General features: G+C 39.2%; 1 protein-coding gene across 3 annotated transcripts; it reads left to right on the top strand.

Annotated features, from left to right (window-relative positions):
* Positions 1-4,638: 4,638 nt before the first annotated feature.
* On the top strand, positions 4,639-63,457 carry LOC118225822 (V-type proton ATPase subunit H). 3 transcript variants are annotated; one of them, XM_035414807.1, is made up of 15 exons: positions 4,641-4,791; positions 6,378-6,500; positions 11,095-11,218; positions 13,192-13,291; positions 13,887-13,976; positions 15,119-15,232; positions 19,972-20,076; positions 21,287-21,334; positions 24,638-24,735; positions 25,369-25,561; positions 34,211-34,389; positions 35,952-36,077; positions 37,700-37,801; positions 52,983-53,096; positions 63,150-63,457. In XM_035414807.1, exons 3-15 carry the CDS (start codon positions 11,115-11,117, stop codon positions 63,211-63,213), a joined length of 1,437 nt encoding a protein of 478 aa, XP_035270698.1. In that variant the 5' UTR covers positions 4,641-4,791; positions 6,378-6,500; positions 11,095-11,114; the 3' UTR covers positions 63,214-63,457. The 3 variants fall into 3 exon arrangements, with proteins under 3 accessions (XP_035270699.1, XP_035270698.1, XP_035270700.1); XM_035414808.1 differs by lacking the exon at positions 6,378-6,500 and having other exon boundaries at positions 4,639-4,791; XM_035414809.1 differs by lacking the exon at positions 21,287-21,334.
* Positions 63,458-64,922: the final 1,465 nt, after the last annotated feature.

Raw genomic sequence — 64,922 nt, 5'->3', positions numbered from 1 at the left:
GACTGGTCTGAAAGGAACTGGGGCCTCAAGACATTACCTTTTGTATTTGTATTATGCTATAGTTCAGAATTGCATACCGTGTCATGTAAGTCCATCTTACATTATCTATACCCACTTTTCCTAAGCAGGGTCAAGGGGGGAAGGGGGAGATGAGGGGGCTGGATGCAAACTCCACACAGGAAGGCCCAGGCCGGATTTGGACCCACAAGCTTCTTGCTGCGAGGCGACATTGCTATGCACTGCATGCTCCATGAAGTATTACCATTTTATTAATCTGTGTCAGTTTACACCCTTGCATACAGTCTGCATATGCTTAGTATGTGCATGCTCTCCCGTATTATTGTTTACTATTACTTATTTTTCTGTCTGTGGCATGTGCTAAAAGTATAAAGTGTTGGTTTATTGCTCCTAACCCTTTTAATCTTTAAAAAAAAAAAAAAAAATTATAATGAATTGCATGAACATTTGTATAAATTAAACATGTTATAAAAATACTTTTCACAAGCAAAGTTGGGGTAAGCTGTGAACTGTAAAGTTTAATCCCCTCCAACACATGAAGGAGGCTCTGCTGTACTTTTCATTTGTAGGAAAAAGCGCAGGAGATAAGAAAATTCAGCTCTGACCTTGGTCATAGCTTGATTTTTTTCTTCACAAGATTCCCTCTCTTCTTTCATTCTAAAGGCCATCTATTGTCTGAAAACCTTCAGCATTGTGCTTAAACTGCAATAGCTGCCTCTCTGTTCAGTGATAACTGAGAGCGAGTTCTTCAAATGGAAACCACGGTCATTGTACCTAACTGAGGAAAAGCAAGACATGCTCTGCCAGCTCTTCAAACTTAGCAGCGACTTTGATCGAAGATGCTAGTTAATACCAGAGCAGCATTTCGTTAAACAAACATGAATCCTTCAGTTGTGTGAACTGAAAGAGCATACAATACAGTCTGTGCTACAAATTTGCAGTGCATCTATCAACACTTGTAAGGTTGTAATGTCCATGCAATGCATCTTCAGGTACCTACAATGGCACATACTTTTTTCAGAAAATAAAATATTGCAATTTTACATGTAGTAAATTCACTGTTATAAAAAAAGCAAACTACAGATTTCTTTCTTCAGCAATATTTAATTATCAGGAGTGCACAATTTTGTGGTATGAATATCAAATCCCTTAATAGCAAGAGGTCTGCAAATTCTATGTTATGCTATCTGACTGTTACAGCAGTGTGGTAAGTACGATGCATGCATAGCTCAACATGAATAACAATACATAACCAGTTGTTCTCAAATTAAGTACTTATGTCTATACATTCATATACAGAATGTTTGCTTTGTATTGCATTCCTATGTACTGTTCGAGAAAATGTACTGCATTTACAATTTAGTGATTTGGCGGAAACCTTCAGCTAATGCAGCTTACCAAAAAGTACATGCAATGTGGCAAACAAACACCACTAAAGCAACAACTAAAGACCATGCAAAGTTACAATTAAAGACTAAGATCCAAATATATCCTTTGTGCAAACAATTGACAGTAACTTCGATATATTTAACACAAACATAATTAGAGGTAGTTTTGAATACACAAAAGTACACACACTTGCAAACACCCTCATGAACAATTACACCCATACCCTACATTCAAAGAAGGAAACATGTAAACCCAATCAAAATCATAATAAAATAAATCAAGCTGACCATCTTCTTTATTTCTATTCTCTCAATTTCATGGTACAATAGTTTCCACCAAATCTGATTTAACTCTGAAGCTGAAGTTGCAAATATGACACAAGAAAAATGATAAATGAAAGCAATCAAAAAATGCTGCAGACAGCCAACATCTATCCCTTTCTGTTTGGTGTGTATTGCACTATAATATACACACAACCAATATTAAAATGAAGTACTGTTACTCTTTCTGATCTAAGCACATAGCCTATCTGGAATGAATTGACAGGTGGTTATCACCATGTAAAACTGATTTTCTATTTAATGGGCCAACGGAGACCATTGCATGCTAATAAAATCTGTGCTGTATGAAAAGCCACAAACTCTATGTTGTATGAAAAGCTGCACAAGGGGCTGGGGGTGTTTTATTTAAAAAGCCAATCAGAGCACACATTTTGTTCTCTCACCATCAACCACGATACATCCTGCTCATGTACAATGATTTATGTTTGTGAATTGTCATTTTGATCAGAAAAAAATATTTTATTGGCAACTGTAAAAATCACACTGCCTGTAACTCATAATAAAAATGCACTCTGAATAGCAAAACAAAATAGAATTTCTTCTAACTAAATACATTAATCCAGTAAAGGTTTAACTTACAGTAATTGTACAATGTATTACTATGGCACACTATCCACATAGTGTCTGTTTTTCTGTTATGTGTCTTAACATGTTTATTAATTAGGTGGTAAAGTAAGTAGCACTTTAACACAAGGAACATATAAAACATTGTGGTCCAAAGTGTTGTCATTGCAGGAAATATACCTCTATAAACCAAATTCAATAACGTATTCCCAAAATGGCTGTTTTATTGATGATTCCTGATGACTTTGTGTTAATATGGGGACAAACATATGACAATGTGTCTATTAATTTCTGTTTCTGCCCAAGAACAAAAGCAAAAAAAAAAGAAATAAAAAGTGTTCTCTCTGATGGTAGAACAATAATTTGTACTTCATTCTAGCATACAAGGTAAGATTGTGGCCCTTCTTTTACTCAAAATTGTTATAACTTTGCTGTGAATGCATAAGAATTATTGATTAGTTTATTCTGAAAATGCACAAATGTTTTATTGCGTTTGGTCTAGAATAGTAGTTCTCAAACACAGGCTCCCTGTGTATGCTGGTTTTCATTACAACCAACTGCAATCCCAAAAATTTAACAAGCTGTTAATTTTTCTTAGTTAGGTACTTTTCATGTTTAGACAATTATTTACCCTCTAAAACCACATTATGTCAGACATAATTTAGTTACACATGCTACGGAGAATTAAATTCCCATGGTCATGTGTCTGTTGTGCTACTATATCTTGCAAATAATTGCATAAAAATAAGTTAATTACTCTTAACTGATCGCATAAAAGACTGAGGTAAATAAATAGGCTGCTAATTGGTGAAAGTGTGGACACCTGACCAATGAAACTAACTATCTGGAAGATAACGAAGAATTCAAAGACAAAGCAAATCATAACACGCCAAACTTGCACTGTGTTAATAGGTTAAAACATTAAGAAATTAATCACCTGTTCCACAACCTAATTAGGAACCTATTGATTAACCTCAGTCTCTCATCTCATCAAAAATGTTACCTGTTTTATGTAATAAGGACGGAGTGTAGCACAGTGGGTAAGGAACTGGGCTTGTAACCGAAAAGTCTCAGGTTCGATTCCCGGGTAGGGCACTGCCGTTGTACCCTTGAGCAAGGTATTTAACCGAAATTGCTTCAGTATATATCCAGCTGTATATATATATATAAAAAAAATGGATACAATGTAAAATGCTATGTAAAAGTTGTGTAAGTCGCTCTGGATAAGAGCGTCTGCTAAATACCTGTAATGTAATGTAATTGCTTGCAATACAGTACAATGTGAACCTGGGAATGTTATTATTCACGGCGTACATAGCTATTTATGGCATAATGTGGCTCCCTTTAAAACATGAAACACAACAATTTGTTAAAATTCTGGGATTGCGGTTGGAACAAAGAGTAGCGTAGCTACACAGGGGCCACCCAGGACCGGTCTTGAGAATCACTGGTCTCCAGCCAGGCATGTGAAACTTCTGAGCGGGTCGGTTAAAATGGTAGAAGAGGTGATGTTCGATGTTATGGGCAGGGTTGTCATCGAAAAAAATGACCTCGATAAACGATAACAAGCGCGGATCCGCTGTGACCGCACACGCCCATGCATTCATGTGTGCATGCATCCACGCACACACCCTCATACAAACACGTGACCTCTCCTCCTTTCCACAAAATCTTGTGCAAATCGGAGTTATGCGCAGAGGTTATGCACCTTTTTGTGATAGGCCACGGTCCCTCTTGGTCAATCGGCCTTGAAAGTAGCCTACTCAGCCGCTACGGGATGGGACACTTTCTGTGGACCAACCGACCGACCGACAAACTAGAGCTATAGAGCTGCGGTCGCAGCTAATAAAGTAATACATATGTAGGATTAAAAAATGACCCCAGTCGGTTTGTGTAGGCTGCATGCAATGTTAGGTGAGGGTTAATTTCACATTCAGTCAGAACCAGCCACTATAATTATGTGTTACAGACCCCAGGCGAAAGTGAAAGACTGGTTTAGTTACCACATATCTATGTCCACATATCTTACGCGACACGTCCCTTCCTTGATTTTCCGTCAATTATTCCCTGAATGAACACGCTGAAAAGGTAAAATAAAATGTATACGGAAAATAATGCAAAAAGGCTACATTTTCACCCGAATGCCACCACAGAAATCAACAACTGGGAATTCAGGTTGTGTCACGAAAAACTGCGAAGATTATGTGAATTGTGTCAACGCCAAGCATTTTAGCTAGTTCACGTCTCGGTTCAGACTTAAACTACACGTTAGGCCAATAAATGGGACGTCAGAGATTTTGTACTTCCTGTCCAGAATTGATTAAACACGAGTTACATCGTCTCCTTGTAGTCCTGTGTGAACGAGACTATTTACAGCAGTGACTGCACGGAGATGATTTTACCATCGTCTACACCACGTGACACGTTAATCACATGACACGGGTTGTCTGGTGTCAGAGAGTCAGCTGAGATCCTTAAGGTAAGAGGAGCGTTATATTCAGTTATTTCTCATTATATATTTCGCCGTCTATGTAATTCATGTCATTGAGTGGTTTAGTTCAGGATTTGCTGAGAATACTTAACTACTTAGGATATTTGAGCGTTTGAATATTCTGTATATGATACAATAAGGTAACTTTGATATCAGCTGGTCCCCATGCTAGCTGTTTAGCAAGCTGAACTATAGCCAGCTAGTTGGAATCACTGCAGACAGTACACAAGCACAGGTTGTACGTGAGGAATTGACATTATTTGAATACAGTGTGCTTTTGGTAGTTACATGCTGTATAGCTGTTTTTTAAATTATTATTATTATTTACAAGGATGCAAATGCACGTACATGTCCTGCGGTCTAGCTAGCAGGTCTGATGCGTATGGCTAGTATAGCAAGCTACGAAGCTACGTTGCTAGTTTTACTTCTCAAAATTTCTCAGTTACATTTGGAAGGTATCCAGCTACTTTTACATGTCGTTTAAGACCACTCGTCTGCTCAGCATCGTGTAACGTAACATACACTGACAAAATGTATCACTGACCAACCATAAAGAATGCCCCCAACCTCTAGTTGTCACATATTCGGTGTTATTATATTGGATTATCCGAGAATTGTGTACAGATCACCAACAATTGAATTATGTTCAACAGCATAATTGCGTTATATTGACGGCGTGCATGGTGAGACTAAGAACAGCCTGTAAAAGAAACGTTAAAGTCGTGATTGTTTTTACAGAAGTGAACCTTTAACTTTAAATTACGCATGTGGCATGCTCATAGTGCCATTTAGTGTCGTAGTATCCAGTAAATTGCAGGGGAATAAGCATTAGCAATCTTACACTTGTTATTTTAACAAAATCAAAATGTTTTCTTAAGGCCATATGTTTGGTATTTTATGTACACTTTGTTCAGAGCTGCAATGCTTAGCATTTTAAGTGGCCTATACCAACATACCTAATGATGAAAAAAAAACCATAAGGCTGTATGAATCATATTTTTATACAGTATTGATGAGCTAATACTTGGCCACCAGTAGCCATAAGTATATTTCCACACAGTAACTGGGTTGAATTATTTTGAAATACATTACAATATATCCACTACTAGTGTTTATAATATAACATATATATTTGTAATATACAAAATGTAACTTTACATTTTACATGTGGTAAAATGATGTGTCTTTGGTTAAGCCTGTTTAATTGCACAAATAATACTATGCCTGATATGACTGAGCTGAACACTGAGAGTGCATCCTCTTATAACAGGGCTTCCCCCTGGAAAATATTTAGTGGAGGGGGAAGTGCCTCAGATGGTATGCAGCAGCAGCATGAAATGGTGAGCCATGACATTCATAAGCAAAGAAGATCTTGAAAAACAAATTTTGGTGATCTATTATGTTAAATGCCTAACGTGGCCAAATTCAGATGGCATTAATGTGTGGTTTACAACATTCACAAGAGTGAATATCGATGCTGTTTCCTGGACAATTATAATCGCATTATTGTTATTGCTCGTTATCCGGGTGAATGGTGAATGGTGTGCCCCAACCACGGTGCTTCTTCATCCTAGCTCCCCTGTGGTGGAACAAATTCCCCATTCCTCTGTGAAGTCACTGCCCATTTTCCATGGTGGTCTGAAGACGCATCTCTTCAGACTGTACCTTGACTAACTCTAACACTACTCGCCTGCAAGGTTACTCCCTATCTTGGATCACTGTCTTATATCACTTGTATCCTTGCATCTTGATCTTCTAGCACTTTCATGTTACACTTGTGTCTCCATCTAGCACATTTCTGTTGCACTTGTTCTATCATCTAGATGTTGTAGTTCTATCATCTAGATGTTGTAGTTCTTTGTAATATGTCTTGTAATCATGCCTCAATTCTAGTTTTCCTAGCCATAACTTTCCTGATATAGCTAGCCTATGCTTACTGTGTGAATTTGATGTTCATGCTATGGATTACTGATACTTAATGAGAATTGTATCTTATTGGACCTGTGTTCTGCAGTTGTTCCAGTGATTTTCATTATGCACTTATTGTACATCACTTTGGATAGAAGTGTCTGACAAATAAATAGTGATTATTGGAAATTTAGAACAAAAAACTGAGTCATTGTGCCATCTCTTCTCTCCAAGATCCTTCTAATATTCAGAATGGGTCTGTAACTTTGAGACTCATTTGAACCTACATTTTACTTTTAAAGTCTATTTTACCTTATATGTTAAGCTTTATTATGACAGTGCTGAATGTTTCTGAGATGTCGATGTAGCACATTCTCAGAAAGAGAAACATCTGCTGTGTTTGAAAGAGATCTGCATGATGCGGGGAGCAGCAAGTTTTTCCTTCATAGGATTCAGACTTCATACTTCAGGCTGTATCTAGGAGAAGAGACTTGCTAAAAGACTTGTCTGTTTCGATCCCTCTCTCTATTTTTTTCTGTGCTTTCCCCATTTTGCCTCCAGTTTTGAATGCCCACTCGTATACAGTCATTCTCACATTTTAATTTCTGCAGCTTATACGGGAGAGTGTACACAAGCACACACATTCCTCTGAAGAATGTGACATTGCCAGCTGATTCTTTTTGCACTATGGCCCATGAGCCAAGCTTACACAGATGTGCGTTGGAGGAACATGTGCAGCTTTAACAAGCAGACCGCAGGTGCCCTGTAAACCAGCAGGGGTCGCTAGAGAGTGATGAGATGTGAATCCTGGCCGAATTACCCCTCTCTAACCGTGGGGCAATGCTACCGCCAGTTATGCATCACTGCAGGTCTAGTGACCACAATCAGCACTAGCACAGTCAGAATTTGATCCCAGATCATGGGGCCCACCCATGCACTAGAGCAGTGCTTAAGATGAGCCACCCAGCAACCCCTGACATGCTGTTCTCTTGGGTCTATACTTTCCCTCAATGGGCCTCATTCACGAAACATGCGTGCAGTCACATTTCATCATAAACTGTGTGTAAGAAAGTTTCCAAGAACATTTAGGCATTCATAATTTTTTTCTTATCTGTATTTGTTCATGGCTGTTTCCTTATGTAAATCCCATGAATGAGATTGCGCGTAACATTTACAAACAGCCAGCATTCATCATCTCAAACACCTGGGATATGCACAAAACAAAGGTCTGCGCATGTGTTATTAATCTCATAGTTTTTTCATAGGAACGAAAGTAAGAATAATTTTGTGAATGAGGTTCAACGAATCCACTCTGTTCCCTAACGTTTGCATTTATATTTGCATTGTAATTCACTCTAGATAAAGGTGCCGGCTGAATGCTATTAATGTAATGTAAAGATTGTCCTGGTTTGTGATGGTTAGTAGTGGAGTTATCTGGAATATAAGGTCTATGTGTTATATCTTCAGGTCTAACTGCATGTAGCCTAGGCCAAGCCTATATGATTTCTCATTTCATCATTTAAAAAAAAAAAAACGTAGTACTGGAATGGGTTATTATTAATGATTGCTAGGGTATTGACCAGTCGATCTGGGTTATTATAATATTTGTTATTTTTTAGTCATGAAAGTTAGGTTTGTCTTTGTTTCCTTTAAAGACCCTGTGCATCCTCCCTTTTCTTACATTTAAATTGTTCCTTTAGTTACTAAATTACAATATATATATATATATATATATATATATATATATATATATATATATATATATATATTCTACTTATTAGACTTTGAAAAGATAAAAAAACCTCCTTTGATGTAAAACCTGAATTTCTTAATATAGCAGACTCAAAACTGGCTGGTCGTGTCAGTTCTGTCCTAATTATTTATGCATTCACTTTTGATTCACAGCCTGGGCCGCTCACTCCCACTGATCTGGATCAGCGCTCACTCCACGTAACGTCAATTGTTAGCTAACGTTAGCTAGTTATCATACGACCGTAATAATGGATAACGAGTACAGCAATAACAACATTAGAAATATTGAGCCGTATATATATGAGCCCATCGCTTACAGCCTACAATACAGGGCCCTAATGTTATAGGATAACCTACGTTAGCACATAGGCTAACACTATCTATTGGTTTTTTTGCAGCAGTAACGTTATAACAGTCTGGAGAATAAAGTAACGTTACACTCGCCAGCTAACGTTAGCTGTATTTACACAAGATAAGTACAGCTCATTGCTATGTTAGCAAAATTATCGATAGCCAGACGGCAAGTAAATTGGGGAGATGAGGTTAACGGTAACATTATAGTTTGTAGGCTTGATTCGATTAGCTAAAAGCAGAACGTCATCTAGCCCAAATGGATGCTTACCGGAACCGGTCCGTTTAACTGGTAAGCGTCCGTTGGGGCTAAGCATTATCGACAGCGGACTAAAGTGAGGTTAGGACGGCTAACATTATGATTTGTAACATAATATATCTCAATGTTAAGTAACTTTAACATTAACTGATCACATTAAGCAAAGGCTTAATTAGATGATCGATAGCATCAAAGCTATCTAGGATTTCCTGGTTGGGTTAGTTAGCTACGTTGCGTTTCATGCACATTGAGCTAGGTAGCATACGTAAAACGCCTAAAGTAAAAAAGACAAACAGACCTTATCCTGATCTTGATTGATAGTTGGCACAGCATCTGGCTTTAGAAATGTTGTCTTGGCAAAACCCACCCTCTTCTGTTCATAATTGTAGAATGAATCAGGGGTAAAATGTGTACTGCACAATTTTGTAACCTTTGATATTTCTAACTGTGTACCGTTTTATGTATAATCGATCCAGACCTTTCGGAGACTTGGATCTTTTGGCAAGGCGTGAAAAGATGCATTCCTATCTCTGCAATCTTTAATCACACAATAAGGCATTGTTGAACTGGATAGTTAATGTTAGCAGCAGACCCACGCGATATGTATTTGAGAATTTGGTCATGGCTTTGAACTTGGGAGCGCACACTACATAAATATTCATACTGGGTGAGTGTTTTGGCCACCGCACATTGGTCAATGCAAATTAGAAACATTTGTGACGTCACAAATTTGGTCTCAAAACCACCAATACCAAATTCTCCACCAGGCGGCAATGTCGAGCATTGTAGTTTTTAGGGGGAAAAAATCTAATTCATTACATACATGTATGAAATACTTTTAAAATCAATGTGTAAGTAAGTTTTTGGTGTTTGGTCATAATATAAGCATTTTAAAATCATGATTTTGACTGCACAGGGTCTTTAATTAATGTCAGAACATTCAGATGACCTTGAGCATGCAAGCTTTTCTATGTTATTATTATATATATATATATATATATAATGCCATCTTTCCACGTTAACAACCCGCATTGTTCTATTTCCACAAAGGTGTCTGAATGACTCCTTCCATTTGTGATGCTTTCTTTTATTTCTTGTGGTACAGTGGGCCTCTGCAGATTGATAAAGTAAACATGCTCACAGCTCAATAGCATCTTATCTAACACATCAAATGTATTCTTTTCTTTTCTTCTGTGCTTGCCTGTTACAGCACCTTTCCTGTTATAGCGTCTTTCATGACCGTCTCTCTGTGGTTATTTTTGTTGCAGTACTACAAACTAGAGTTCCCAAAACACCTGCTAAGAACACTGCATTGTTGAGAAGTTATAGTTTATCATTGCCCTTAGGAGATCCACTTTTTGTGGTTTTAGCCTGTAAAATTCAATGGCTTCATTCAGTTCTGGTAAATGGGAAGAAAAAGAAGATTTACTGTAAGTTTTATTTCAGAGTGAAAGAATAATTGTTGTAGCTACTAAGCATCTGACTAACTGTGAGATGTGCAACATTAAGGCAATTTATAATGTTAGCTGGTAGGCCTATGCGTCCAACAATAATCATTATTGGTATTAGCAAAAGGCATATTTAGCCCTTGGCCTAATGGCTGTATTTTGTCAGAGTGAAATAGAGCTATGATGGGCTTGGGATTTTTATTCTGCTGTCGCTCTGTAGGCTTCTCCGCATTCCAGTATTACTCTTCTGAGTTGGTCATTAAACTACCTAGTACTCCAGGATTACTTAGGAAATCACTTCACATTTAAAATCTGTGTGTTCCATTCTGCAGCACTGATTTAATATAGTTTGTGTGAAAGTAATCATGTTTTCATTTCATTGTTCGGGACTTGAATCCGTTTCATTTTCATGTTTAACCATTTGCCATTGCTCTGTGCAGTGTTTTATGGGCTACATGTTTTATTGCTGAAATAAATTTGAAATGGCACGCTTGTTCAGTGGTCTAATATGTCACAAACTATTTTCTTATTTATAAAATAAAAAATAAAAAAAGCATCCCGATTTTTATCCAGTGCAGAGAAAGCTGATCAAAATGGACATCCGAGGAGCTGTGGATGCTGCGGTCCCCACCAACATCATTGCTGCCAAAGCGGCCGAGGTTCGAGCCAACAAGGTCAACTGGCAGTCCTACCTTCAGTGAGTAGCCTGAAGCCCAGTCTGTCCCATTGTAGCTTTGAGACTGGTGGGGGTTAAAGGGAATGACAGGTGATCTATCACTGAGGCTTTTGTCATGGATGAATGGGGTAATGACAGCTTGTCATCTTTTAACATGAAAACCTGCAAAAAAAAAAAAAAAAAAAACCCAACGTTGATATTTGTGTGTGAAATGTCCCCCCTTAAACATATTTTGCACGATAGTGTTTTATTTTCAGTTATTCTTTTTTAAACAATTACATAAATTAAAATTTTATGGGTTTGACTATTTTTATGTTTGTTTATTGCGTTGGCCTCCTTCCAAAGTTGTGCTTATTTTGCACATGCTGGCCGTTGCGGTTTGAATGGAACACAATCTGAATATGGGCCTGGCTCTGTGGTCTGTATAAATAGGCAATTTGAATGCAGGACCCATGTATAGTTATGGATTACTTGTACTCAACCAGGATGAATGTGTAGTACAATTAATTGGAATTGATTCTTTTTTTTGTGGAAAATCTGGTGGCATCTGCTAAATATGGAACACTGGAGACCGACGAAGGGACTCAAATTAGTGACTCCTCATTTCTGTGTGTGATGTTGCTGCTGAGCTTAAGTTTAATGCAATGAATTGTGAATGAATAGACAGTAAACTGTTCTCTTTTTTATGTGATTCATGCCCCTGAGGTTTGAAGCTCGTGAATAATTTAAAATTACTGTTTAAATGGCAGCGGGGCGCACTGGCACACCAAGAAATACGCCGAGCGTTGGCCGACACATAGCTCTCGCACACATCGTCCTGTTATAGGCGTACATTATGCTACGACGTTCTCTGTCATGAAAGTGCATTTCTTATCTGAGTGTGGATGTGAAGGATGTCTTGTCTTCTTTGCCTGGCACTTCCATGGGCTTTTGGTTGTGACTCACTGTCTTGTGTATGTGTGTGTGTCTGCACCAGCCTTTAAATATACAGGATGAGAGTCTCGTGGCTCTGTGTCTCCCTGTTTCCTCACTGGAATGGCTCTCTGAGTAGCTTGTGCTTAAGCTATTAAGGTGCCTGTCATCTCCATTTTACAGCTGGCTGCACACGGCTGTCAAAGTTCCTTATGATTGGTGTGCTTGCTCTCTGTATTAACTTGCTGACCCTTACTGAGCACAGATGTTAAAGAAACTTAAAAAAAAAAAAGTCTTGACAGTGATTAGTTTGCAGGCCATTAATTTGTCTGTTTTCTGTACCATTTTCCCTGTTAATTACATAGAGTACTACAGTTAAACCTCTGAAGCAGACAAGTATTCTTCAATCATTTATTTAATGATTTACTGAATGAATTCGGCTAAGTGAAGTTTCTATAATGTAATACAGGTTCTAGTGGATGGCTTACTGATGTTGTGCTAGATAAAGAGGTATACAATTCAATTTCAGAGATTTAAATAGGTGATTATAATGCTTTGCTTGTTTGTGAGGGTAGGTGTTGCCAATTGAAGCTTTTATACCTGGAGGGAACAATGTTAGAAATGGCAGTGTCACTGCTTATGTCCACTCTGACATTATGAGAGCAAGGTAAATTCAGCGTAATCACATGCTGACATTCAGTCTGAAGCCAAGGTTTTATTCCTTCGGCAAACTTTAAATTTCATTGGCTCATTTATGACACAGGAGGTCTTTAAACGCATTTCCTAAACCACTGCCTGCTTAAAAAATGCCCATTCTGTATGTCCATGACATGTGTGTTTAAACCTGCCTGGAAACATACATAGTAGAACACATGTTTTGTGATCGGCATAACTCATTTCATTGTTAAAGTATTCCAGTTCTTGATTTGGTTGTTTTGTCTTGTCATAAACAATTACATATTTTAGTCTATGCTACATTTGGACGGATGATTAAATTTGGTATTTTAAACAGGCCATTGTGTGCAGTACTACCATTGTGTAGCCCGTGGTTTACGGTGTCATTTCTTTAAAATATCTTTCAGAGGGCAGATGATTTCTGCAGAGGACTGTGAATTTATCAAGAAATTTGAGATGTCTCATTCTGAGGCCAAGCAAGCTATCCTGACCACTGAAGGGCATCAGGTAAATCCTCGCCAAATTTTCGTGAAAGTGATTCTGAAAAGGCAGGGCCCTCCATTGAGTATTGTTTGAAGTGTACACTATTAACTCTGAAATGCCTATACTAATTCTTAGCCTAACTGTTGCATCTCAAACCATATTCACTGAGGGCCTGGTCCTGACTGGTGGAACATTATTAAGTGTTTTTTTGGCACTCCCCGCTATGCAGGATTTGGATGCATTTCAGATACACGCATCCTCACTTACGCTGAGAAACACTATCACTTAACTCCAAAATGGTTGGTCCATGCTGAGTTGCACAGAATGCAGTTAAATGAATTGGTAGAATGAATTAGCTAGTTCCCTATGCGGTGGATAGGTTTGACCTATTCATCACACTTTTGTTTTGTACTAGATTATAAAACTAGGTAAAACTAGGCAAAAACCTATACTAGGTCACACCATATCTTTTGTTCATTGTGATTATGCAGTATTATCTTAGGCATTAAGACATATTCATGATAGCCTTAAGAGACTTGCTTGTCCTCCCACTGTTTGACAGGACTGTTGCATTGTTTGTGAGAAGTGAACCAATGAGATAAGTGCTTCTTTGTTCTAGTGTGCGAAAACCTTCCTCAACCTCATGGCGCACATCTCTAAGGAGCAGACTGTGCAATATATCCTGACACTGATTGATGACACCTTGCAGGTAACATTGCTCATTCTTGTATATCACGAGCTCTCCTGGTAAACAAATAGTTTAGTTTATGCTTTGCATTTCAATATATTTACTGCATATTTACATTCTGCTTGCTCATGCTGTGTATTGTCACCACCCTTTCAGAAATTTTACATAGTGAAGTGGAGCTATTTTGCATAGAATGTAAACTATGAAGCTGCATTTTACGAGACTGAGAATGTTGGCAACTAGAGGCAAATGGGAAGCAAGCTTGACGTATAGACTGGAGTGCATCTCGGAACAGTTCCTGAAGTATGTGGAAATTGCTTTATGATAAACACAAAGAAAGTTTGGGAGTATGATGGAGCAATCTTGACTGGCCATAAAGCAAGCAGCCTGGCAACAGTTGGCACCAGTGTGACACCGTTTGCCAGAAGAATTATTGCTGTGGATGGATGCGTTTATCTTGCTAAATGCCGCATCAGTTTTGCTGATGGCCGATGATGGTGGTCCATGTGGACCACTGACAGTATTTCTTGCTCAAGTAAAAGTTGAAAAACGAATTTGACCTCTCGTATATTCACCGCTTCATGAGCCTGTCACTGGAGCCGATTAAAATGTAGACGGGGAATGGCTCTTAGCTCTGTTATAACTCTTCCTCTCCCTTGGTGACCGGTAATTAATACACTTCTGTGCTTTTTCTTTCTCTCTCTCTCTGGCTTGCTGTCTTTACATTTCATCTCTCCAACAGTCCTGTGTTTGTCCAGAACACTCCGCTTCCCTCATCTAATTTGTCACTGCTTCTCATTTAGTTAGGTGCTCTTTTGTGCTCTGAGCGTTTCAGGGTAGAAAAGTTGTCTTGATTGCATTGAAAATGGAATAATTAGATTTTTTCTAATAGGATTGGCTATGGGTTTTTTAATGTTTATTTCAGCAAATGAATAATGAATACAGTGCTGTTGAGCCGTGTTGGAAACCATTTGGAAAGTTAGATGACTATATATTTCTCCTTTTTTGCATTATTCTTTTTTCTTTACATCAGTATGAGATTTTGGAAGTACAGCTTTGCATCACACTATGAGTCTGCTTGTAAAACAACCAAAAGAATATTGCAACAGACTTTAATCTGAGCTTTCAGTTCCTCAAACTGTGTTTCATTCTGAACCACTCAGGAGAATCACCAGCGAGTGAACATCTTTTTCGATTATGCCAAGAAAATGAAGAACACTGCCTGGTCGTACTTCCTCCCCATGTTGAACCGCCAGGATCTGTTCACCGTCCACATGGTGAGTAGCCATAACGGAGAGGCCTGGCCTTTGGTTCTGTCACAACACACATAGCTGGGGTGACTCCTCTGTAGTCTGCTGCTGGTTGTAACTCTCAGACACCCAAGCTTATTTTCCCTCTTGCTTTTTGACTCATTATGTTAATCTACCATTAAATTTACCATCAAGCCTTTTTCAGAACACTTTCAGCAACACAAATAAACCATCCAACAGTCATTTCATTATATTGTGTGAACTGCAATGAAAGGCCCAAAACAGAAGAAAAAAACATAAGTGAAATTATTGTATTTCATTACCCACAGCCAACACACAATTTGTTCTTATTTACAAGACTATTTTATTTATGTTTAGGCATGAAAAAGCAATACAAAACATCACACAAAACATATTATATATTTGTATAATTTGAAGCAAGCCAAATCACAAACAGAACTGTGCCAGGCATCAATAAACAATAAATATCGTTCAGGAATAATGATGATGATGATGATGATGATGAAAGTGTTTTCTGTATGTGTTCTACAATATCTCACTCCCTTCCCTTCGATTGGTCAGAAACGCAGAAAGCAATCTACGTGTACCAATGGGATGTCGTTTTCAAATGCAGCTTTCCGATTGGTTCTACGCTGTTCTCCATCAAAAGTTACTGACTAATGCGACAATGTGACCGATGGCTCAGTGGGAATCTTGGCTTTTAAATGCATTTTGCCCAGTAAGAAATGTTTGTTTTATTGCTGTTTGATTAAGAGGACTGCTTCCCGTGGTTGGGGCACCATGCTCGGTGTCAGAGGATTAATGATGTCATTGACACCACATTTTCTGCCAGCTTGTCTGCCTCCGGTGGCTCTTTGCAATTGATAAATACTGAGATCCTCAAAGCAGGATTTGTGCTCAAATGCAAAAAGCTATTAATACTTTTGTGATTTAAAAATGAAAAAGATAATATAACTTTGTGTCTGTTCGGCACTGCTGCCATGTTGCCACTTAAATAACTGATTGGAATAACTGTGCTTGAGGAATCCCTACTAATTTTTGTTATAATGTAATTGCAGTTATTATGAGCCTTAAGGAGCTGCCTGGCTGAACCAGTTCCCCAGTATTCTGTAGAGGCTGGCGGGTGACACTTCATTTGCCTGAGGAGGTGCACTTTTCACCTGTCTGAAACAGCTTGTTACGGTGGGCGGGAGTCGACTGAGGAGGCATGTAAATGTCTGGGCCTGAAAATTGGGATGGCAGAGATCCGGGCGGGCTGCCTTATTACCACCTCTCATTAGATTACTCCCCCCCCCCCGCCCCCTCAGTGAGGGCATGAAGTGTGTTCTCTGGGACAGGTGGCATTGCAGGCTGAAGGTGCAGAGGAAGGTCACAGTAGACGCTCACAATAGTTGGAGTACATGGTTGCTGGAACAAAAATTAGCATTTAGATGAATATTCGGCTTTTGCTTTTTGTGTGTGTGTTTGTGCGTGCGAGCGTGCATGCATTGCGTGTGTGTGTGTGTGTGTGTGTGTGTGTGTGTGCATGCGTGGGTTCTTTGCAATATGAAAAAAGAACTGGGAAAACTTATTGGAATGAGATCAGGGTTTTGACATTGTGATATTGATTTGTCTACTCCACACTGTTAGAAAAGCTTTTAATTTGATAAACTTTTGATGAATTGATAAACTTATGTTATTCTTTGTCTCACCTAGAGATTACATACTTCTGCAGACTCACTATGATCACTCAGATGGTCATTAATAGCACGTGTAAAGCTGTGAATGTTCATTTCTCCATTTGGCACTAAATTAAGCTGTTTAATAGAAGTCTGTACAGGTCTCAACTGCCAACAGATAAATACATCCATAACTTGCAGCTTTTCAAAATGGGCTATTTGAAGGTTATTTAGTATGAACCAGCCTCTGATGTTAATTTTGTGGGTCTTTTGGAAGTGTCTGTAATAGCTTCAAAGGTAGCAAGTTGTTGTGTTGTTTAGTCTTTTCACTATATAAATTGGGGGGTGGGGGTACTTGAAACATGATTTGGTTCTTCTGTTTGATGAAATAGCTGGAGTCACAAACAGCCAGTTGTGCAGTGGGCATATAGAGACCGCTGAACCAGTGAAGGTTTCAGTCGTTATTTGTCAGGCTTCAGTGGGCCAGAGCGCTGGCAGAAGCTTCTGCTGCATTCTCTTTGGAACACCTCACTGAGACCCGAGCGTTCGACCGCTGACTTCTGTTTCTATAGGCCAGAGTCGGCCTCTTGTCTGCTTCTGTTGAACTGTTAAACATGTCTAAAATTAGCTGTGTTACAAGAACCCTGGCACAGTACAAGGGACGGTGCCACTTGAGTTAAAATGTGTTGTCCCTGACAGACAGACAAAGAAATAAAGTATGGCCAATTGAAATTGCATTGAAACATGTAGGTGTTTGGCTGTACTGTTATTGTTTATTTCTGATATTTGTCAGCTTTTATGAAATGTTTAATACAGGATATTCATATTGGTAATCAGTCAAGAAAGTTTTTTATGGCTTCTTACCTGCTGAAGAATGGGGGGCGGGGGGGGGGGGGGGCATAATGAGTACAGGATATGTCCCAATTGTGATTTGACTTTAACACAAGTCAAGTGTGCTTACAAAGGAAAATAAATTTATAAACACAAAGTGAAAAATATGTCACATTTTCCAGTGGGGGGCAGCACACTTAGGCATTCCTCTGTAGCCCCAATTTTGCATGAGTCATGTCCAAGAAATGACAGTTGGACATAGCTGTTGTTGCATATACTTCTGCAAAGGGATGAGATGGAGGAAACATACATTATGATGCAAAACATTTCGCTGCATTTCCTAGATTTATAGCATGTACAATATGGCTGTCTTATCTTAAATCTAGAGAAATGTTTAAATGTAATGCTATTTATCTAGATAAATGTTCTATAATCATTTCCTGTCAAAACTGAAGCCAGTGACACAGCACAGTAATAATTACAATAAATCCATTAAAATTTTATTTAGGTTACTTTTGTATGGAGTGTTACTTGACACATTTGGATTTTGGTATATGAAATGCTATGCTGCATTGAGGAAGATATTTTTTATTATGAAATGGAAACAGGATTTACGCTGAACTGTGTTTCCCTCAACACAGTTGTCCTGGTAATATACTGTCACATTGTTTTTAATCTATGTGGTCAAAATGTCACTACCATTTTCACAAAATGAAGTGGATCTGAAGATGACAGAAGCTTGTAAAAACACTGTTATGCTAGGGAGTATGGAAGAATGGCATGTCCTTGGAGTATGTTCTTCCTGTATTTGTATCAGAGCTGTACAGCGATTCAGTTTTTTGTTCATTTCTGTGTCATTGCTATTGCAGTGTAGAGAAATATTGATTTAATAATTTGAAAACATGTTTTCTTATAATGAAAAAACCAATAGAAAGCTTGGTACATGTAAAAAGTTTCAAAAATCAAATTTTATATTTTCTTTGTCACCTTTTAGGAGCTAATAGAAATTTGAACCAAACTTCTTTTCTGTGAGCTAATAAATAATGGATGGGAAGAATTTTGTGAATTTTGGATCAGTGTAGCTGGGGCTCAGGTGGCCTGGGTAGGTCACAATTTCTCTTAGAATACAGAGTGAATGTATTTCAGTAAAACACTGCATGTGTTCTGTAGTGGTCTGATCAATCTTAAGTTTGTTTGGGAATGCTAAATCGTCACAATGCATTTTTGTGGTGTTTTTTCACTCTGCCCAAGAACCAGTTCCTGTCGGTGAAATACGGTGATATAAACTTACAGACTCACAAAAGTCACAATACACAGATTACACAGATTGTGAACCCAAGATGTTTGTATTGAATGCCAAAAATGTGTTATGTGAACCTGTGCATGTGCTAGATTCCATTTTTCATATATACATTTTGTTGTTTCGGTTTTGTAAGTTTTTTGAACAAATTCTTGCAGTAGCCGTGTTTCCTGCCTTGGGAGACAAGCAGTTTATTGAAACTACAAACAGTATGTCCATAGACATTGGTGATAAAGAGTTTTTTGTAATTTGACAAATGCAATATTTTCAGTAGCTGTTCTGACAAAAATGCTCTGTCTTTACTGAAATAAAAGGCTACACATAGAGCTTTGTGCTTTGAACTTTGGATGTCTTTATTCATTACTTTAAACAGCTGTTCAGTGTGAGCAGCCACAGCCGTTTTGTGTCTAGTCAAAGTCTTTAGTTCTTCAGGTCTGCTGGTCCCTCAAAAGCTTTTCATCCTCAGTTCAATCCATCTGTTTTTAATGACTTCCCTTGTCCAGCAGCAGTGTTAACTGTGTGTCCAGTGGCTTAACTGTAGGCTAACCAACATGGTGACAGCCGATCCTGTTGCTTACTGACACCTCCATATGCTTTCTAATACAAACGGAAAATGAATTGATTCACAGAACCGATGCAAACCTGCATTATGCATCTGCCACAGTTATAATGATACACATGGCTGATATTGATTAGAAGTATATGTGTAAGTTTTGTGGTAATATTTAAAAACTGCTGTGAACTCGAAAAAAGGAAAATCGCCATAAGCATAATCACCATTAGTGATCTCTCTGAAGGCATTGGAGAGAGTATCCTAAGTGTTCAGTTCTGTGTGAAAAGATTCCCTTTTAGGCAACGCTGAAATGGCCGCATTAAAAGTCAGGGGAGTCGCTTGGTGAGAGGTGAGGTTGATTAGCCTTTTGGCCTGCGGCTAATGGACGTGTTCTCTGCTCTAGGCCGCCCGGATTATCGCCAAACTCGCAGCCTGGGGTCGGGAGCTCATGGAAGGCAGCGACCTGAACTACTACTTTAATTGGATCAAAACTCAGCTCAGCTCACAGGTATATATTCTTACAGCTTCCATTTACACAGTCTGCTCCTAAGCAGTGTTCTCTCTGATAGCACATCAATTAGCACATCACGTTATGCTTTTTTTTTTTTTTAAACTTAGCAAATGTCTGCATCACAACATCACATCCAACCTCAGAATAGAATTGAAACTGGTCTGATGAAGTCTGGGTAACTACCCATGTGTTGCTGGACTCTAATGAGAAAAAAAAAAGATTCATGAGTAAGCACTGGACTGCAGTGAATAAAAGAGCAAGCTATGTAGAGGCTGTTTGTGTTATTCTCACCACTGACATTGCCTTACATCATACTTGAATTTTGAGCCTTTCCTGTACCCAATAAATATTTTTTCTTTTTTAATCAGAGTCAAAGTAGTCCACAAGTGCCGCGGTCTGTTGAGTGCTGTGTTCTTCCTGTCTTGTAGTTCGCATAGCCTTATCTGACCCAGTGACTGCTAAACCACCTAATGGTTCAGCTTCCGCTTCTGTTCATCTTTCTGTCTTCTCTTTTAAATCCCTTTTCCTTTTCTCTCGATGATCTCGCTGTGCCCTCTACTTTTTAATTGCATGTATGGCATGAATGCTCATATATGTTTATGCTCATACATACATCACTCTGCTCCTTTTCAATCACAATGCACTCTGTAAGTTAAAAGGTCTTGCTCAAGAAGCAGTCCGAGCATATTTTGATTTTGACTGCTTTTAATTTATTTTTAATTGATCATATCTGCTAAATTCACAAACTGAGCTATTCCATTGCTCTCTAGACTCATTCTCTCTGCGTAATTATAAAGTAAGCAAATATAAATATTTTTTCATAAAAAACTAATTTGTTACACTTTTCTTCCATAGGTTGATGTGCTGATCTACTTCAATTATTTGGTGCAATTTGTTTTGGCATGGTTCGTTCACTGTTAAACAGGAGTCTGGGGACGCAGGAGCAAGTAAACGCAGGACCAAGTAAATGCCGGTCTCGTTTTTGAGACTGTGACATTTGCCATTAAACTGATCATACTAATCATTTCCTCCACAGGCATCGCGGTGTGATTGCATTGCAGGAAATGGTCTGAGTAGGACCACGTACCAGAGCAATACACCCGCAATACAACAGCAGTGCTTAGAGGGGCTCATACCACCAGTAAATACAGAGGGGGTAGTGCAGGTTACATTTCTCCCAATCCTTACCTTTTCCATCTGTCGTTAGAAACAGCATCCTGCAGGGGCAGAAACAGGAGCAGTGTCTCCCAGCGATGTAAGTACTTAATCTGCCCAAGTCTCCTGAAATTTATACTGCAATGAAACCCTTTCTAGTGAAAACCCTTTTCACGCCTTCTGCGTATAACATCCAGCTGCACTTATTCTCTTCCTTTCTCTTTAATATCCCTGCTGCTGTGAGGAGGCTCTGGAGCAAATTAACTGGGTATTTTGTAGGTTCTGGGAAAACGTCTCTCGAGTCATGAAACGATAATCCGCAATGAACACAACACGTAGTTGTCCATCAGAACGTCCTGTCAAATGGATTTAGGCTTGTGTGTTAGTATTCTGCGCTGACATGTTATCAGTATCACTTCAAAGGCGCTGATAACAGACTGATAACGCTTTTCCTTCCGTTTTTTACACTGTGTCTGCGGCTTCAGTGGCACCTCCTCCAGTGAATGTTTCCAGATTGATAGGCTCTAACCAACCATCGGTGAAGTGTCTGGGTAGAACTAGAGGGCACTGAAAGGAACTTTGCAAATGGCAAATTGCTCTTAGTTTACAAACCTACATCTTTTTTTATTATACACATTATAACACATGTTTAACAAGCAGGGTTTTGGGATACTGTACATGGCTTATATAATTTTATAAGGTTGATTTATATAGTATGTGCTAATAGCTATAACATGCATATTGATGCAGATTAATGTATGCATCTGTAACATTTAATTTTATAGCCAACCCCTGTTTGGTATTCTAACAAGCTAAATGTTGGAAATCATTAGCCAACCTCATTAGCCAACCGAACAACATTCAGTACTTCATAATTATGTTTTAAATTATTATCAATTACAGAGTTATTGCTATTAATCACGAGGTTGCTCACAAATGTCAAAGGCAAAGGCTGCAAAGTTATTATTGTGATATTTTCCCACGGCACCGCAGGACTGCCGCCGTGGGCTATGCGCGGCAAATTGTACTCACTCACTCACCACACTCACTCATTCACTCACTCACTCAGCCACTCACCACACTCACTCACTCACACACCACACTCACTCACTCACTCACTCACGGACAACCTTTGTAGGCGCACGCGCAGGAGGTGCGCTGTGGGTCTGGACGTTTTTGTGCTTGTTAAACAGTTTTTTTTTTTCTTTGTGAATCTAGAGAATTGAAAATATGAAATGGAAAGAACAAGCTAATTTAGCTGGTGCTCTAATTCATTTGCATGGTCTCTGGCATGTATCTTATTACTCTCTACCCTAAGAGTCAATGATGGATTATCTGTCAGCTTGTGGTTAAATGAGAAACATAAATATCAATTGAGGAATACAGATGTCTTCATGAATCAAGGAAATGGGAATCTAGTAAAAAAGGGAAACGGCTATAAAATTGTTTAAACAGTCGAATAGGGAAAATCAATGTCATACTTTTATATTAGTTTGTCTTTTCCTTTCAATGTGTCCTTTTAAATACACTTAAATATCTGCACATGTCTTCATACATACAATTGACTCTGCAACTAACAAGAAATTTGGAATAAATATGTGCTGGTTGAAATATGCGGTACGTTGCTACGGGTAAATGGTATATGTATATATTCAACGTATTAGTAGCTTTAATCTTGGATATCGGCAACAACAAAAAAAATCTTTAAATCATGTATAATTTAGTTGATAATGTCCATTTTATAATGGTCAGTAGCAGCTGTTTATTTTGTTAATTAAGCATGTTATTGATAGGTATTTTTAGCCGTCCACCTGTTTTTCACATCAGATTATGAATGGCAATTAATAGAGTAAAAGGTAGCACCAGTGGCCTGCCTGTTTTCTAAAAAATTGCAAATCGTTGGCATTTGCCCCCTATGCAACAACACCTTTGTAACGTCTTTCTGAATAGTGAACAGCAGGCAAACAGGACTTTCTCTACAAGCCACAGAACACATTGTCAGAATATGGCAAGTTAATTATCAATTATCAAGCAGCAATAATTAGTGCCATTTTGACAAGCAGTAAAGGAATTTTCCCTTTATTCTGTCCTTCCCAATAACCTCTGTCCTGATCTTTTCCTTTTTGCCTTTTTCTTCCCTGAAGGCCAGTAGCACATTAATACTATTTCATCATTTATGTAACACTCTGTTGCTCAGCTAACATCAAGAAATGCACTGTGTATTTTGTGCACATTTTGCACTCTTAATCCATTTGGTTGTGGTGCTATGAATAGCCTCTCAAACTTTGCTGAATACAACCCTCTTTTATTTGATAAGCAACGCTTAAACCATACGTTCACTAAAATAGGCATGGTTGGCCTTATCATTTCTGTCTTAATTCTTTAGCATCCCTACTTGAATAATGGGCTTTTGCTTTGTGCTTTATTTAAACACTTTTATTTAAAAACATCACTGTCTGTTTCTTTTGATATTCTTCCTTTATCCTTAAAGAATGCAAAATAGCCACTTATAAATAAATGAGGATATTTATAATATTCCCAGGGCAGGCAGAGTACTACACTTTGTTTTTAAGCTCTGCTTAATACGGCTAAGATATGCTTAATATGGTTAATAATTTAAGCTATGCTTAATATGGCTAAGATATGCTTAATATGGCTAAGAATTTAAGCTATGCTTAATATGGCTGAGATAAATAATACATCGGGCTTGAATTTTAAATGTCCAAGGTATATTAAATGCCTTTGTCCAGCCATTGGAAAGTTTCACAACTGTTCCTTCTGATTCACCTGCATAGGGTGATTTAAACCCTGTTTACCCCTCTAGTCATTACACTGTGAATGTGTGCGGTGTCTAGTCTACTTCCTTTTATTTAGAAGAAAGTATTCTAAAACAAGGCCACTCACAACTGAAAGGGTCCTCAAAGGTTTGATTTAATTAAAAACCCGAAGCAAAATTATATTCTTTTATAAAATATCATAATAGCAATAAAATAACAAATCAGTGATGAATGAATTGTGGTTAGACAACAATGGAATATATGGAAATTTACTGTACACAACCCTCTGTTCAAGGCCTATAAATATATAAACTCTCTATAAGCATCTATAGCTATCTACTTCAGATTTTTTGAGGAAAAATACAACAAGGTTATCTTTTAAAATTCTTATTGGTTTCTCTTCCATGCCTATCTAATTAGGATATTTCTGCCTGAATACTATTTCTCCACATCCTTTCTTCTTTTGTTTCCTTTTGTCCTTTTGTTTAATGCATATCCTCTTGGAAGATGAACCTTGAGGCAGAAATTCGTCATTAAGCTAAATTTATTTTTCCTGGGGAGATGAGGCATCTTCAGTGTTTTCCCTTCTGTAAATGCACTCATTTCAGTTCTGCTTTCCCTTTCAGAGCTCCCAGTATGTTCAGTGTGTGGCTGGCTGCTTGCAGTTGATGCTCAGGGTTAATGAGTATCGATTTGCCTGGGTAGAAGCTGATGGTGTCAACTGGTAAGGCAGGTTTTTTTTCTTTTTCTTGGCTTCTTTTTACTTGTTTTTACAGTAAAAATGTCACTTGGGGAAAAAGCTAAGCGATGTGGTATATATAGCAACATATAATCGAATCTATAAATGTTTCTGTGGAAACAAAATCAAAGTATTGCAATGGCCAGCTCAGGCTGCAGGCTTTAACCCTGTCAAAAACCTGTGACAGTCCAAAAATGAAAATTTCGTGGGTCTTGAAAGTTTCAGCATGAAGGGATGTTTCAAAATTCCCTCGGGTGTGTTTACCGACCTTATAAAACATCATAAGAAAAAGGTCTGTGCTGTTGTCATTGCAAGGGGAGGCTAGGCTAGTGTTTATGACAGGGTGGCGCTAATGGTGAAACCTGTTTCTTTTTGAAACAGCATGCTGTATAAATTTTAAAAAATGTTTTATTTAGATTGAGACAATTGAATTATTAATACAATACAGTATTTGCCACATGGGAAGATTAGAATATATCTCGTTAATGGGGGTTGTAATGATTTTCTTCAGCCTTTTGGTACATCTTTATCAGTGATACCAATAAGTCTGGACTGATCTTGTGTGCATGCGTGCGACTAGCGTAAAGCAAAGGCAAGGCTCTCCTCTTGTTTTCTCAGCATCACCGCAGTGCTGAGCAGCAAGTGCGGCTTCCAGCTGCAGTACCAGATGATCTTCTGCATCTGGCTGCTGGCCTTCAGCCCCCAGATGTGCGAGCACCTGCGCCGCTACAACGTGGTCCCCGCGCTGTCCGACATCCTGCAGGAGTCCGTCAAAGAGAAGGTCACCCGGATCATCCTGGCCGCGTTCAGGGTGGGTCCGGGCGCCGGCGCGTCCCCCCCCGAGGGGATCGGTATCCTAGGCCACAGCGAGGCGGCGCTGCCGGGGATTACCCGAACTGATGAGACCGCAGACCAACACGTGCATGCTAATGCTGCGTTTGATCCTGCACTGTCATGCAGTGCACATGCACACACATGCGGGAGGGTATGGTTATGGAATTTAACTGTAATGTGATGTAATATAGTATAGTGTAATATAATATTATATTATATAATATAATGCAAGGCTCACAGTATAGATGTAAAATTTAATTAAAAGGACCATGCATAATGCAAACTATTTAACATTCACCACTGCAAAGTTAAAATCCTGCAGGCTTCTGAAGGGGGCCAGTCGTAAAACATAATTTCACTAAGTATTCTATTCAGAGTGGGTGTAGGATCCTTTGGCAGTGCGGGATGCATTAGGGGGTTGTGCACCAAGAGGGGCCTGGCGTTTTTATTATTTCCTCTTGGCCCGGTGTGGTCACTTTCCCCAGAGCTGCGTAATGCGATGCATGAATTATGTCCTGCATGGCAGCATGAGGCGGCTACTCTGTTGCAGTGTTAGCTCCGACGTACGTCATCTGCGCGGCAGTAAATCGCTCCGGTTGAAAGGAAAACAATAGCGCTTAAGCCCCAGGGGGTCGGTGGACCTGATTGGCTTACAGCAGAGGAATGCGAAAGAGAACGCGTAAATTAAAGTGTGCTCATATCTGGGAGGGTCGTGGGCGATGATTTGTGATTGGGCTTTGGTTCGCAAGCTTCCGGCCGCATTCTGCCCTCTCTTCATTTTCATGGGAGGTAATCTGAATACTCTGCTGCAGAGTGGCTGTGTGTAAACATTTCACTGGATGTTATTATGCTTGATATTGGATTGCTGCATTTTCAAACGTAAGCGTGGTGCATCACTCCAAGCTTGTGTTTTCCATTTAGATAACACTCCCTGTCTTACCCCTTTAATATCTTCCCGGTTTTTATGAGTATAGGTTTAATTAACAAATGAATCAAAAACATCAGACAGTATTACTACACACTGGCTACAAAGGAAATTTTATCACCTCTTTCACTGTACATTACAGATTTGTATACAAGTCTTTTAATGAGTTCGCCATATTCATTGATGTGCGAGCCTGGGACTTCTTAAGGATCCCAATTAATAGAGGTCATTTTGTCTGTGCCATTTAAAATGATAGTCTGTTCTCCCTGGAAAACGCGGAATCTGCCATGCGTGCTTCTCCCCTTTGTAAGTACAGAGCGCTCTCACGCTGGTATTGACTTGCTGTTTACCTAATGGCCCAAGTCGCTCTCGATAGGAACACGAACTGCCTTGTCTCGGCATCTTTTGTTGCAGCCCCACAGAAGGTTAGCTGGCTGGCGGCTGTGGTGGTGCCTGAAGATTTCACAGAGCCTTATTTTAATGATTTATGGCTAAAAGGGGGTATTTAGAGACTGCTGGGCATGGCGCTGGTCATCTGTAATGATAATTCATTGCTTCCTCCACATCTTTTGCAACTGTAGCCCACATTTCTCCTCATCACATTAGGCTACCGCTAATTTACACATTTAGCAGAAAGCTCCCTGAAAGTAAGGGCTGGTTCTAAGTCATAATTGTGGTGCGAGGGGAGAGTTTCTTCCATTAGAACGGAACAACTGGTGCGCTGAATACAGAATCAGCTCTGCATTATTTTCATTTATCATCATTGCTGTATTTTGTGGCTTCACATCTGTGCTCATCAAGAGAGGCAACAGTAGAGAGAAGTAGGCTATGTCCTCTCTCAATTGCTTAATTGCATGAGAAGTTTTATGGGGTGGAATACTGTGGTACAGCTCTTTAAAAAATGCTAGAAAGCAGTGGAGTGGTTTAAAGACTTTGCAGTATCTCGACATTTTAAAATGTCTCAAACATCTTAAAAGGCTATAGTTCATAAGCTGTGTCACACAATATTTGACATGCTTTAAAAGTTCTGTCATTTTTCACACAGCCCACGAGAAGAGTATCCCGAAAGTCGAAAATGCAGCTTAAATGTCAGATATCTACTGTGATATTGTAATATCTACAGTATAGCCCTGCTGGCCAAAATCTGCACTCGTACCCTAAGGATTTGATTCTGAACCGAGCGCTTGTGCCTTAAGTGTGCATCTCAGGTGGACGGGTTTCTAGGGAAGTCACATTTCTCCTTTTCGGTCAATATAGGTACTGTCACACTGTAGCCAAAGCCAAGAATAAGACAATCTCTCTATTTAAGAAACTCCCAGACTAATGGACTGCGACTTGCGAATGATCTGTGTGCTTTGTTGGAGGCATGCAGCTCGGAGTGCTTAAAAGCTCATTGCTCACTAGTCTCACCATGCCCACTGTTTTCTCAGTCACTCTCTTCTGGAAATGCTTCAGGTCACACACAGCTTGTACGGCTAAGATGAAAACAGGATTTTTCTAACGGCTCTCTACCTCTCTGTTTCTTTGCCGCAGGCATTTTTCACCGTTTTGACAATGTATTTATAATGCATGAAAGATATGTTGCATTGTATGTGCGTATATGCCGCTTATACACGCATGCATACATATGCATGCTTGTGTGTAAGATGCTGGACCGATAGTCCATATGCATTATTCATTGTGCTGAACATCACTGCATTTGTTGATTCAAAGCAAACTCCTATCAGCTACTGTGGACTATTCCTTATGATCTGTGCTATCTGAAAAGCTCTGGGATTCAGTGGGACAGGTTTAAGCGCATATATAAAATGATATGCTTCTCAAAACAAAAAAAGGAAACTCCCATGGGGTAATACCCACCCCAAGGACCACATGCGCCACATGTGACTGCTCACTTTCGTAAGCGTGTTCCATCTGAGCTTTCCTGCCACGTCTGCGTACTCGCACTCATCTAGCAAAAACATATAGTTAATAATAATAATAATGATGATGATAACAACGGCAGCAGCTGTAATATAGTTATTGTTGTTGGTGTTCATCAGTATTTTAGCGCAGGGCCATCCAGGCGTGGCAGTTCAGTGCATGTAACGAGGGCCGTGCTGAGCTGGGCTGAACAGGGATGAGAAGCAGCGTGGAGAGGTGTCTTAAAGTGTACAATGAGCGCAGTTGGCTGGTATAGAGTCACACAAGCAGATACGTACTAATGAAAAAACCTTTCATGATTGCAGTCAAGTGCCTCTATATCTATAGAGTTCATACCTTCTCAGCAAAACGTGATATATTGCCTTGCCTTCCACTGCCTTTATTTCTGTTATCAAAGAGCATAAAGATTTCTCTGATGATGGATGATCTTGCAGAAAAGCAAAATAATGCTGGAAAGAATTCAGAGGAAAGTGCTGTATTTTTTAAAGTGGCAAAACACTGGAAAATCACGAATGGCTTTCAGATTGCGTATGTGTGCCATTCAGGGTTTATTGTTTTAATTAATAGGGCCTTGGTTTTTACTTGATTGCCATATGATCAACAGAACGGTGGTATTGAAAGCTTAGATGTAGAATTTGTGTTTTGACAAGTCCAGCTGTAATCACCAACTGTTGGTGACAACACATATGGCCATACATGTAATATGGGCGGCGACTGGCATGCTATGTTATTAGAATCGCAGTTGTATATACCAGTAGAATGGAGGGGGCGTATACTTATTGATTGATGCTTATCTGTGCTGCCCAGGAAGCTTGCATTAATGAGCTGTACACTGTGGTCTGTGCAGAGGATATGGTGGAGGTAACCCTTCTTCTCAATGAGCGCCCTTGCAGGGACCATTTAAAATCACGAATACCTGCTTGGACAAATAAAACCTTTTGAATTGACTTACACTTTATTACAGAACGTGTTTTGCAGTGAACAATTCTGTTGTTTTATTGAATTAAATTCTAATGTCAGTTGATCACTTGTGAGTCTGTTTACAGTTTGGACAGTTTGGGATATTATAGTGTATAATGTTGTAGTGAGCTCCAGAGGTTTCAGCAATAATGGTTGTAAGTCTTTGCTTAGAATCTTCATTCTTGCTATTTAATATATTTTTGATGATTGATTCTTCATGAATAACAATGTGTCTCTGTCTGTGAAGAAATATACTTAGAAATTAACATCACAATAGAGATTAGTGATTAATCACTTCCATTTTTTGGCTTTTGTTTAAATCTAGCACAATAGCTTTAACCTTTCTTTGATGTTTTTTTTTGGATTAATTAAGGGTCTTATGTAATTTTGATGTGAACGGCAAAGGGAATTGCTGTTGCTTTTATCCCTTGAAATACAAGCCTGCACATAGTCTTTCACAGCATGTGGGGTGATGTGTGCTGAAAGTAATTGTTCTGTCGAAAAGTCTAAAATTTCACGGTCAGAGATTGAGTCAGAGGGAAGCTTTGTGATCTTGGGTGTGATGCTAGTGCCGGGACCACGAGGCAATCTGATTGCTTACTGTTATTCTAGAGGATAAAGGAAGATTTTTTTATGTAATCCTTTTGACAACCTGTTTTGTGAATCGGAGGTCACGGGCAAGGGGAAGGTGGACAGGAGGCTGGAGGAGAGACGCAGTATCGCGGCGCCTTAAGCAGACTTGTAAGGGGATTTGAAGTGGCCCCCCCTGGCTTCATTAGTTTTGATCTCGGGAACTATGTTTACCAGGCTGAACCCCTGAGGTTGAAGCCGTGGGATGTGGGTGGATGTGAACCTGCAATCTCAGCCCGCAGTGTAATCTCGAGTTCATGACTCATTCCTGCTTGTTGAGATGGGAGCAGATGAAGGAAGGGGGAAGTGTGTCAGAACACCAGCAGTCTCTAGCCTGTGATTTAAAGTCCAAATTAAGGACTCTCTCCATTTGCATTGCCTCTAGCACAGGCAGCGATGCTAAAATATCTTCAGTTGATGGAGGAGAGACATTTATGCGAGAAGGCACGGGCAGCATGCTCTTACTCATGCTTTCCAGCCCCAAGAAGCAGATGGCATTAGCTTCCATCAACTGTTGATCTTACAGGCATTAAAGTACTAGAAAGAAAGTTTCTCTGTGTTTGGTGAGTCTTCAATAGCTGTGTTTACCAGACTAATGCAGTCACATGCTTGGGATTGTGATGGCAGAAGAATTGGTCTATGAAGGTATATTAAGGACTGTGGCCTGTGTCTGTCCTATTGGTGAATGTGCGGAAATATGTGCAACGGTAAAAATATTAGTCATTTGTTATTTTGCTTGTGCTGGGCCAGTGGTTCCCAAACCGTGGAGTCGCCTGATGTAAGGATGGATTCACTTTAACTTTTTGTAACAAAGTAAAAAAAAAAAAAAAAAAAATGTAAATAATTTTTTAATTTTTTGTCTCTTTGAAATATGTTGATGTAGGCAACTGCATGTCGAACATCAAAATAACCCAACTGCAATAAAGCAATGAGGCGCGAGAGCCCGTGGTACAGGGTTAAACGCCACTGTTAGGTATGAGGTATGTGCATGGATGGGGGTGTTAGTGTCACGCAAATTTGTGAACATTCATTCAGGCTCGCATCCAAGAAAAGTTTGGGAGCCCCTGTCTTATGCTTTTTTTTTTTTTACACTGATATTAGCTCATCTCCGAGGGCAGCATAAGTCCAGAGTTTTATGACTGCAATATAGTTTATCGTTTAATTTTCATCTGAAGATATGTTTCTACAGAGAATTAACAAAAATGAGCATGTATGAATTCTTTTATCTTCTTACATAAGGAAAAGAAGAACGAGTACCATAATACCTTCAGCACTGAAGATCAGCAATCTGAAGAGGAGCTTTGATGTGACACCAGTATAATCGAAACTGACTAATTCTGAATTCAAATCTGGGTGCATGCAACAATGGCAAAATATATTAGTCAAATCAAATGTGAAATGTCATTTATTTTCAGTATGTGTCAGCTGCCAAGGACATGCAGGAGGTCATGCCAAAGAGGAAATTTTGCAGGGAAAGGCCATGGGGTACATCAGTACATTGTATCTTGTTGAATGAGTGGGTAATCCTTTAAAGTCTGCTGTTGAATATTCCATCATTCAGAACGACTGTGATTGCATAGAAGAGCTGGATTAAGCTATCGGACACTGTGAATAAGAGGTCATTTTACAGGTAAACGGTGACTCTATTAAATATGGATCACAATTTACAAAGGAAGAAAATGCAGCCGCTAATAGTGAAGTTTTTCACAAGAATTGAATTATATTTGTAAAGATTCCTCTTATGCTATTCAACCGGCTCATCATATTAAATTACTTATGAAACAGGGCCTTTATGGTGTTTCTCTCCCATCGCTGCTTGCCTGCTTGGTTGTAGTGCAGCACTGCAACAGTGTCTGTTTGGTCATCACGGTGCATTCAGGCTACGTCAATGGCTGGGCGATGTCTCAGCTCAGTATGCCCATAAGGCTGCCCCACAGTGCTGACTTCAGAGCAGAGCCCTGATGGATTGTTTTCTCTCATTATCCACATCCACCCCACCATATCCTCCCACGTACACAGTGCCTGCACCTGTGCAGTCTCGTCCTGCTTTCAGCCGCGGCCATTATTTTCCACGTAGCCGGCAGATTTGCGGTATGTCAGGCTAAAGGTGCCACTTCTGTCCACATGAAAGCAGTGAAGTATCGATATCTCAGCATTGTTATACGGAATCTAGTAGAGATCGTGACATTCCAGCTTTCTGTTTCTCTTGCATTCAGACACATCTGATACTCTGTTTTGAAGTTTTGATTCGATGCCCATAAAGAAGCAGTATTTCTAGCTTTTTTAGAAGGCATTGAACAATAAGAAGTGAATTTCCAAATTCATGTAAGAATGGTGTTTTTGTTGTTTTGGTGAAACGCCATGCTCAGATATTTGGCAAAAGGAATTAAGATAACTTACGCTGAAATCTTTGAATGCAAGAATTCATCTTTGGGTTGACTTTCAAATTGTTGTAATATGTTTAAGCGTTTATATGGATGTTGGCTTAATTTAGTGCTATACTGATGTTGCACTTACTGTATACTTGCTGGTCTGGGAATCTTCTTAGCCAGGTCCAGTATTTTTTCCCACATAATTGGATGGGCTTGTGCTCTCTTTCATTTTAATTTGCTCTGGATGTGATTTGTAATGTACAGATGATTATCTTAATGTTAGACCAGCAGAAAATAACTAATATTACTTGAAATTAATTTAATAAACCATCACCAAAATAATTTCACAGGCAAGTAATTGGTCCCGTGCCTCCCACTGATTTCTCTGACGACCTGCAGGACGGTAATTTTGTTGTTGGGAGACCCTGATGATGGAATTCTATTTGAGAATTCATGACACCTGGTGATGAGGGGTCATCTCTTTACTGAGATGTCTCTATCCTCAACTGATAGTTTCTGTCTGAATGCCTAAACCTGTTTGTTGATCCGATGACTTTCTCTGATAGAAAGAATTCTCTCCAAATTAAGTAGTGCTTCTTCAGAACTTCAATCCCAGCATGCCCCAAAATCATTCCTTCCCCAGGAGGGAGCTCAGCAGGCTTCACTTAATGTCTCCAGGGTAATTACTTCACAAAATAGAAAATAGAAATCCCAAAGCCATAATAATTACAGGCACTCAAGTGAGTTATTACTGTATGCTTGACGTATTAGTGACACACAAAGCGACTTTCACCTCCTGTCAAATGGACAGAGACCGCAGAATGGACTGTTTTTGAATGACTATAAAATCACCTGTTGGAACATCATGTGTGTGTTATATCAGAAATCACTGTTGGATTTGGGTGGTTGAAGTGACTCCTCTCGTTTTTCTATAGTGTGTTCCATTTGGGAATTATACTAGTATTCCCTAAAACATGAATATTCCACAAACATTGTTTACCTGTGCAAATACATTTCACTGCTTTCCTGACTGTGCAGCAGTTAGTGTACCAGCATTACAGCGTGTCCATCACTGTAATTTTGCATACAGCTTTGCGTTCAAATTCGCTCTGTTTGACTCAGCAACCACTGAAGTGCAGTTTGTGAATATATGACACTTATCATCATAACAACATGGCAGGTATAATGTAGACAATTAATTGGGTAGACACTGGTCTACTCTACATTTAATGAGTGAGACCATTAGCAAATATAATTTGCGAATTAATGATTTTTGCTGAATGGGTGAGCAGAATTATGCAAAATGATTGCCTTTGTTTTGTCAGTTTGTTGCTCGCAGACTATGTAATCAAGTTAACTGATCAACAATAACTATATTCTGCCACCTTTATTTTACAGATGTTAAATATTTTATTTTACAGGTGTCTGAAATTATATATGTGTTCATGTCATTTATAATTACTTATTTACTACTTACTTCTTGGGAATTCAAGTGTTGTTAAATAGGGTGCTTGTTTTCATTTGCCTTCTGTGCATAGAAAGTGTCTCTTTGATGTCTAAAAATGTATTTTCTTTGTCTGCTGAAGATTGCATCTTTTGACAATGTATTACATTGCATAACCTACCCCTTTGATTTTGTTCTTTGAACCGTTTTCTTTCTCGTTTGAAGCAGGTGTTAGTTTGATTTGCTCTTGTCCAATATGTAATTGCATGGCTGCAGAGGTTGAATAATTTATTTCCTTACCGTTATGGCACAGGTGCACTCTATTTATTTTTATTTTTTATTTTTTTGGTAATTTTATTGTTGCCTTTTCAGAATCTTCTGGAGAAGTCAGCTGAAAGGGAGACCCGGCAGGAGTACGCCCTGGCCATGATCCAGTGCAAAGTCCTGAAGCAGCTGGAGAACCTGGAGCAGCAGAAGTATGATGATGAGGACATCACTGAAGACATCAAGTTCCTCCTGGAGAGGCTGGGAGAAAGTGTGCAGGACCTCAGGTGGGAATGAATTTTGTGTTGGGTCAGCTGTGCTTCTGGATTGAATTGGACAGTTTGAGATATCCATTCAGCATCAAGTTTTCATTCAGCATCACCTTTGACACTGAGCCCTATACAATCATTTTTACTTTTCAGTTAAATTCGGTATGGGTGCATAAAAGGTATAGATGGTATGCAAATCAAGATGGTAATAATAATTGGTGTCTTGATCAGGCGTCAATGGAAGGCTCTGCATTTCTGTGATGTGGGGAAATTACCTCCTTTAGCTGCAAATCCTGATGTTGTAACCCATGAATTTAGTTCCTGTTGGCATCAGTGGACTCACATTGTGCTCTATCGCAGTGTAAATCAGAAAATAACTGATCCTGACAGAAACCAACTGATCCTGACCGTTGACTGATGTCATGAAACGACCACATCTTGGATACGACACCCCGAAACAACAAATGGCCAAACCTTTAGTGCCTTGTTGGCCATGCTTTCAGTAGCTAACGATAGCATATATCAACCTCTTATGACTATTGCTTGCTCTGATAATTGTCTGTTTGGTGTGAAAAGCTGTATGGTACAATGATTCCCTTGTGTGAATGGTTTCATCGAACCACTGCTGCATGTTGAATGTTTGTATTGTCCCTAGTATGGCTGGTATGAAGGACTAGAGAGTCATGATGACAGTAAACAAAAATCTATATTTACCATCTTTATGTTTATACAGACCATTAGACTCCTCTTTATTCTTTCTGAAAACTGTATTGTTTGCTGTTGTCAAAATATTGTATTTGTATTTATGATTTGTCTTTCATTATCCCTTTATATTGTTCGAACAAAATATTTTATCTTCCAAAGCATTGCACACCAATTTTCTTGTACTGAAAAAAGTGAGCCCTCCAGTCATGAACATAAAACTCAGTCTTGCGCATGTATTGCTGAGACGGTCGGTCTCTGATAAATAACTGCAATAGACTGTGCTCTATGTGGCGTTCACTGACAGATGCAATTAAATGTTCAATCAGTTGTAAATTTTTAATTCCACAAGTCTCCTGAAGTCATTGAAATGGCTTCCTCTGCTTATCAGGAAAATGGCAAAGTTTAAAAAAAAAAAAAAAAGAAGTTACTTACATTTGGGATTACTGGTAATGCATTGTGACAGCATACTGACATACATTACAGTGAGGTCCACCAAAAGGGGAAAGCACACTTTTGAAAGCTGTCCATTCACCTCACAGCAGCTGAAAAATGGTGCATTTCAAAACCATGTTTCTTTTCTCTGTTTGTGGTGTATTGAGGGTTTACAAAATCAATGCTTTTGTGGATGACTTTCAATGCAGGCTGCTTCTCTGAGGGGACCGATTTGTTTGAAATGAATGAAATTATTTTATTTTGCTTAGAGTGGCTTCTGAAGACTCTGTCTGGGCACTCTAGGGAGCCTACTTGTTTTTTGTTTGCTTTATTTTATGTTATTTTGCTTTGGTCTCCTTATGTCCTATAGTTTTCATGCAGATTGATCTTAAAAGATTATGACCTTTTAAACTGATGAATGAATTTTATTTTATTTTTTTCAGTTCCTTTGATGAGTACAGCTCAGAGCTGAAGTCAGGCCGCCTGGAATGGAGTCCTGTGCACAAATCAGAAAAATTCTGGCGTGAAAATGCTGTTCGGCTGAATGAGAAGAACTACGAACTTCTCAAGTAAGGATATTGCCTGCCCATTTTCATCATTCTTGATAAAGTAGAGAATTGTTGTTCCTTCAAGAGGCTTATAGCTTACCTGTAAACAAGTTTTAAATTATGTTGACTTTGCTGCTGTTACTATTTCTTGATTCTGTATTTCAAACTGGCATCTATAAGAAGACGGACAAGATAAGTGTAGATGTTTTCGGTTGTTGTGTAAATCACAAGACTTTTGTCCTGTGTTATGAAGCTCCCAACAGGAAGTGCAGCGTTGCATTCAAACAGGAACGTGCTGACTGGGACCGTGTTAACTAAAATATTTATAACGGTCCCCTGATCACTAGTGAATCCCGTCCGTGCTTGACCCCATTTTCCTGCGTTCTGCTATATTCCGAGTTGCTCTGCGTACCCTTCTGTCCATCAGGAACACAGGAATCATCAAGGACTCCACTCCCTGTTTTAAGTTCTGTATTTCTGCTGGTCAGGCTGATACCATGAGTACTTGAACCCCGGGTTAATGCTTCTCTCAGGAATGCTTGTGATCGTTTGCAGTAGTATTTCTCCATCTATAGAAGATGTGGTCCTCACTCCTTTGCTGAGCTTTCAGGGGCACAGTCTTTGATTTGCGCTGGCTGTGGGTCCTTTGCCATGTAATAAAAAGTTGCCATATTGTCAACGGAGGGTGTCATCCACACAGGGTAGGAACTTCAATGATATGCCATTTCTGCAAATTGAGCCTTTTGACTACATACATACTTGCGTGCATACACACATATTTGAGGTGTTACTGTCTTAAGTGGTGAATAGCTTTCATTGCTTGGACTAAATGAGAATCGTACCGAACAAAATTCAGGAACGTTTTTTTTTTTCATGAATTTCATATTAAAGTGTATAGTTGTTGTTCAAAAGAGACATTCATGTTGATTGAAGAAAAACAGCACTGAGTTTTTTTCTTTTTTTCAAAGTCTTGTGAGAAATGTGTTCTTCGGAGAATAGGTATGTGAAAATTAAACGATATTCTTTTTTTGGGGGGAGTATCTTAAAGTGCAAATTATATTCGAGAACTTAATATTACTCAAGAAATGAAATCCTATTAATGTACCGAGGATGTAAATTCTCAAATGGAAAAAAAGAACCAATGCTCTAGGTTTCCTTTCAGGTCACGTAGTAGAGGCAGAAACTCTTAAGACCAGGCTTGACTGGGCTGGATACGGTGTCAGATACTGTCTAGTCTGTAGGTAATCAGAGCACTAGGAACAATTTAGGCAGGAAAGCGGTGAGCATTGTTGGGCTGAATGGCCTGTTGTTGTCGTTGTGTTGTGTTATGTTGCATGTATTGCGGAAATGTATTAACTAACTCTGAAGCTGGCTTGATTGAGGCATTCCACAGAACAAAACAATCCATTGGTGTATCTATCTGTCTTTTCTATCTACATGTCATAACACGTGTGATATGTACATAAAAGATAGATGTTACCTACAGCACTGTTTTTTTTGTTGCATTGTTGTCATTTTTACTATTGCATTTTTAACAATGTAAAATGAATAATTCATTAATTATTAGTATTGTGCTCAGTGGCATGCTGCTGTGAATTGCACAGGGAAAGATTGGTGATTGGCTTGTTTGGCTTCTCCGTCAGGATCCTGACCCGGCTCCTGGAAGTTTCTGATGACCCGCAGGTGATTGCGGTTGCAGCCCATGATGTTGGAGAATATGTGCGACACTATCCTCGAGGAAAACGGTAGGCAAGCAGGTCCCTCAGTATGTGCTTCTTTCCATTAGTACTGCTTTCAGTGAAGTTAAGCACTTTAAGTGCTCACGTCCGATGTCACACTGCACCACAAACAAGCATGTGTCTTAGCTGTCACCAGAACATCGAACATTAGCATAAAAGCATTTCTTATTTTAGTTTGTAACATAAAACAGTCTGAAAATTATTCAGGTATTCTGTGTCAATCATTTTGTGGGGTTCTCTACATTTATGTGCTTCTCGGTCCTTCATTGAGAATTAATGCAGTCAGCAAGAGTAAACCTCTTTTCAGATTAGTCCCATGCTTAAAAAGTCTGAAAAATAATTAGAATTCAGTGCCCTGCAGTCTGCAGCATGTTGAATCTTGTACAATACACGATATGCTGCTATCAAAAACAGTGTCTTCCACTTTAGGGTCTTACTGTGTTCAGATGGCTAGTATCAATTGTCATTTGTCCACGGACTGCTATTGTTATAGTGTGAACTGTGGATCTGTTGTTTTCTTCTGTCTGTGAAAATGGCAGCTGAAAGGAGACCGCAGGCTCTGACCGGTGTCCTGGAACATCTCGCACACACCTTAAAAAAGCGAGAAGCACCATCCATTTGGAAAAAAAAAAAATGAGTTGCATTCATTAAAAAAAACGAATATTACTTCTGCGGATGAGCAATTACGGCAGCCTTTTTACGTGATCACAGTGTTAAACTTGGGTAAAGAGGAGATGTTCGGAGTGTGTTATCTGCCCGTGATAATAAGTGAGAAGGGAGGGAAAGCCCATCTGTGAACTGAAAGCCGCAGGTGGGCGAAGAAGGCCACGGAGAGCAGCATGTATGACTGGTTTGCTTTGTGTGAAAAGCCAGCGGGATTATAATGACTGTGGTTGTGAGGACAGCACTAGTCAAGCTTGCAAGTGCTTTTGAATTTGATATCAACACAGAACACATCGTTTAGCTGTAACAAGAAAGTTTCTGAACCAAATATGTGTTATCTTTAATGACTAAAATGGACTGGGGCATTACACTACATAAGCATTTTGCTCACTGCACTGGTTGTTTTGAATTGTTATTTAGTTTTCATATATATAACTAATAGTTGTGAACACATCTCAACACATGCCTGGGTTGAACATAACCATACTCAGCACCAGTCTGTGTTGAACACATCCATGCTCAACACAAGCCTGGGTTGAGCACAGCCGTACTCAGCACAAGCCTGGGTTGGACACATCCATATTAACACAAGCCTGTGTTGAACACGTCCATACTCAAAGCTATCCTGGGTTGAGCACAGCCATACTCAACACAAGCCTGGGTTGAGCACAGCCATACTCAGCACAAGCCTGGGTTGAACACATCCATATTAACACAAGCCTGTGTTGAACACGTCCATGCACAAAGCAAGCCTGAGTTGAGCACAGCCATACTCAGCACAAGCCTGGGTTGAACACATCATACTCAACACAAGTCTGCTCATTTAGAAAGAGAAACAAAACCTGCACATAAGTTTCACAGCATTTGCCCGAACAGCTGCCCGTCAGTGCGAGCCTGTTCACTCACAGAAAAAGCGCATGAGAATCACTACATTCGGTCGGCTAGTCCAGCTGCTCACCAACACAAACCTGTTCATTCCACGAGAAAAAACCCATAACTAGCCCTATGATTTCTAATATAGCCATTCATCAATGCATCCGTGCTCATTGTGAGGAAAATAGCATGTCTATCACTGCGTTTTGTAGCACAGCGTCTCACTGATGCAAACTTGCTCATAGGGCTCGCCACTACACTACAGTGGTTGCTAAGGGTATCCTACAGCAGTGTTGTTTTCATAAATTCAAGTTTGCCCTCATTTTGTGCAAATGGCGCTAATGTTTGGAGGCTGAATATCTAGAAGTGTTTAATATGACTGTCTGCTTAAACTGTTTATGTGTAGTTTATGTATTATTTTTCAGTCTCCTGGTGGTTTGCATGAAAATTTTCTGTATTGAAAGAAATGTAGATGTTCAGTGAACTGGTGTATTTCATTTGAACATTTTGACATGTTTTTTAAAGCTTTTTAGATTACCATCTATAGCATGAAACAGTTGTTACACTGGTGCTATCCTATTTCTGTGCTACCTGTGCTTCTCTTTGCTTTGCTATCACAGCTTTAACAGCCTGTATTTATACACTGCTTTAATTTAGCTATTCCTTCATATATTTCCTTTGTTCAAAAGAAGATTCAAGCCTGGTAACTGTGTTATTGTGACACACAGTAGAGCATATGAACTATGCTGAAGGTTATGCAGTAAGGATTATTGACTGATGACTAAATTATTATTATTTTGTTTTTACAATTTTGCAGCAAATAGAACGACTCACTCTAGATATGCAAATATTACAGCATAATTATGTAATTTTATATTAAATTTTAACAATAGTGCAGTTACAATAGAATTACAATCAACAGTATTAAGTTACAATATATGGTTAGAGTGTGTGTTCATAGGCACTGTGTATTGTGGTGAGGTATTAATTTTATTTGCATGTCACAGTATTTGTGTCATTTTGAAAGCAGAATTGCCTTCTGTTGTCCTGTCTTTGACAAAGACAGACAATATCCCCCATGTAAAATATTGATGCAAGACATACCAGGATGTAACTGAATATGCAGTTTTCACCTTTCACACTGAGATGGCATTAGGATAGTCAAAGGCGGTTCTATAATTAAGTGATAATCTTGAAAGCATCCACAATAAAGGCAATCAAAAAGAGTGTGTGCTTATTAACCTTTATCAATGCATGTGAGATGTTTTTTAATGAGTGCAACTGACATCACAGATATGGGGCCATAGCCCAGAAAGCACTCCAAAATTACACAGCATGCATCGACTTAAAACATTATATATATATGTGTGTGTGTGTGCGCATATACATGTATATATGCATATATATTCACAGTGCGCACAATATTGTTTGGGACAAAGACATTTATTTGGCTGGAGAAATGACAGAACTTTCTGATTGGTCAGATTTGTTCAATTGCTTCCTTAGTGCAGGTATAAGAGAGTTTTCAGTATCTACCTTTTTGATTGTTGCCTTCTGATTGCCTTTGGAGTCTGTTATTGGCATTTGTTAACACGAGGACCAAAGTTATGCCAATGAAAGTCAAGGAGCTATGATGAGACTGAGCAATAGGCCAAACATTAGGCTAACCAAAATCAACTGTTTGGAACATCATTAAGAAGAAAGAGAGCCCGGTGGGCTCAGAAATCATGAATGGCCTGGTAAGCCAAGGAAGACCTCTATGGTGAATACAATGAATTTGGAGGCATATGGTTGAACTTGAGGGGATAAGATGCTTCAGTACACTTCAGAATTAATTTTGCTGCTATTATCAACAGTTACATCAGCAGTGAAGACAAGTGAGCCAGTATCTGTGGCAGCCATACATGCCCAAACCATAACACCTGACACCACCATGTTTCACAGATGAGGGGAGGTGCTTTGGATCTTGGGCAATTCCTGTTGGCCTTTATACTTTGCTCACTTTCCATCACTCTGATACAAGTGAATCCTGGTCTAATTTATCAACAAAACCTTTTTGAAAAACACTGTTTTATGTGCTTCTTAACAAACTGTAATCTAGCCATCCTGTTTTTGTGGCAAACTATAGATGACCAGCCAGTCAGTATGAAGATAGAAGTGTAACCAGTTATATTTCTGTTTCACAGCTGCATACAATTGGTGTAACACCCACAAGAGATATGCATGGTTGAAAGTAATTCACGAGAGCATGAAAGCGTTGTCAATATGCAGATCCACCACAGGGCCGTTATTGATTGCCTGTGAATGTTGGAATTCTCAAATGATTGTGGCAACGGCCAGTTAAACTCAGCTGGCCTTTATGTGATTCATGGGCTTTTGGGTAAAGGAGGGTTAGTTGTTCACAGCCTACGAATTGCTGCCTTTGGGATTTTATGTACATCATCGGTCGGAATCCATATTGAAATGCAGGCGTATATGCTCATGGAAAAGTGCTTCGCGGAACTGAAGAGTACTGAAATTGTTTCTGATAGAAATGCATGCAGTGCGCAGGCATGATATAAGAAATGAAAATATACTTAATACCAGTTTAAAGGATAAGGCGTAGTGGGTACCAATTTAGTCTTTGTATGCTGTATTCTACCAGGAATAACAGTATTTAAGGGTTATGTTCAATTGTATCATTATTTCCAATAAAACAAATCTTGGAATGATGAGTAGTTCACCATTAGAATTTAAGGTTTTACAAGCAAAGATTTTTTGAGAGAGACCACAAACTGCTCTGCTTCTCTGATGTAGTGAAGGCACAGGTCATATTACTGTGAGCACAGCACAACGCTTTCTGTGTCTCTGTAGAAAGAACGATGCCTGTGAGGTTGAGCTTCTGAGCATCCTCGCAATAATTCTAATTATTTGACTTTAAAAGGGTTCGCTTCACTTTGTTACCACAGTGCTTTTAAATATGATCTTTAAACCATGTCTAACTGAACACATTCAGTCCCTGTAATCTTGTCAGGGTGAAAGTGCATGGTGGAGTCTTCTTACTTGGGATAGAAAAAATAAATAAATGGAAAAATGTTTTTTTCCATCCAGTGTAATGGACTTGTTGTTATGGTGACAGATATAAAAGGAGTGTGGCCAGTGATGCATTTGAGCTCATCTTGGAGAGATATTCATATTAAGTTTTATAAGTGGGTTTAAAGGGAGTCTTTGGTTGTGTTTCAAGAATAGGTTTCAAGGATACATTTTTAACGGGTCTGTCATTAAATGCCTGTTGCCACTTCCTGTGTTTAACTATCATTGGCATATTCATTTCAGCCTAAGACGATAGATGATAATATATTGGGGGAATCATCAGATGAACAGTCATTACCCTGTGTAAATGTATAATGCAAATGACCTCCATAATTACGATATTGTGTCAAGTTTACTATTGTGGATCTGCTGTTTTCTGGAGGTACTGTTAAAATGATGTTATATGCAAAATACACATCAGATATCAACAGCCATTTATTTAAATGTTAATAAAATGCTGAAAAACTTTGTTCCTTAATGAGATGGGGACTTTTTGGCGGATGATGTGGCTGTCAAGGAGGAATGCACTTTCACAGTTACTTAAAATTCATGTTTATTAGATCTAAGTGGGGAAGCAAAATTAAGAGAACTGGAGTTTTTTTTTTTTTTGAGTTTGGATCAAAAATGTGATTTTTTTTTTTGAAGGAATCAATTGAGATTATATTTTTTATGGAGTGATGTCACTGTGCACATTTGGCATTGATGCATGTGTAATTAGTATATGCATATGAATTACTGGGATGAACATGAAAAGAAAACAGGAAGAGGATTTTCTAAAATAAGTCTTAAGTGTTCTTTTGAATTTACAAAAGCATGTATGAAGCACAAGACTCATATTTGAGACCTCTGAAAAGCAGGACTTAACTCTTTCTGTTTCTTAACTCCAATCTAATCAAACTCCAGTCCAATCAAAGAAGCTGACATTGTCTGAACTGGGAATATATTCTTTCAGTCAAACTTTTACAGTGCATGGAAAGAATGATAAAGTGAAAGCCCTTTTTCAATAATGTGGCATAACTTTGTGCAGGTAGTACAGTGATCTAATTTTGCCCAGAACCTAGCTGGCTGATTTAACTCAGGTTCTGGGTTGACTGCTTTTTTTGTTTGTTTTGTTTTGTTTTTTTGTCATGCTCACCCATTTTAGCCATCTATTGTTAGCTGATGCTGGTCTACATGCAGTCAAGCGGTGGGCGGAGTTAACAATCAACCCTGTCGTTGACTCATGCTCATGCCTCTCTGTAGTGGAACAGAGGTATGCATTAACACCCTTGTGGTAAAAGCTCTGCAGAAACAGTGTGATGCTGTGACTGCCACAAAGATAGAAGCACATTATTTCTCTCTTTTTAGCTCAGCCAGTCATTGAAAGAATAAGCTGTATGTAAGACTATGATTTATGTATTTCTGTGTTTTTCAAGGTGTTACTTATATATAATCACAATACACAGTGCCCTCCAAACTGTTTGGCACCCTTAATAAAGATGAAAAGAAATGTCATATTTACCAAGGGTGCCAGTAATTTTAGAGGGCAATGTAGATGGGAAGAAGAGAATAATATTGTAAACCCAAAACAAGATACTAAAATTGCACAAGCACAATAACCACAGTGGAATAATTTTTGGTAGTAGTTTAAAAAACATGCTTATTTGTATTCTTTAGACACCGCATGAAGCATGCACAGTGGCCCCATGTGTCAAAAGTACATAAAAACAGCCCAGTGATGTGCCCTTTATCATACAGGCTTCTTATTGAATAGGCAATACATTTACAAGAAGCTAAACCTTTGGTGGGTTTCCTTTATGGAAACCTGACCTACTGTTACTGAGAGATTTCAAGGGTTGCTTTCATCTGCCTAAACGGTGAGTAGTTTAGCAAGCACAGTCCATTTAGAAGTTGACGGATAATTATCTGGCTTCAGTGCTAATTATCTTACTGGAATCTTGCATGAGCTTACTGTATTACCCAGGGAATCCATCAAAAGATATATTAGTGTCATATTAAGTGAAATTACTTGTATATCATAAATGTCCATTCGGGGCTCAGTGCACCAGTTCAGCATTACAATACTTGATTTGTTCTGTCCCACAAGACCATCAAATGTGTCTTTAAGGATGTTTTCCTCTCTGACTTCTGTATGTTTTATGGTGATTTTCCATTTACAATTATTTAGCATCTTGTATCAATTCCTTGGTTTGGCACTCTAATTTGTTGCCTATAATGTGAAGTAAATGTTATTTTGTATAATGATCCCTTCATTTAAAATGTTGTCCTATCCTACCTATAAATGTGGTTATCAGAATATGCACTGTAAGAACAAAGCTTAGATATAGTTTGCCTTGTTGATTGTTACTTTTTCCATAAATTGATTGCATAATTTCCTGCTTTGCATATGTTGTCTTAGTAAATCGGTTAATGACATCATGCTACAGTCACATTGACCCCAAATTTTCAGTTCGTTCCTTGGTAAAATTTTTCCATTGGTGCCAATGCCCTCCTAATATGAAGCAGCAAATAAAGACCATAGCCATGCTGTTATCTTGAGTGAGTTTTAAGACGTCAATAGGATAGGGCTTTTTCCACACCATTGGAAACTTGATTAAAGTGTCTCTGATTACAGAGGAAGGCTTATTGGGTTCATTCATTCATCCATCCATCCATTGTCTTGGTCAGGGTTGCGGGTGTGCTGGAGCCTATCCCAGCGTGCATTAGGCGAGAGGCAGGAATGAATCCAGGTCCGATCGCCAATCTATTGCAGGGCGCTCAGTGGGCCTATGGCCTTGTTTTATCGCTGCCTACATCTGCATGATAAATCAAACAGATACAGTAAGCCAGCCAGTCAGCCTGAGGCTGCTGCCAGAGACCCGACTAGCACTACCTATTCAGGGCACACTAAAATCCATACAATCAATAGGGGAAATTTGTGGTGTGTACAACTAAAGTTAGAGTACAGAGTAGTGGTTAAAGGCACACTATGCAAGATTTTTTGTTTTAGCCCTGCTATGGTCCTGTGCTTACAATCAGTTTTCTCCTCCATCTTCAACTCCCATCCACTCATCCCAAGTACCCCACCTAATGTAGCTAGCTGGATAGCTAGAGGTAATGCTGGTACCTTGAAATGAGCGACCATGAATGACAATAAGAAGGCATATTCAATTATAGCTTAATTTCATTATATTGAGCTTAATAGCTTAATTAATTTCATTATGGTGAACATAATAGTGGTTTTATTGTTGGGGCTTTTATTTAGAGTTCCTTATTGTCATACACTTTGTAACAGGTAGCATTACTTACAGGTCCAACAGAAAACAAGCCAATTCCGCATCGCTTTTCATCCTCTTGACAAACTTTAGCTGATGTTACCAGGGAAAAATGATTTCAAAATGAACTGTAGTTCTTGAATGAGTCCTGTCGACTTGTCTTTTTACTTTGCTGTATCTGAGCTTAATTTGCTAGCGAGTAACAAAAACTCTGAAATCTGATCCCAAACTGCAGGCTGTGTAGCCACACCTACTCACCACCACACAAACAAGAGCGCCACAGCCAGAAACATCCCAAACTCATTTTAGAATAACAAATACAGGCAAAGGTGCACAGATTCAGTGAAAGTACATAAAGATAGAGATTGCCAGTCCATTATAGATATGCCTTGGCATGGTCATTTTATAATATTTTGAAGGTATAATCCTGTATAGTATGCCTTTAAGGAACCGGGCTTCTTTTAATGTCCCCGTTTGCTTAATCGCCCTGACTGAGCATGCTCAATGTGATTTTCATGCATTGCTTCAGTAACTGTGCAGCTGTTTTAAATGATTAACCTAATGTGAGCAGTGTAAACTCTAAGTCATCCCAGATAAACGAATCTATCGCCCAGCTGAAATAATAAATTATAGCATACCTTTTGTTTTAAGCAAGGGCATATTTTTCAGGATTAGTGAGAATTTTTTTGAGTAGCAAATGGAGAATGGGATGAGCTGTCATGATTTTACGTTAACTATAGCTTGCTTCTGGTTTTTGGAATATTTGTGTATATTTTGCACAAGGTAAGTGTGGAAAAATGCAGTGTTTTGAATTAGACAGGTCATATTTTTCAGATGAAAGCTGTATGTGTAATTAGATATGACCATTTACCAGTCGGCACAATGCTGTGACAGTTTTCAGTTACAGTGTGGCCAGAAGGGGAGAAGGTATTCTCTGGGTTATATATATTCTCTGCCTTCTCTTTGCCATCTTCTCACAGTGCAGTCCTTCCTACAGGGAATTTAAGCCTGAAATTGCCTCACTTTATTCATCTTAATATGTGATCTTGGAAGACTGCCCCCATCTTTAATCTTCTATCCAGCAGGGCCTGAGATGGGGTTTTTCCAGGTTTCTGTCAGCTTCAGAATGATGGACAGTATAATTGTATGCTTACTGAATGCAGAAATCACAAGAAATCAGTTCCTCTACAATGCGAACGGGGCTGTGTGAATCGCCCATGACCCAGGCCTGGTAAATTGGTGTGATAGTCATGTTTAAGTGTTTTGTTACGAGGGCTGCTGTTGACAGAGGTTCATTACAATTTTCTGGGAACAAGCTGTTAGTGGGGGTCACATTCCCATGTCTTTTTTCTTTCTAGACCATCACTGATGTACATTATTTGTTAACAATTGGTTTCAAAAAGCATTGTTGGACATTATTCATTCAGTATGTTCATACTTCAACATATTTTTACTACAGGAAAATGGTGGTTAAAAGAAAATTAAATTAAATTAAAGAATCTGGAACATTAATCATTGTTGGAGGAAAGATTTAAGTAATTCTACCTTTTTAATCAAGTCCGATGTTGATGCTCACACTAATATAGACCTTCAATTAACCAGGTCTGTATTAGAGTGCAATATCATTCCTCAACATTATTTTCATGTTTGTTTTGGCCTCTTTTTTGATGTCAACATTTTGCATTGATTTCCTGGCTTTCGTATTCGTAGCCATGATGGTAATATCATTGGCAGATAATATTCAGTCCAGATCCTGAGGTCTGTCCAATTATTCAAGTGTTCCCAGTACTGATCTTAAACTATCCCGGACTTCTTTCCTCACCCTTAACTGCATATTCACATTTTTCCTCTGCACATTTTTCAAAATGATCCCAGATAAGTGTACTCTGCCTTCAAGGTCACTATTGTTTTCGTCACTAGTTTAACCGCACAACACAGTTTTAATGTCTTTGGCACCACCTTTGAATCCCAATATTCAAGCCGAATGCATTTCCACCAAATTCTCAGCTTTTTTATTTATTTAACCTTTTCTACCTAAATTTAGCCATCCTCAACTTCTTTATAGCATCTGTGATCTCTCGTTGTGTTGTTTGGCTTGTACTATATTTCTCATTAACTGTATCACAGTGTAAGCTTGCCACTGAGCCCACTGGTTCTGGCTGCTTCTGGATTCCTTGGCTCCCTCCATGTTAACAACCCTACTCTGTTATTAACCCAGGTGTGTCTTTCGGTGCTTTCACTGTTTTCTTCCTGGAGTTGCTCATCTTCTCTAATTAGGCTTTCAAGCCAGTAGGGGTGAAACCATATTTTTAATGTATGATTGTATGTCAAAATGCAGATTTGCTGCATGCAAAAGGTTCATGAAAGCTTTGTACCGAGGAACAACAATCAGCAGTTCACTTCACCTCTGTATTCTTAAAATAGCAAAAACAATCATGCTGATGAAGTGTAAAAAGCACAGGTTTTGTACCGGTCTCTGCCTACTGCATGATTTAGAAAGATTCAAAATAGTATAGAAAGTGAGAGGAAGGGTGGGAATATCAAACAGGTGATTAATTCCTCAAATCCAATTTGCAAAGGTGGTTGTAACTCCTGTTACAACTACCATTAAAACTTTAAATTGCCATGAAAACCTCTTTCTTTACCATTATCTTCACCTCTTCTGCCTCAAAATCTGTAAAATAATGCTCTTGCTTTAAGGCTGCAAGCCTGCTTATTGCCGCTTGTGGCTATATTTTCACCATCACTTGTCTGTTTCTTTTCAGCTTGGCTACTGTCATAGTGAGGTCATCGGGCCATTCCCCCATCTCTTTTGTTTTTATCACCATGCTCATTTCTCCTGCTTTATTATCCTGATTGAGCTTGTGCTAGACTGTTGATTTGGTTTGATTCCTTTCATCTTTGTTTGTTAAATTGGAATGCTATTCTTGAGTTTCTTCTTGGAAAATAGATCTTATCACAGTCCTGAAAGCCAGGGCATGTGAAGTGACAAAGTTGAGGTTGATTCTCCACCGCCCACTCACCCCCCATTGTCTTTAGCCTTACACTTATAGAAAGAATAAAATATTCAGATCTTGTTTCCATCTGAACAGCCTCTGTGAATTTGCCATTGTTTTCTTCAGCATTTCTGAACATTTTAATGTTGGCACGCTTTATACATGTGACAATGTGTGTAATCACTATAATGAGTATACTAAAGTTATATGCTAAAGTATACTAGAGTTCTCTCTGAGGTATTTGATCAAAATGTTGTTAATTTAATATTTGGATTTCCACACTAAAATTCTATGCCCATCTGTAATTGCCATGATTTGGATAAAACAGGTTTTATTCACTTGTTATACAGTTGATTGTTATTGCTTCTCAGTTGCCAAAATGAAATGCATAAAATCATGCAGACTCTGATTTGACTTATGTTTGCCCTGCATATTAAACATGGTGTGGTTGTTTGAACTGAGGAAGGATGACTTGTAAATAATTAAAAAATCTTGACATTTAAAACCAGGCAGCATTAATATTTCTGTATGCCATTCACTCAAAATAAACCCAGTGCTGTTTTTATATGTTGTTGACTTATGGACAGTTACTTTTGATAAATCAGAAAATGAAATCATAAATCAGTTGAATGCATATGGCTCCATCCAATCGATGCATCCTAATTTTACACAATTATGTATATAATCATTCATTCATCATTTCAAATTATAGAGTTTTATCTTTTAATATGGTCTTCCTTTCTACCTATATCAGTTGGAAAGAGACCAATTTAGTCTGTGAAGTGTTAGCACTAACAGCTTAAGGATTCTACAGTGTTGTCTCATGCCATTTCTCCACCTCATGTAATCATAAATTGGTAGAGCTACCCATAAGTCTGCCTATGAGTAATGCTGGTAAGCCTGCTTAAGGATCAACAGAATTGTTAAAGCAAAATATACACTACATGGCCAAAAGTTTGTGGACATTCTAAAATTATGTGCATTAATATGGCATTGGTCCCCCCTTTGCTGCTATAACAGCCTCCACTCCTCTGGGAAGGCTTTCCACTAGATTTTCAGATTGGCTGTGGGGATTCACTTCCATTCAGCCACAAAAGCATTAGTGAGGTTGGGCACTGATGTTGGGCGATAAGGTCTGGCTCATTGTCGGCATTCCAGTTCATCCCAAAGCTGTTTGATGGGGTTGAGGTCAGGGCCCTGTGCAGACCAGTCATAGTGAGTGTTGCAACCGAGGACAGAGGATTTTTAAACGCTACATGCTTCAGCAATCGGCGGTCCCATTCTGTGAGCTTATGTGGCCTACAGCTTCACGGCTGAGCTGATGTTGCTCCTAGGCGTTTCCACTTCACAATAATAGCACTTACAGTTGACCGGGGCAGCTGTAGCAGGGTAGAAATTTGACACTGAATTGTTGGAAAGATGGCATCCTATGACAGTGCCAGATTGACAGTCATTAGGCTCTTCAGTAAGACCTATTCTACAGCCAATGTTTGTCTTTGGAGATTTCATGGCTGTACACTTGATTTTATGCACCTGTTAACAATGGGTGTGGCTGAAGTAGCTGAACACACTAGATAGAAGGGGTGCCCACAAACTTTTGCCAATGTTGTGTATTACTACATGACCTCTGAGTTAATTTTTTGTGCAAACCTTTCACCAAAAGTTTATGTTTTGATGACTGGAAAGAAGGTTGCAGAAATGTTTCATTTCTTGCTATAGTGCTTGATGACTAGTTTTCTTACCTTGCAATAATAATTTATTGTACCTACTTGTAACATATTGGCTTCTTAGCTCACTAGCTAGCCATTTACTCCAGCTTCCTTTGGCAGTGTAGTGTAGCAGTTAAGGGACATATTCATGATTTATATATATATATTTGATGGATGACCAGACAGGAGTAAAACCTATGGAAAGGTCAGAGTTGATCTGACAGTTCAAAAGAGGAGAGCCTCTGAATCTGTTTTCCTAATGAATTTACCATTCCTAAATAGTTATGCTGCTCCACCTGATTAAGGTGAAGTTGAAAGTAAAACTCAATTTGGTTACTGATAAGACCGCATATGTCGATGGAAGGTGCTAAATTCATATTTTATATTTAGCCATCACCATCACAGTGCATGTCCCTCTGCATTAACCACAACTTAGATAATGACCTAATTAAAATGTCACCCAGAAGAGTTGGTTAGTCACTCACAATCTACTGAGTTAATGAGGTGCCGGTAGCCTGTGAACGTGTCAGCAAACAGTGAATGCTGCAAACTGAAGGGCGCAGCCGTTAACGAGGCTGATGAATGTCGCCAGGGAGCCGCACCCTGTTGTTGTCCGGCAGAGGCTGGGAGAGCGAGGCGGTAGATCGAGGCGTGGGCGTAAATCCACGCGTATTGACCCAGGGAGAAGATGAACAGCTTTGATTATCTGACTTTGCTGTGGTCAAGGTGGACGGAGTAGGGCAGGAACGCGTTACCACCAGCGCAGATGAATGCGTCTTCGATCCCATTGATTGCCATGGATTCATGATTGGGTATTGCGTAGTTTGTGTTCCTCTGTCTCATTTTATTCATCCCCTACATGTTTGTAGAATCCCCACGGCTGTTTTCATATATTGATACCTGGATTACCAGTGAGTTAGCATACTCCTCTTGGCCTCTTGACAAGTACATTCCAAATGTTGTGTCACATGGAGAAAGTGTAGAAACAAATTTAACAAGCGCCTATATCAGCCTTACCAGTGATGCTGATTGGCTCAGCGTGTGCCCTTTCCGCATTCAAAGCTGTTGATCACTTTGAATTGCTGATGTCGCGCAAGATTGATAGTGGGTCTTTCCCATTCTGAAAGAGCGTGGTATCGCATTCCAGCCAGGTAATAAAACTAGCCCTGAAGACAGTGTAGAAAGACTGTTATTTTCTTTGTGAATGGGGGAAAAAGCGAAAAATTTCAATGGTTCAGAAATGCATATAATGAGTGCATGTTCTTCACCACTGTGTTCTATGAGGTCATTATGAAAATGCCTGTTTAACTTCTTATTTCCTGTAAATGTATGTCTATATAAGTGTTGACCTACTGAGACAAAAAACTGAAAATGATTTGGAAATTGTAGGGATATTATATGGTCCCAGACACTGACATGACACCCATATGTAAAAAATAAACCCATACATTTTGTTGCTGTCCCCTGCAAAATGGATTTTCTTATAATGTAGTGTCTCTGTCTCCTCTCCCACAAAAAGTCTGTTTTCAGAAAGATGGTGCTGATGTACCCCTTGATATCCAGCCAGGGTACAGACCAGATGTTTATTATTTGCTCATCCTTTCCCCCGGAGTATCAGCTTCGGTGAAGAAGTCTCTGGGAAGCCGGCGGGGGCTGGGGCATGCAGTATGTCAAAGGAAGTCGCATTAAGGCCGAGGCATGCGGCGTCTAGGGGCCACTGAAACGGAGTGAAAAAGACAATGTGTCACATTCACTGTCTCTGCTTAACTAAAAACCCAATCAATCCATCTGGCTATTTAAGTTTCTTTGGGGGGGGGAGGGGGGTGGGGTGTGGGTCGCGTCTGGAAGATTTGTTTGTATCCAGTAAATGGCGCTTGCAAAGTGAATACTCGTCAGTGTTCCTCTTGTCCTCCAGAAGAATTAGTGCTTTTCTCCTGAGCTCAACTCGGTGGGGAGATGTAAGGGAGCTGGGACATGAAAATTTGATGGGAGAGGTTGATATCATCTCTGAGATGTCCTGCTGCTCCATCTGTGCTCAGCTCTTTGTTTTAAAGATTGTCATTGCTTGGGAATCCCAGCTGCTGTTTCTGCTTCTCCCATGGGTCACTTAAGACAGGAATTATGCTTCATATATTAAAACTTCACTTTCTTTGTTGAGGGTGGATATCTGTTATTAAATATAGAGGGGAATTATCTGTGGAGGGGGGGGTCTTGTTTGTTTTTTGGCATTGGCACTATACATTTGCATATTAAAAGATATAACTAGGTTGCATCTCTAATGTTCATTGATCCTTTGCATTTGTAAATTTGATTGTTAACCAAAAAAAAAAGTCTTGCTTTGTGTGTGCATATTAAGATTTTAGTGCAGTAATTAGCATCGGTAAAAGGGGAATTACTCTATCAAATATGAAATGCTCTCAACAAAGCGAGCACCTCTTGTCATAATCGCTCAGTTCTACAAAAGCATAATTTCAGCAGCGGTAAATAACCCTTAAAGTTTTGCCGTGGCTCTGGCTCCAGTGTGCTTAATTCTGAATGAAAGCCAAGCGTGTGCATATCTATAGATCCTGATTAACATGCTAATGGAGGTCTCTTCCTTCTCCCGTTAATTGGTCCGCAGAGTGATCGAGCAGCTGGGCGGGAAGCAGCTGGTGATGAACCACATGCACCACGAGGACCAGCAGGTCCGCTACAACGCCCTGCTGGCCGTGCAGAAGCTGATGGTGCACAACTGGTAGGTCCCTCCTGCACCGCCCGCCCTCTTAGAATATTAGCATCTGCCTTTTCTGTCCAGAAAAGGGGCTTATCAAATACTAACTTTCTGCACAGCTGTCCTAAACTCTGGTCTCTTAGAGTCACGGGGTCTTTTTATCTTAGCCAACAAAATGTGGGCTCTGCATGAGCAATACCTACTCAGACTAATGGTTATGACTGCACAGCTGTTCCTGTGTTATTTAGAGCACAGCATGATGGTAAATGAGAGCCACAGGTTTACTGATATACTGCAGTTTTTCATGAATGACATACGGTCATGTAGATTGAGTAATAATTCTTCAAAATAGAGGCTATAATTGTGCGGGTGAATTTTGTGTACCAAAATTGGAATGAGCAGTTGACCTGCTCTCTCCACTCATTGAGTAATGCAGCCGAAATGCATGCACCCATCCCATATAACTGGCTGCAGGTCAGTGACTTTTGCATTACAGGTCCCGCAGTACTACAGGAGAGCTAGTGCCAATCTGAGGATAGATGTGTGTAGTACTTTGCTGGGGGAAGTATTCACTGTATCCCTGACCATATAAAGTCAGCTCTGTCCTTTGCTGCAGACTCGCAGTCATACCTGGCTAGTAAAAGTCAGATAAACTTTTGACATCTAGGCTGTAGCAACCAACCTGCGCTCATGGAAAACACCTTTTACAACTGAACCACTCTGTTGCCCCTTCTCTGCGACGTTAAGGAAGAAATGTGAACAGGAGTCTATCTGAGTGGAGCTTGTGTTTGGTGTATTGAATACAACACGCAAAAACAAGTCGCTCTGGATAAGAGCGTCTGCTAAATGCCTGTAATGTAACAAGAAAGAAAAGTAAGATAACAAAAGACCTTATATGAATTTTTACAGGACAATGTGATCCTTTAAAGACTGTACAAGACATTGAGATTGAGAAATCTGTCATTTTCTGTTGTCGAACAAATGCTAGCTGACACTTCTCTGCAGGCTTGAAAATAGGTAAGGAAGTATAATCTCTGGAATCTATTACAGTATGTGTATGGGTAATTGTGACTTTGGAAAGCACAACATGGAATGGGAGCCCGGATCCTGGCACGGGAGTTTCCACACATAATCAGTCACTGCGACTGCTCGAGGCACTAAGGGTCAGAGCGCTAATGGGGCGTATCGGAGTGACGAATGAGCGGCCACAGCTACGGCGCCTCCCTCTGGTGGAAGATGAGGTGGCCTTCAGTGGACAGCGAGGAGTGTGCGTGCATGCGTGCCTGCTTTATGTGTCTGGTTGATCTGCACCAACCTGCTGTTTAACAGCAGCAGTGGCATCGACATCCCAGAAATGGAACACACACATCTGCAGACATTTGTCGTGTCAGTGCTATTACCTCTGTGCTGACAGAAGCAATTTTTATATACCAGAGTCAGTGTAGCAATATAATGTGGTGAACGTTTGGCTCAACCATATAACTGGATTCATACGTTTAAAAAAAAAGAAAAAAAAACCTTGAAAAAACTGTTCAATCTTACTCTCATCAACTGTATGTCCAATTGATGTCATGTTTTGACATTGCACCTTTGGGTCCTTGTTAAACTGTAAAATGAAGGTTTGTGTTTTGAAAAACAAGCCTACCATGAGCAAATTCACACAGTAAAGTGTCCAGTGTTCATTGAACTCCGACAGAGTACATGAGTCCAATGAACATTTTACTGTGCATAGATATTTATTTTAATTTATAATTCTAAATATTGGTCTCATTGCAATATCAAAGTTTTCTCTTGATTTTTCACAAAAACATTTTATAAAGCACCCTACATACATACACATTCTATTAATAGCATATTTGTGCCATTAATCTTGACTGTTTTCCACCTTATGTGCTGCATATAAACAGGCAGATATTTCATTTATTTATTTTTTTGAAAGCTGTTTGTTTTGTATTCTGCTCCCATTGTTTAAGCCCTGCTGAAAAGCCTCAAAGTATTACTGGAAGCCTAAGTGTTTATAGACCTCCGTTGTAGTTGTAATCTTGTTTACTGCTTTTAAAGACACATCTTCCCTTTCTGAATTATTAGTGGATGAGAAATCATAAAAATACCCAGAATACAAAAATTTTGCTTTTTTGGCTTGGAATTGATTTAACTTTATTGGGAAAGCAGTAAAACATTTTAGTAGTTTGCCCTAGTTGATTTATGCAATATCTGAGAAGCTCACCTATCCCTCATAATGGCTACAGTTGGAGCAGGTATCCTGTGAGTTATTTTGTTTACAATTTTCTGTTGCCAAGCTTGCTGCACTTTTGTTGGTATCAAAATGAGTTCCTCAGGGAGCTGATAATTGGAAAAAAGTAGGGTTGGGTAGTCTGTGTTTGATATATTGACTGTTTGTTCAAAGATTGTATGTGAATATTCACTTCTCACTGTCAAATAAACACAACCTCTTACCGTACACAGAGAGGGAACCATCTTCACTTAAACAAAACCAAAGGGTTTAGTCTGGAACAACCATGTTTTGATGAGCTTGAATTTCAAATGAAAACTTTTATGGGAAAACAACAATTTGAGTGATACAGTACAGTGCATGTTTTATAGCCACTTCTTTTCCTGCTGTTCAGATTCCTTGTCGTATGTGACCAATAGGGGTGGTGCAGTGGGTAGCGAGTGAGTTTCTGTGTGGAGTTTGCTTGTTCAATGCATGCTGGGATATGCTCCAGCACCCCTTGTGACCCTGACCAGGATAAGTGGGTATAGATAATGAATTGATCGTTGTGACACATACCCAATGTATGTCTTTAGACTGTGTTTACATTCTGAAGTGATGCATACATGCAAATTAACAGGTAACCTACACTTGCCCTATTTATAAATAATCTAGCAGTAGACAGCATCAACCAAATGACAAACATTGTTATATTAGCATTAGGACCCAGGCAGACCCAGAAGAACTTGTCTTGGAGAGTCTCTGAGCATTATTGCCAGTACAATTGCATTGAAATTCACATGGTGAGATATGGGTTATTGGGTATGTAAACGGTGTCTTGAGATGTGTGCGTAGCTTGATAGCACATTGAAAAAGTATCAGTACTCATGCTCCTTGCAGTGAATTAAAACTTGCTCCGTGTTGGATTTTGTGCATTTTGTGCTGATGTGCACAGTGTATTCATAAGCACCTTGGATGAGCTTTACGTCTGGTCACTCCCTTAGTGAGGAAACACGTTCTTAAAATACATTTCTTTGTATGTTTTAAAATGTTGCAGTCGCATGCAAGCGTTTCTCACACTGCCATTCTACCTACTGTACTTACTTTACAGCAGTCAACTGAAGGCAAAGCAGGTGGAATCAGGCCACCACCTTGTATGGCCTATGTTGCATTTAGCATTTATAAATAAGATCACTATCTCCTGAGCAGTAGTTTGTGAGAAAAACATGTGTTCAGGGAAGCTGCATGAGGTCTATTTTTCCATGTACCCATAATTTAAAGTGTGCTTATCATCTGTTCTTTGGTGTTGTATATTGATATTGTCCATTTAACAGCGCTGTAATTCCAACACTTTTTGCCAGATGTGGATGTAAATACACTCAAATTAAAGCGGACAGTGTGCCTTTTAACCTCACGCTCACTTTCATTCGCAAGTCTAACGTACGGAGCCAAAACAACAAAAATTGTGTCACTGTCCAAATACTTATGGACTGCCTTGTATAGTATTATGTCTTGCAGTGTATGGACTATTTCCTACTACAAGTCAGCTTTGATTGTAAAGAGTGAATAGCCAACCATGTGGTGAAAGAAAGGGGGAAATGGTAGCTGTGATTGCTGGTGAAAATGAAAGCTGCATTGTCTTCCTGTGAAAAAACCTCACAGACGAGTAGCTTGGAAACAGCGTGTGCCTGCATAACCTACAGAACTCAAGGCTGTTTTTCTGCTCCTTCTAAAAGCAGAAAATGGAGCAGTTGGTGTTGGTCAGTCCGGAGGGTGGTAAAAAGAGGCTGGTGCTCAACTCCAGGTGCAAAACCTTGTTTAAACTGCATCCCCATACCTGCATCTTTCCCGGGATCTAGGTAGCTTTTTGGACCGAAATGCACTTCATTTTTGTCTTTTTTTGTTTTTGTTTTTTTCTCATGAGCAAAAATTTGTTCAATTCGGTAACCGTGGCCGTAACCCAGTTTTGTTTTTCACTTCAGATTTGGGTACATTTCCTAATCATCTGTGATGTGTGTAAGACTACAAAGTAAATCAAATTTAATTTTGTCGTCTGATTTAACTAACTTTTGAACATGCAGGTTGGGGAAACTTTTGATTTACAATTTTTGTTCCGCTTCTGTTCTTCTCCTCCCAAAGCCATATTGCAGCCGTTAGTAATTTATGATTTATAATTCGTTTTTATGAAAGTTTTGGGTAGTTTTTTTGGAACCTGGACATGACCATGCATTTTTAGACTCTTATGGAAACAGTCCATGGAAGACCACCTGGAATAACAGATTTTCTGAGCTGAAATTACTTTGCTAAGTGAGTCAGGACTCAGGATTAATGTGGTTATCGCAATGAATGCCAGAGAAGGGTTTACTTAAGGCCAGGTGCATTGTACAGGTGTGTCTGTTCATCCCTCCAACCGCACAAATTGGCTGGATGGTATTTCATTCCACATGTCCTCAATGCAGCGTGAAAGCAAAGTTTTCATAATATTAACCATCCCACTGAAACTAGTTATTTTCTGGGGCATATAAACCTGGAAATGACATTAATTCCTCATTTTGCTTGATGTCTGATAAATTTCATTGTATCTGAGGATACAAACATGTATTACATATAAAGCTATATATCCAAGCAAAATAACCTTTGTTACCATAGCTGTTAACTTGCATGGTAGCCATTTAAAATGAATAGTAATGTTCTTGGAAGTATACTGTACCTAAATCAGTATTTAATAATATCATTATCACATTGGAAATGTAATTTAACAGGTCTTCTTTTTTTCTCACTCTTCGTTTTCTTACCACATTCTCAGTGGTTACTTGCCAAACCTGTAAATTCTGAATTGATATTGGCAATATCTGTAGTGTTTAGGTTTAATACAATTGTGTATGTTTTCTATAATAAGGCAGACATTGGCACGGCATACAGTTTATTACTGTGCCGAGCATGAGCTTCATCATAAAACATCTAGGCTTTCAGCAAGCTTGTGTGAAAATTGTTTTGCATGAGAGCTACTGTGCTACCGTTTGCAACACCTGCAATATACAAAAAACTTGTTGAAGGCTAGAGGTGGCTATCACAGCTGTATGAGACGATGTGCTGTAGCACATAGTAAACTACAATGACTGTGCCCTCACGGAGAGAACAACACATTCTCATTATTTGATAGAACTTCTGTGCTCCCTACAGTACCCTGGCTGCCACTCTTCCTTACTATATCATTTGCCTCAAGGATTTTCAAATTTATTGTTCTCCATTGGACTACCTACTCTCAAATTATATTGGCACAAATTATATTTATGATCTGGTCGGCATCAGCAAAAATCCATTTCTGTGAAAGTGCAGCAGCAAGCCCAGTTTCTCTAACGGGAACATTGTGGCCCAAGTCACTGATTTATATTTTCACATTTAAGCCGAATGTTTATTATTCAGAGCCCTTACGCCCACCGTCTCTCTAGTTTTGAGCTCGATATCCTAATCGCTGTTAAGTTCGTGCTGCTGTTCGGTTGTTCATAGTATTGCTTTCAGAAAAGTTTCAGACAGTAACCTCTTGATGAGAAATGCATATGTTTTTTCCCCGTATTTTCTGCAGCCTATTGCATCTACAGTTTGGTTCTGAGCGAATAGCACTTCGCATCAGCAGAAGGATCTCCAGTGATATTTAACTGTTACCCGCTGTCCTGTTGACAGGGGATTATTTCCTTACTTGGGCTGTCCAATTTTTCCCTCCGTTAAAAAAAAAAATATCATGCAGCATCGGTGTGGGAAATGAAGGGATAGCATCTAGTCGTTTCTTAATAATTGATCTTTCTGTCAACATTGGAGGTAAAAATTTTTCTTCCTCGTTTCAGGCTGAGAGAAGGTCAATACACCATCTTAAAGCTGCTAGGGCTTTTCATCCATGCCTGAACTTTCCATTACGGTTTGAGCACGGATTACTTTAGCAGTGTGATTCTGTCATTCACCATTTCATCTGATATGGACATGGTGCTAATGAGAGGTTTTAAAATGCTGTGCTACCCCTTCCCTACTTTTTTTACGGTTCGAATGTGTGTTCGTTCTGGTTGAATTAGTTTCACATTTAAACGTGACATGCTTAATGTAGAAACTCTGTATTCATTTTTTTTTCTTTTAAATCTGAAGATATTGTGGTTGGTGATATATAGAGCTTTTAGCTTTTGGAACATATACTGTAATTGCAGTGCATAATGAGTCTCCTCAGTTATGTGCTTTTGATACCCCACTACGTTAGGCACCTTTCAGTTTCAGTACGCATACTGTAAATACCAATCCCTTCATGGCAGCTTCGGCAAATTGTGCAACATTAATGGGATTTTCATGCATGACTTGTGAATTGTTCTCTGAGCAAAAAGATAACGGATGTAGGCCGGCAAGAAATTAAATATCAATGACTCTCCCGTGTTTATATTGCTGAATAATGAATCAAATGAAATCAGCCGCAGAACAGTACACGTGCTGGGTTACTGCTATTGGCAGTTTCGCTTTTACAGCCGGCCTTGTTAATGTACCCTCCAGTATTTATTAGCAGGTTGAAAGGGGCTTGTAATGATGAATGTTGACTCACACTGATACAAAAGTAACTGCTTATTTATGATATCGATTCATATTGATATCCAAAAAAGCCTTATTGCCTATGGAAATAGTGTCTCTTTAACACTCAGTGGCAGTGTTATAAAACTCAAAAGAGGGAAAAAAAAACAAGAAAAACAGTTGCAGTGTTTCTTATATTAATGAACATTCATTTCAAAGATCTCCTGAATTGAAAATAATGACCTTTTCCTTGTATGGGGTCTATTGATATTTCATAATGAGTGCATGCCAGGGGTTGGGATGTAGAGGAGCGCATGCGCTGTCCTCAGATGAACTATGATGTTGTCCTCAGTTTGTAAAGCAGCTGAAGTCTGGAACTGTGGTTTTATTTGCTCCTGTTGACATGTCCTCCCTCCTCTTGCTGCACAGTGAGGCTAATCACTGCTTTTTGGTTCGCTGAATTTGCCGAGCACAGACGGTGGTGGATCTCGGCAACCTGCCACGGTTCAAAAGGTGGCGCCGTGGATTCATCCAAGGGATGAATTGCTGACCTATCTGTTGGCCCTGTAACGTTACCTCAACAGCACTTCACACAACAACGCGCTTGTGTGTATGCGTGCCTGTCTGTACACGTGTGTGCATGGGTGGGTGTGTCTGTGCATGCATGGGTTCTGCAATTACTGATTGAAGTATGAAAAATTATCATGCAATCAGGAATGTTTCCAGATAACTCAAGTGGAGATGCAAAATTTTCATTTAGCTCTTCAGGCTATGTGCATTATGTTGCAAACTGGCACTCAGGCCATTAATTGCAAGGGAGTAGGGAGGAAAATTGCTAAAAGGCTTCCAGATCACGTCTTTCATGACGCACATGATCCACTCTAGGTACGACTGCTATGTACACACAAATCAAATTACCATTTGAAAGCAGTACTAGTTAGGATTCTGTGTGGCTAAAAGCTTTCCATGCGTAAGTTTGCAATCGATTGCTTAATGGACAAATTATTTTTACTGTACATTCGAAAATACTCTCTTAGATTTGAGGAAACAAATAACCAAGAACATGCCTAGTATGGACGAACAAAAATAACAAAATTAAAAACTATTAATGTCATAGCATTCATAGATCTGTCATGAATATGGCTCAATTTCAATTTCAGGGTAAATATAGTTTTGATACTTTTAAACATAAGATGACAAGGTAGCACTGGAGTTTTACGTTGTTCTGAGGCTCGTCAGCATGTCACATGTCATCCGTCACACAATCACATCCGCTGCTTTTGTACAGTAGCTACTAGCTAACGTATTCGGTTTCACCTGATTTTACTCAATGGTCTGTATGCCTTAATGTCAAATTCAGAGGAAAAATTTAGTCTAAATTTAGTCTTAGTTATTTCTCTAAACTCCCCTACGCTAATGCTTATAGCCTAGTGGCAAGAGATAGCCAGGGATTTGAGACTGGCTAACATAGCTGAAAGTGCTAGTTCAGTTTATTTACTCTTTCTTGTGGATGCTTTGTCAGTTTGCTCCAGTTAGCTGTGTAACAGAAGTTGACCCTAGTGTTCAGCTATCTGGAGGAAGTAGTTCATTGCATGAATGTTTTGCTCCATAATTCATATTATGGCAGATCAGTTGGACTCTCTCACATACTCCCTGTGGAAGCTGTAGAGTTATTTATTTGCTGTTTTGTCTGTCCGCGACATTGCAACTCTTTTTTGGGGTTGGTGAGAGAATAGTTCATCGTGAAATCTTTCCGCACTTGCCTACGCCAGCATCTGTCTCTGTGCTTGATTGCTATGTCTGAATGTAAAAGGGAAGCCCCCTCATTATTATATGGACAAAGAAGTAAGGAAATGAGTAAATATAGAAATAAATGAATAAAAAATAAATGAATCAAGAAATAAATACATTTGGAAATTAATAAATACAGAAATAAATATATACAGAAATACCCATTTATGTCAGATTTTATCAATTAATTTATCTCTGTGTACTCATTTTTTTTTTTGTTTACATTTTTCTTGCATTTATATTTAATAATCTGTTTATTTATTTTTGTCCTCTATAATCTAATACTTGGCCTCTTTCAATAAAAAACTTGTTTCCCCAAACCTTTGAACATTGTAGAACATTATAATTTGTCTACCCACACATTCAAGTCCCTCAGTACTAGAGTTAGTAGTAGTAGTATGGTTAGTATTATTTGTGGTATTCATAGTAGTAGTAAGTATTGCTCTGGTTGTATGTCACATCTAAACACCCTTATTATGCATGCCTTAAAACGCTGGAGAACAGAGTAAATTGGATTTAGTGACAAAGTGTCAAATGACTGTAAGGTAATCTATCAGCGCAGATGCTAATCTGGGCATGCGAGTGAGCGAAGGGATGGCTGTGTGGCCATAAAGAGCAGGATGGATAATGCAGTGGTAAGCAACTGTATGGGGGGGGGGGGTTGAGAGAGGGAGGGCGAGCAGAGCTCTGCATCAGCTGAAGCAGACGCAGGCAATAAGAAGGAAGGCCGGCCTGGACAGAACCGCATTGCTCAAGGCCAAAGACCGAACAGGGAACTAAGAATGGCGTGTTAGAAAAGTGTCATTTACTGCATTTTTTTTTCCAATGAGAGGTGTCTGAAACGTACACCGAGATCTAGGAGGAAGTGTGAAGGTCAGGAAAAGGGAAATTGGAGAAATAACAGTGCATCGTGCACATGGAAAATGTAGACGAAGCTGCAGGGAACTAACGGGAGGTCTCAAAGCCCAAGCAAGCTCTGTGAGATTTTCTGGTGGTGAGGTCGGAGGAACATTCTAGAAATCTGACAGGTGTAGCAGTTGAGGGCAGAAGAGCAGCAGAGAGGGGGTACTGTGCTAGCAGGTTCTTGAATCAGCAAGAGCAGATGGAAGAATTGAGTGAGCTGAGTATCAAAAGCAGAAGAGAAAGAGATCAACGTTTAATACAGGGAGGGGAGTGTTTTTCTCCAATCAAGAAGAAAGCTTGGCCTGTAGGGAATTGCCAGAAATGCTGGGAAAGGGCAATGAAGCTCAGTATGTGGTGGCTGATGCCTTCAGGGCTGTCAGTGAGGGAGGTACTGAGACAGGGTGGTAGATTATAAGCTGACGTAGATTATGTTTCATATTGCAGGAAACGGCGTTTTTCATTTTGAATTGAGTCCGCATTGTGTGTATATGATTATTACACAGGAGATGCCTCAAGCAAACACCTTCGAGGGACAGTAGTGTATAAAAGAGTGCGTGTTTGCGCATGTATGAATAGTGGATTTTCTTTCCCACATCACATTTACAATGTTTTCTTTTCCAACGCAGGGAGTACCTTGGCAAGCAGCTGCAGTCATCAGAGCAGCCCCCAGCCGTTGCTGCCAGGAGCTGAGCTTCGTGTTTGCAGACAGAAGGAACCTGCAGTCTGAGTCACCCTATGCCAATTGCATTTTCCCCTAGAATTAATATGTAGATCCTGAGGCTTAGTCACTTGTTGTCTGATGGTAGAACCTGCTCGGTTATCCGATCCTCAATCGTCATTTGTCCCTAAATGTCAGTGATAGTTGCTGTGCACATATTTATGTCTTTAATGACTGAAAAAGTAGGCATTCCAATAAAATTATTCCACTAACTTATTCCTAATGAGTGGCTCATTCTTTTCATCAAGTGTGTCTTGGTATATGTGCTCCAGATATAAATACACTTTTTGTTGTTAGCTTGCTCCTGTCAAGACCCCGGATTCCGTTCTACAGTTTTCTGAAAGTGTTGCTTCCCAGCACTTGGTGAGAACTATTATGCAAAGAAATTGTTGTCAGTGACAAGCTCACTGCAGAGTTATGAGCAAACGTCTTGGATGAGCTATGGTTCTTTATATTTGTAAATGGTCTCGGGGTTTATTGGTTGGTTTTATTGTCGCTGTTTTGTTTATGGTAGCATAACCCACAAAGAATATTCACAGTAATTCCACACTGCGCTGAAATTAATGAGCACACTACAGCCACAGCGCTAAGGGTACTTCACAAATGTTTCAGCCGTCATCTGGCGTATGTTTATTTATTTATTTATTTTTATTATGTGGGAGCACAAATATGTAGATATCTGCCAATGCCAAGCTGTTGTAAACAATTTGTTTATCAACATTAGCAACCATGATGTTAAAGCCACATTCAAACCAACCTGATCACGCATCGTACTACTTGATAGTAAAAGCAGAGAACCTGAACAATTATCCGGGTAGATATTCACAACGCAGGTCACAGTGTGCGAAGGTGCTCTTATGGTAATGGTGAGAATAAAGAAAAAGTTTTCTCTGACAAAATGCTTGAAGGAGAGTATTTCATTAAGAACCACTTACTGCACGAATGCTGAGAATGACCTTTAAAACCTGTCTTTATAATGCAATCACAACACTTTCAATTAAATTGCATGTCCTGCAATTAGATGTTCACATTCCTTCATTTCCAAATTTGAGAAACAAACGGTGCCCTCCAGAATTACTGACACCTTCAATTAATATTGAAAAAATGCTGAATAACATGCACTTTATTGTTTATCAAATGTTTTCTATGGTAAGTGTTATTAAATAGTTTTGTGTTGCCGTTGCTCAGAGGAAAAAAATATTTTAACAAAATCATTTTTATTCTGAAAATATGTGTCCTAATTATTGGCACCCCTGCATTAACAACTTTGTGCACTTTCCCTTTGCCAAGATAACTGAGTCGTGAGTTTGAAAGTACAGCCCCACCACCATATTTCACAATGGGGGTTAGGTTCTTTTCTCCATGGCCATGCTTCTTTTTACGCCAATTCCACCTGGGGTGTTTGTTGACAAAAAGTTCTATTTTTGTCGCAGCTGACCATAGAACCTGGTTCCTATCAAAAGTTACTATGATGTTTGGGGGTGTCTTGGTGGCGTACCCTGTAGAGCACTGTCCACACACTCTTTACGAGCTGCAATACTGGGGGTTTGAATCCAGCTGTGTGGCCGTTGTCAAATGTCTCTTCCCGTCTCTCTACGCTGCTGTATTTAAACAAATTTTTAAATACCCGGAAAAAATTGTATTATTATTAGTACTATTATTATTATTTTATTTCTTTTTT

The sequence above is a fragment of the Anguilla anguilla genome, chromosome 4, assembly GCF_013347855.1.
Source record: "Anguilla anguilla isolate fAngAng1 chromosome 4, fAngAng1.pri, whole genome shotgun sequence".
Classification (NCBI taxonomy): domain Eukaryota; kingdom Metazoa; phylum Chordata; class Actinopteri; order Anguilliformes; family Anguillidae; genus Anguilla; species Anguilla anguilla.
This window is presented reverse-complemented; position numbering and strand designations above follow the sequence as displayed.

What these genes read in the sequence shown, in the direction of transcription:
- LOC118225822 (XM_035414808.1), top strand. Translation starts at nt 11,115, where the DNA reads ATGGACATCCGAGGAGCTGTGGATGCTGCGGTCCCCACCAACATCATT. An exon ending in TCATCCTGGCCGCGTTCAGG is followed by an intron (nt 25,562 to 34,210) that starts GTGGGTCCGGGC and finishes TTGCCTTTTCAG; the next exon opens with AATCTTCTGGAGAAGTCAGC. An exon ending in AAGCTGATGGTGCACAACTG is followed by an intron (nt 53,097 to 63,149) that starts GTAGGTCCCTCC and finishes TTTCCAACGCAG; the next exon opens with GGAGTACCTTGGCAAGCAGC.